General features: G+C 47.9%; 2 protein-coding genes across 5 annotated transcripts; both read left to right on the top strand.

Moving 5' to 3' along the window:
- Positions 1-10,840: 10,840 nt before the first annotated feature.
- Positions 10,841-47,833, top strand: DLGAP3 (DLG associated protein 3). Its single transcript, XM_057745126.1, has 10 exons — positions 10,841-11,947; positions 16,467-16,672; positions 17,013-17,085; positions 28,383-28,596; positions 28,874-29,187; positions 29,553-29,638; positions 44,357-44,841; positions 45,791-45,882; positions 46,119-46,262; positions 46,972-47,833. Exons 1-10 carry the CDS (start codon positions 10,841-10,843, stop codon positions 47,188-47,190), a joined length of 2,940 nt encoding a protein of 979 aa, XP_057601109.1. The 3' UTR covers positions 47,191-47,833.
- Positions 47,834-52,130: 4,297 nt separating this feature from the next.
- Positions 52,131-56,022, top strand: SMIM12 (small integral membrane protein 12). 4 transcript variants are annotated; one of them, XM_057704599.1, is made up of 3 exons: positions 52,147-52,247; positions 54,899-54,993; positions 55,079-56,022. In XM_057704599.1, the coding sequence occupies exon 3, from the start codon at positions 55,084-55,086 to the stop codon at positions 55,360-55,362; it is 279 nt and encodes a 92-aa protein (XP_057560582.1). In that variant the 5' UTR covers positions 52,147-52,247; positions 54,899-54,993; positions 55,079-55,083; the 3' UTR covers positions 55,363-56,022. The 4 variants fall into 4 exon arrangements, with proteins under 4 accessions (XP_057560577.1, XP_057560582.1, XP_057560593.1 ...); XM_057704610.1 differs by lacking the exon at positions 52,147-52,247 and adding an exon at positions 52,262-52,478; XM_057704594.1 differs by lacking the exon at positions 54,899-54,993 and having other exon boundaries at positions 52,131-52,247.
- Positions 56,023-60,948: the final 4,926 nt, after the last annotated feature.

The following is a 60,948-nucleotide window of genomic DNA, read 5'->3' as shown; positions in this document are numbered from 1 at the left end:
AGGGAGTCATTTCCCTCATGCTTTCTCCCATTTCTCTGCCTATTTCTATGCCCCAGGAAAGGGGCAGTACTCCTTGATGGCTCACTTACTGACCTTGAACTTATTGAGCATCTATTATATGCCAGGTGTTGTTTATACAGAGATAGATCAGAGGAATCCTGGTTTTCAAGGAGCTCACAGCCTGCGCACAAATATTTATCCCTTCTTTAGGGTCCCATACTTCAACTGTGTCCTTGGATAGATGGGGAGGGCATTCTTAGGTGAGGTTTCTTGGAAGAGAGGATACCTGAACTGCATCAGAGGCAAAGTTGGGATGACAGGCTTTCCATATGGAAGAATCTCAGAGTCTGTGCTGACTCCTCTCCCCATACTCTCTCCCATTGTGGTTTTGGCTCTTGCTAAGCCCAGAAATCCAGAGAGGAGAGCAGGGGCTAAGACACCCTGGATGCTTGGGGAGGATCAAGCAGAGCTGAGGGGTGGGAGGTGCCACCATGTGGACCTGGTTGTTAGCCAACCAACTAGCCCTCATGAGCAGCTCTGTGCTTGACTCTCCTGTGGGAGAGGCCCAGAGAAGACAAGCCCTGGTGCAGGCAGCCCCTATCCCAGCACACGTAGAGAGCTTACAGGACAGCGTGCTAACCCAGGAGGCAGGCTTCATAGGGGAACCAGACACCTGAACTAGAAGAGTAGGACAGGCCATAGGCCTGGCCTGGCTGAGAAGCTGCTGCCCAATGGACCCTTGCCATGAACTTGGGATCCTATCTGTTGTTTTTCTGATGGTCCCAGCAGCTTCAGGTCTAGCAGCATCCTGGAGGCCAGGGCAGCATCATCCCAGATCTCATCAAACACATACAAATAAAAGAATACGCTAGGGTGCTAAAGTCAGGAGAAACCAACATGTGCAAACATGTTGCCTTGGGCAGATCAATGTATTTACTCATTGCTACAACCTTAGGAGGTAGGTATTGTTAACCCTATTTTACAGATGACAAAATTGAGACTCATGGTCATGCAGGTAGGCTGAGATAAAATGGTTGGAAGCAGATGATTGTCTTTCCAATACCCAGCAAAAGGTCACTGGCCTTTTCCTCCCCTTGGAGGTGGGAGAGAGATCACCAGCCCTGGCTGCGGGGATTGGTGGGGTCTCTAGTTCTCTCAGATGCCATCATCTTTGGCCACTGGGGCTTCTCTGCTGTCTTCGGCACGCTCAAGGGTTGGGAGGTGTTTCTAAGGAACTCAGGCAAACAAATGAGTTTTCAGAGTTTTGGATCGCTGATCCGTACCTGGCTCAGGTATGGATCAGCCTCTGCCCGAGGCTGTCTGAGAAACCCTCTCAAAGGCCCTGCTTCCAGATCGCACGTATTTTAGTGGTTTCTCCCTGGTTGTCAGGAGCTAACCCTCAGCACTGTGCTATTTTACCTGCATTACTTTAATCCTCATGACATCATGGTGATAAAGGAACTAGGCTTGCCCCCATTTGAAGGGTGAGGAAACTGAACTAGAGAGAGATGCAGGGACTTCCTTAATTAAGGTCACATGTCTAGTAACTGGTGGACCTGGGATGTGAACCCAAACGGTGTAACTCAAGGCCCAGAACCCACAGTCTCTCTCGCTAGCCGTTCCTGACCAGGGTCCTGTAGGAGTCTAGTCCTGGGAGTCTGCCTCTCAGCAGTGGGCTGCGATGATGTTGCCAAAGCAGGCTCCTGGAGACCTTCAGGAGGGGGAGCATGGACAGGCAGAACAGCCTGAGGACTTATCAGTTGACAGAAATGGAAGAATGGGCCAAAAGCAGTTGGCTGTGGCTGTAGCTAGGGCATATGAGGGCGGAGGCTGATCAGGCTGGACTGTATATCATAGGGCCTTTGGCAGCTCTGGGAAGCCTGAACTTTGCTTCTGGTGCCTCTTGGCCACATGGCCCCAGCTGGGAGAGGAGCTGGGGTCCAGAGAGTCTGGAGGAAGAGATCTACTCAGGACTGGGAGACTCCCTCCTCACAGTCTCCTCCTTCTGCTCTGCAGTGTGGGAAGGGTACCTTTCCCCGCTCATTCCTCTTTCCCCTCACTGCCTTCCTTGAACTCTGCAAAGGCGCACATCTGGAGAGCCAGTTGTGAGGGGCTGGATAAACATGATGAACATGGCTGGGTTTGGTGGCGGGATTTCTCATACCAAATCCTTTAGGGGCTCTACAGAGCCCTTAGAGGGAAAGGAGTGGAGGCCCTTTCTGTGGGCTGTTGGGCACAGGAGCAGAGTGGAAAGTGAAGACTTTCATTCATGCAATTGATGCTTTTTTGAGCACCTGTTAGTGCTAGGCATTGTTCTAGACACTTAGAATACTGCAGCACATAAGACAAACATAGTCCCTGCCCTCCTGGGGCTTATAGTCTGCTATGGGGAGACATACTGTAAACACGTAATAGATAAAGAAAATAATTTCAAAGAGCAGTCGTGCTCTGAGGGCAATGAAAGCAGATGATGTAGAGCATTCCTGGGGGAAGGAACTCGACTTTAGTTAGAGAGTGGTCAGGGAGGGCCTCTCTGAGCTGAGACCTGAAAGATGAGACAGAGGAAGCCATGGGAATATCTGGGGCAGAGTGTTCCAGCAGAGAGAACATCAAGTACAAAGCCCCCTGAGGTGGGTTGTTCAAAGAGATTATAGGTCATGTGGGTTGCTCACAGGCTGAGCACTGTCCAGTGGGTCAGGAGATGGGTTTAGACTTGGATCTTCCTGTGTCTCAAGTGTTTTGGATCAGTAGGCCCATTTTCTGTAAAATTCCTACCCTAACCCCCCAGGAAGAGTTGATTCAATAAAGTCATAAAGGTGAATGAAAAAGATCCCAAACCTCCCTCCTGTACCTTCTTTCCGCTTTCTGGGGCAGTGAGAGGAAGAGAAGGTTTTTCTCGGGTCCTTAGGGTGGGGGTTGGGCACAAGGCATTCTGAGTCTTCAGTGACGGAGCTGGGTCGCAAAGTTACGAGAGGCCCGGGGGGTGAGGAAACCAGCCCAGCTACAGAGATCCTGCTGCAGGCAGCTGAGCAAAGCCAGTGCTGAAATGGCCAAGGGGGCTCAGACAGCACCAGATGCAGGAGAAGGCAGGGGCCGGAGGAGGAATGCCTATCAGTGGGCATGGAGCGTGGGCTACAGGTCAGAGGCTCTGTGTTAGGGCTCCCCAGTAGCTGGCCTCTTCACAGTGGACAGGCATCCCCCGCCTCTGAGCTGCTGTCAGGATAGGGGGTGGAGGAGGACTGAAAAGGGAAACTGAGGCAGAATCCTAGCCACTGTGGTTAGGTTGACACAGGGAACAAGGGCACACATAGCACCCACAGGCGTGGAGGAGCCCAGGCCTACGGCAGCCAAATGAGTTGCAGGCCTCACTTACTGTAAGTTCTGCTGTGTTGGAACTGGTATGGGGATGACCTCAGAGGTGCCAGTGTGAGAGGACGAGAGAAGGCTGATCCCCAGCAAGAGAGCAACTATACCCCTTTGCTGCCAACTGGACTATCATGTCCAGCTTGTTGGGGAAGGCATGAAGCAGTTAATGTTTGAGTTTTGAAATCTTTATCTTTGCCCAAAGCATCACTTGTGTCAACCTCTGAGACACTGGCCTTTGTTGAAGGCACCTTGACCCTTGGGTGCCCAGGTGTGGACAATCTTGAGTAACAGCTGCTTTTTTTCCAGTAGAATACCTTTGGTCTTATATGATTGTCCCAGAGATCAAGTGACTTGCTCAAGGTCACACTGTAAACCAGTGGAAGAAGTCATACAAAAGAAAGTACAAATACTGATAGCTGCCTTTATTGAGCATTCCCTATGTGCCAGGTACAGTATTATATACTTTACCTGGTTAACCGTCCCATCCTTCACACCTTTCTCAGGGCTCTCATATCATCCCCATCGTGCAGAACAGAAAATAGGCTGAGAGAGGTGAATCAGTGCCCAAGTACACATAGCTAGTAAGTGAATGGAAAGGGATTTGAACCCCAAAAGTCTGACAACAGAGGCTATACCAGTAACTGCTTTGATCCAGGGAGTTTGGGAGTCACCCAGGTCTCAAGAAAGGAAAATCAGCTGGTTTGGCCAGGCAGGGCCCTGGGGGAGAGGAAAAGAAAGCACTGTGACTCCTTCCTCTGCAGCCCTTTTCCTTCCTCCATTTTCCATTCTTTTTCTGGAAGGTAATTGCTTGGGGCAGTGACAACCTCCTGGCGAATTACACAGCTGGTTTCCCAGTGAGATTTGTAACAACAACCCTGCCAGCCTGGCAGCCCCCAGCAAGTTCCGGTTTAAGAAACTAATTGCTGGATTGTGTAGTTGGTGCTAAATTGGGTAATTTCTTGGTGACGGCATGTGTGCCACTTCTTCCAATCCCAGATAGATGTGAGCAGCATCAGAGAATGTGTCACACATGGCACCCTCCTAGCCTCCTTCACTCCCCGCTTCCCAGCCAGTCACAGGCAGTCACAAAAGTGGCTGCTTCCCTGGGCCCAGAGGTTTGCCATCTGGGCAGCTCTCTGTGTCCTGGAATCGTAGATAGATGACTTGGTGCAATAAAATGGGGGAAAGTAACCCCAGCACCCAGAGTTATCAGAGGGTTTCAGGGAGCTTCCTTTATTCTGCGCTTATCTGACCTTGGACTTGGAAGAAATTCAGTACTCACCACACAGAGGAAAAGGCTAAACCACACTTTGGTTACCTCTGGCATGTGTGGTGTGTGTGAGGTTCTTAGTTGTTTGTTTCCTTTTTTCTTTTTTTTTAAAGCAACTTCATTACTGTGTTCCTTCAGAATGGCGTTTAATCAGTTTGGCTTCCCTGAGCAGCAGCACAAGTAGGAGAAAAGCTAAGGCCTTGGAGTGATGCTACACTGGGTTTGACTTCTGGGTTTGCCACCAACTGTATGACCTTGAGACTGTCAGTTAGCCCCTCCAAGTGTCAGTTTCTTCTGTAAATTGGGAGGTGGGGATAATATCTATCCCTCGGCAATGTCGTGGGAATTAAAATGTCATAAGCGAAAGGGCCCTTGTTTTTTATAGGCTCACATTCACTCAGCAAACACCTGCCATCTGCCAAGCATTGTTCTAGGAGTGGGGGGATAAGGCAGTGAATAAAATGGATGAAATTCCTGCACTTACATGGAGCTTACTTTCTAATGGGAGAGACAGTTTCTGAATCACACAAATTGAAAATGGTAGAAGAGCTATAGAGGTACACAGTGCCTTGAGAGCAAGCAGCAGGGAGATCTGACCTAGTCAGGGAGGCCAGAGAAAGCTTCCCCAGAGAAGCGACAACTGGGCTGAGATCTGAAGGGTGTGTAGGAGTTGGCAAGGCAGAGGTGGGTGGGAAAAGCTTTCTGGATGGGGGGAATAAGCCCTGTGATGGGAGGGATCATGGGACTGGCCTGGCTGGAACAGAGGAAGCAAGGGGGAGCGTGTTGTGAGCGGATTTTGGAAGCCCAAGAAGGGCCAGAGCCTGCAGGCCTGGTTGGACTGGTTAAGGCATTTTATCCTAAGAACATCAATAAGCCAGTGAAGAGTGTTAAGCGCAGAAGTGACATGATCAGATTTGTGTTTCCAAATGACCATTTGGATTGGAGCAGGGTAAGAGCGGAAGCAGGGAGGCCATTTAGGAGGCTTTTGCAGATGTCCAGGCAGGAGATGATGTTCTGAGGTAGTTGGATTAGTTAGCAGTGTTTTTTGCTGCAAATATGGAAAATCTGGCCAACAGTGGTTTAAATAAAGAGGAATTTATTCCTTCCTGCATTTAGGCCTGAAGGATGGCAAGTGCTTATGTTGATTCCATGGCTCAATGACTCCAGAGCCAGCATTTCTGTGATTCTCTAGGCCTTTCTCTCATGGTGGCAAGACAGCTGCCCTAGCTCCAGGCATCATGATTGTATCCAAGCTGAAAAGAAAGGGAAGAAGGATGGTACTAGTAAGCCCCACCCCTTTTTCTGTAAAGGCAAAATCTCTCCCAGAAACCCTCATTAGATTTTTATGTGTATATCATTAGCTAAAAGTGAATCATGTGGCTTCTAGGTACAAGGGAGGCTGGGAAAGGTGAAAGGAGGTTGAGAATGTGTTTTGGCTAGTCAGCCGACAATGAATTGGTAGATATGGAAATAAGTGGGCAGATCTATTTTTAGGAAGCAAAAGCCATAGGACTTCGTGATGGATTGGATTATTAGTCCCCTCCTTGCTTGTTTTTCCTTCCTATTGATTATGTTTAATAATGGGGTGGCAGCAGAAGGAACGTGATCACAAGCGTGGTATATAGGAGGAGGTTTATATAATCAAATCTGCATCAATTAAATCTTCTCTTTAGAAAATCCATGACTTGGATATCTTCTTCTCCCAGTAATTTGGATTTGATTGTATTGTTTAATATTTGCACATTGGGGATTTTGGAAATCCAAAATGAAGGCTTCACATGAGGGATTATATTGGGTAATCTTTTAGAGTTTATAGAGTGGTTTCACGTACATTATATCACTTGATACTAAAATCCTTGGAGACAGGTGAGCAGGTATCATTGGGCTTAGAGAGGGTAGGTCACTTGTCCAGTGTCACACACGTTCTGGTCTATGGCTTGTGCTTTTTCCACTAGCAAGTACTACCCTGTAAGGGGATTGGGAGTGGTTTATCTGGAGAGGAGCACATATAGGGGCCCATCTCCTCTGAGACTAGAGCTGAGAGAACATGGATTGATGCTCAAGGGACTGAATTTGATAAGATCTTGAGGAAGGCTCAGTGGCTGGCAGCAGCACCTGTGGGGTGGTGGGGGAAGGGGGGAAACCTGAGAGTGTCCACCATTGGTGTGGATATTCCCAGGCTTGATGTGGCCACAAACAAAGCAAATGGGATGATCTGGGTTTCTGCCGAAGTGGTCTTTTGTGCTGTGACTCTCAGACATGTGTCCTGCCTGGGGCAGGAAGAGGAGGACCATGCCATGGATGAAAGATCAGTCTATCAAAGCTTGTTTCCAAGGTGGGGAGAGGCTTCCAGTTGCTTTTCCAACAACTGCTTGAGAGGCCATTTTGGCCTGAAGTCCCCTCCGTTTCCCTAGAGAGGGGAAAAGGAGAAGAATTGTCATCTAGAGCCAGGCAGCTGATATCTGTGAGGGCACCCCAGTTGCCCTCCAGGCAGGATAACCAACAGCTTCTCCAGCCCAGGCCACAGTGTGGGCGAGGGGCTGGGCATGTCCTACCCTCCCCTCTATGGAAGATCCCCAGGAGACTTCACAGTCTTCCTCATTGTCTCACATCCCTCAGGGTCAGGAAGTTCTTCTTGTTGTCTGACTGTGTCTCTCCCACTACTATAAATCATGCCCACAAAGCTAGCTCGTCTTCCTGACATCCCTGTGTCTAATAATGGCATCATTAGTCTTCCAGTCACGGCTGCTGCAAACTTCAGAGTCGTCTTCCTTTCTGACTCTCTCTCTTTCCCATTTCTTCCCAGTGTTTTCCAAACCCCAAATGTCTGCTGGGACTCTCTCAACCCACTCCTCAGGATTCCTTATTTGCCCACCTCTTCTGCCTTTGTGCCTGCTGTTTCCTCTGCGGGAATTCTCTCTCCCTTTCACATAGGCATCTTGTTATCCATCTCAAACACACTCTCCTCTGGGAAGTCTTCCTCAATTTCCCTCTATTGGATCTTCTCTTGCCCTCCTCTTAACTGGCCTAACATTTTGGTACGTCTTTCCAGCACAGGCATTTATTCATCTACTTAGAGAACATTTATTAATTTCCAGCTCTGGGCAAAGCCCTGAGTTAGGTGCTGGAGATGCAGCGATAAATAGAATTTGGTTCCTATCCTGCAGAAGACCAGATTCTAGTTGGCAAGAAGGAAACTAAAACAGTTTCAGTGCAGTGTGATAGCTGCTTTCATGGGGGGAGTGCAGGGTATTATAAAAACCCAATAGAGAGGCATAACCCAGAATGAGAGTACAGAAAGTCTTCGAGGGAAGGTGAGTTTAATATGAATAAGTGTTGGCCAGGGGAATGGTTGGGGGGGGGGGTGGATGAAAGGAGATTCTAGGAGGATGGAGCAACTTGTGCAAAAATACAGGGACCTAAAATAACCCTGTCATTTGAGAGGTTGTTCCTCTCTTAGACTGTAAGCCGCTCGATGACAGGGACCACACTTAAATCACCTCTATACACATCTCACTCTGAGTCTGGTTATGGTGGCTGCTCAACAAATATTTGTGAAGTGAAATCATATTTGAGGGCAATGAAAAAAAAAAAAAAAATGCAGTGGTTCAGCACCATGGACAGATCACACCGACACCTGCAGTTGGAGGTAGTCCAACCTGTAAGCTTATTTGCATGCATTTGCATAATGAAGCCAACTTCATTTCCCTGGGGGTCCAAAGGCTCTGCATCATGGGGGATCCAATCAGTCCTGGTTTGGGGGGTTGGGCAGGGAAACAGTCAAGGCCAGAGACCAGTCCTCTAAGGGCTCTGGGAGATTCGCTTTCCTCTTTGCTTACAACCCTTTTCTTTTCGGTCAGGAGCCAGTGGTCCTGAGCCTTCTGAAGTTAGGATTCTGCCTGGCGGTGGGGATCCTGACACCAAGGATGGGACACCCCGGATGGTGAGTGGTAGGAGAGTCTGGGAGTTGGGGTTCTCAAATCAGAATAACCTGGGTTTGAATCTTGATTCAAAGTGACTCATCCACTTACTGGCTTTGTGACCTTACCATCTTGAGCTTAGTTTTCTCATGGGTAAATGTGGATAATGCCTACACATAGGATTTCAGTGGGATTAGAAAATATTAAGTATGCACAGTACCTGGTACATAGCAAGTGCTCAGAGATGAGCTGTGAGCAGGATCTGGAAGAAGTCTGGAACATGGTGGCTATGGGGAGGCAGTGGTGGGGAGGAAGGGAGGATGAGCCTTGGAGGTGCTGCTGTCTGGAGTCTTTGAGGCTGTCATCCCCTCATAGTCAGCAGATGGCCCAGGAGCCTGGTCTGGGATGAGGGAGGGCGCCGTCTGCCAGCTCCTCAGTCCCTGTCCCTCCTGCTGGCACCCCCTCCTGCTGTAGCTCCTGTCCTGGCAGCTCTGGAGTCCTGATTGGAGGCAATTCTTGCCGAGAGCTGACCTCTCTGTCCTGTAGCCTTCTCAAGCCCGGGATGGGGGCCAGGGGCACTGGTTCCAACGCTTTCTCTCCATCACCTCCCTGCCCTGCCAGCCCAATGTTCCTGGGAGGAGGAACTCCTGGGTTCTAACCCCAGTTTAGGATTTAGATGCTGCTCAAAAAGCCAGCGTTCCTCTTCTTTATGTTTCTCCTTGTGTCATGACTCCCCACTACTGAAAGGGGGGTGGTGGTAAAAGGCAAAAGGGGAAATTTCATCGGGGAATATTTGGAACCTGGAAGAGGAAGGAGGAGTCATCTCAGGTTATCCCTTCCTATCTCAGTCCTGGGGGGGGCGGGGGGTGGAGGAAGAATGAGCCTTCAGCCAGATGGAAGGAGCTGGGTGTGGAAGGAAGGGGAGGGGTTTTCCTGCAGAATCGTGATGGATATGTAGATTTGGGTCTGGTGTTCTCTTTGGTTATTGCTTCTGGGAGCTGTGACCCAGGGGCCTGGCTCGTCACAGCATTGGAATTGGGTAGGGATGGGACACAGGTGTGGCGCTGGATCAATTTGCCTCATGTCAGCTTGTTAAAAGCTAGTTCACCTAATGGCTAGTATGTTTGACTATTGTTTTTATTTTTGGTTACCTGAGGATTTTAAAAAACCCATTTGGTTGAGGGCATTTCCTCTTGTGAATAAGTATTTATCATATTTGCTTTTTTTAAAAAAATTGGGGTATAGCTGCTTTACAATGTTGTGTTAGTTTCTGCTGCACAACGAAGTAAATTGGCCATATGTAAACATATATACCCTCCCTCTTAGACCTCCCTCTCCCCCTCATCTCACCCATCTAGGTCACCACAGAGCGCCAAGCTGAGCTCCCTGTGCTAAACACCAGATTCCCACTAGCTATCTGTTTTATACATGGTAGAGTATATATGTCAATCCCAATCTCCCAATTCATCCCACCCTCCCTTCCCTCCCACCCCGCGTCCACACGTCCATTCTCTACTTCTGCCTCTCTATTCCTGCCCTGCAAGTAGATTCATCTCTACCATTCTTCTAGATTCCATGTATACGTATACAATATTTGTTTTTCTCTTTCTGACTCCACTCTGTACGACAGACTCTAGGTCCATCCGTGTCTCTGCAAATGACCCAATTTCATTCCTTTTTTATGGCTGAATAATATTCCATTGTATATATGTACCATGTCTTCTTTATCCATTCATCTGTTGATGGACATTTAGGTTGCTTCCATGTCCTGGCTATTGTAAATAGTGCTGCTATGAACATTGGAGTGCATGTGTCTTTTTGAATTGTGGTTTTCTTAGGGTGTATGCCCAGCAGTGGGATTGCTGGGTCATATGGTAATTCTGTTTTTAGTTTTTTTTAAGGAACATCCATACTGTTCTCCATAGTGGCTGTATCAGTTTACATCCTCGCCAACAGTACAAGAGGGTTCCTTTTTCTCCACACTCTCTCCAGCATTTATTGTTTATAGATTTTTTGATGATGGCCATTCGATGGTGATATTATTTTGTGCCGTTATGAGTGTCTTTGTCTAGTATGACAAAGGCTTTAAGCCCATTTGTGGACAGATAGTACAATTAATCACAATAGATTGGTAGGCATTACCTAAAGGGTTATAAGAATACCTGATGAACGATAGTTTCAGGTGAAGTGGCCTGTTGTTCAGTCCTAATCCCATTGCTCCCTATTTTCCCAGGAGGTTCCTGGGGCCTGGCCCCCAACACTATGAAGAGCTCTTGCTGAGGCCATGAGGGGTTATCATGGCGACCGAGGCAGCCATCCCCGCCCAGCCCGCTTTGCCGACCAGCAGCATATGGACGTGGGCCCCGCTGCCAGGGCCCCGTACCTGCTGGGCTCCGGGGAGGCCTTCTCCACCGAGCCCCGCTTCTGTGCCCCAAGAGCTGGCCTGGGACACCTTTCTCCTGAAGGGCCCCTGAGCCTGAGTGAGGGGCCATCAGTAGGCCCCGAGGGAGGGCCAGGAGGGGCCGGGGTTGGGGGGGGTAGCAGCACCTTCCCCAGGATGTACCCTGGCCAGGGCCCTTTCGACACCTGTGAAGACTGTGTGGGCCACCCACAGGGCAAGGGTGCCCCCCGCCTGCCTCCCACACTTCTGGACCAGTTTGAAAAGCAGTTGCCAGTTCAGCAAGATGGCTTCCACACGCTGCCCTACCAGCGAGGCCCAGCAGGGGCTGGGCCTGGGCCAGGGCCAGGGTCTGGCAGTGCCCCGGAGGCCCGCAGCGAGAGCCCCAGCCGCATCCGGCACCTGGTTCACTCTGTGCAGAAGCTGTTTGCCAAGTCCCACTCTCTGGAGGCTCCAGGGAAGCGGGACTATAATGGGCCCAAGGCTGAGGGCAGAGGTGGCTCTGGGGGAGACAGCTACCCTGGCCCGGGCTCCGGAGGCTCCCACACCTCCCACCACCACCATCACCACCACCATCACCACCACCACCAGTCCCGGCACGGCAAGAGGAGCAAGAGCAAGGACCGCAAGGGGGATGGACGGCACCAGGCTAAGGCTGCGGGCTGGTGGAGCTCCGATGACAACTTGGACAGTGACAGTGGCTTCCTGGCCGGTGGGCGGCCCCCTGGGGAGCCTGGTGGTCCCTTCTGCCTGGACGCTCCAGATGGGTCCTACCGGGACTTGAGCTTCAAGGGGCGCTCGGGCGGGCCAGAAGGCCGCTGTCTTGCCTGCACGGGCATGTCCATGTCACTGGATGGACAATCGGTCAAGCGAAGTGCCTGGCATACCATGATGGTCAGCCAGGGCCGGGATGGATACCCAGGGGCTGGGCCAAGCAAGGGGCTCCTGGGTCCGGAGGCCAAGGCCAAAGCCAGGACTTATCACTATCTGCAGGTGAGGCTTTGGTGGGGGTGGGGAACGGTCCTCAGCCCTCGTCAATGTTGTCACCCAGGGGGCTGTGGAGAGGGTTGGATGGGAGCCATCATGGAGGGTCTTGCAGCAGGGAGGCTCTTCCCTACCTCGCTGTATCACCTTGAGTCCCTTTGGGACCTCAGTTTCCCCATCTGTGCGGTGAAGGGGCCCTTCTATTTTGATATTGTACGTCAGTGCCAGGAAGGCTTTTCCTTTACCCGCTGTTTTGGACAAGCTGTGCCGGCCTCTGTCTCGTGAAGCTGGAGGCAGAATGAGGTTGAGGGTAGGCAGTGAACAGGACAGTGCAGTGCTCCCTGCCTGTAGCTTCCCCGAGATGGGAGGTCAGCAGTTGGAAAGCAGTCTTCTTGCCCCCAGGCCTTCTCCAGACCTCTCTTCTGCCCAAATCTGGGTGGTCCAGATATTGTTTGAATGTGAAGGTCAGTTATTTCCAGAATATATCTCTGCTGGTGTTTGTCGTTCTGGGGAACCTGCAGTAGGACACCTGTGAGGCTGTGGAAGAGCTTGGGAGCCTGTCCTGTGGGTTTCCCCAGGCTGGGGTTCACACTGAAGTCTGAGCTCCAGACACAGCGGCAGGCCAGGGCTCCCCAGGAGTGGATGGTGCAGGTGATAACTGGCACCCTGTCTCTGTCTTTTACCACCTCTGTGGTGTCTGCAGGTGAGGCTGAGTCCTAACCTCCTCTTCTTCTTCTCCTCCTCCTTCAATAAATTTGTTTATTTCTTGGCTGATTTGGGTCTTTGTTGCTGCACGCGGGCTTTCTCTAGTTGCAGCAAGTAGGGGCTACTCTTTGTTGCAGTGTGCAGGCTTCTCATTGTTGTGGAGCACAGGCTCTAGGTGTGTGGGCTTCATAGTTGTGGCACATGGGCTCAATAGTTGTGGCTCGCGGGTTCTAGCGTGCAGGCTTAGTGGTTGTGGCACACAGGCTTAGTTGCTCCGCGGCATGTGGGATCTTCCCAGATCAGGGCTCAGACCTGTGTCCCCTGCATTGATAGGCAGGTTCTTAACCACTGCGCCACCAGGGAAGTCTCCCAAACCCCTTCTTCTTATAGAGCCTTCATCCATCTCGCACTGTCTCCATCTTCCTGTTGAGATAGGGTTGGGAGTCTTATTGCCATTAACCTTCCTCTTTGCCTCACGCTCTGCTCCCATATCCCTTGACATGTTTTCTTGAGCCCTCCTATAGTTTTAGGCGGAGAAGTCTAGACAAGTTCTAGAAGTCCAGTAGACTTAGGGTTATCCTCCAAGCCCACATTCCACAGAGTTAATCCGCATCCATTCATTCAGTGAGCATTTCCTGGTTGCTGTGGATACTAAGATGAAGACACAGATGCTGCTTGGAAGGAGCTTGCCGTTTAAAGGTGGGATAGACAAGGCAGCAGGTAGAATACAGTGCGATGAGGCTATGAGAGGAGAGAGGCTTGGGAGCCTTGGGAGCCCAGAGGCAGCACCTCACACACCGGGCTGATGGTGGCCAGTGGTTGCTCAGAACTTCTAGGACGAATGTCACCTGAGCAGAATCTCAGTGGAGAAGTTGAAGTTAGTCGAGTTTGAAAGTTCCAGGATTAAGGGTGTTCCAGGAAGAGACCACAGCATGTTCAGAGGTGTGGAGAGTTGAGCTTGCATGTGTCTTTGGGTGTCACCAGCCTTTATGGTAAGTTGTTCATATGTTAGGGCTCTCCTGGAACTCACAAAAGCTCAAGGGAACAGATAGGGCCACAGTGGAAGCAGGAGCGGGTGGGAGACAGAAGGGGAGGTTGGAGGCTTCTAGGATTCAGGACTTCTGGGTTGGCCCTGGATTGCCCCCTCCCTTAGAGGATGTCCAAGCTGGGGATTGAAGGGTCCAGCAGAAAGGGCTGAGGAGAGAACACCAACCCTTCTTCTCCCATCCCTGGAGCCTTGCCACCACTCTGCTGCTCCCTGCTGCTTCTCCAGGGCTGCCCTGACCTCCCTGGGGGCTTCCTTGTTAACATGCAACTCACAGTGTCCTGCAGAGGAGCCGGCAGCTCCGCAGCGGCGGTGGAGTGGGAGCCCTGCAGCGTGGCAGAGCGTGTCCTGGCTGTCCCGTCGGCCTCCCTCCGCTGCCTGCCGCTCCTCTCTGTAGAGTATGGGGAAGGGGAGTGGTCCACCAGGGCCTGGGATTCCAGTGCAGCTTAGGACTGGAAAGTCTGAGCCAGTCTGGGAGAGGACCACGGGCTGCAGGGACTCTCCAGGCAGCCGGCACTCCCCGGGCACACGAGCTCGGGAAGCTGGCCACTGCAGATCAGGTGTCTTTTTTGGATCCTCAGTCCTTTTGTTGAGACCCTGTTCTCCCACTGGATTCCAGTTCTCCCTCAACCTTCTTCCAGAACCCCTCTTTTCACTCAGAGCCCTTGTTCCTTTATGGAGCCTTGTCTCCTCCCTGTGTTCCCCTCTTCTGATTGAACTCAGCCCCCCACGGAGCCCTGCCCCACCCGCAACCCCCTCAGGCCTCTTTCATGGGCCGCATCCCATCCCTGAGTCCCTGTTCTCACACTGATCTCTGGCCCCTCATCTAGTCTCACCCCAGAGTCTCTGTTCCTCTCCTGAACACCTTGCTCTCCCTGAACCCTGACCCCCATCCCATTTAATCTGTTCTTTTCAACAGGTGTTTTAAATCTTCACTACCTGCCCTAGGCCCCTTCATTACATCTCATTCTTCACAGTGTAGGCCAACCATCACGGGCTCCCTCACCTTCCTGTCAACCCACCTGTAGACCCATCAAGATTCCCAGCCACCCTCATCCCCTTCCTTCTTGGCTCAGAGGAGAAGCCAGGACCACCCATCCCAGGCTGACCCCTCCACAGGGCTTGAGCCCATCTCCCCAGGATCCCCTCCATCCATGAACTGTCCCCCCTTCCTCATCCTGCAAACATGCCCAAATCTCTCTCATCCCAAAAAAAAAGAAAAAAAAATCTTTCCTCAACCCCATACCAGCTCCCATCTCCTTCCTGTCTTCCCTTCATTTCTGAGTTCTTAGAACATAGACTCCACTACTTCACTTCCTTTCACTCTCCCCTTTGCTACAGTTTGACTTCCACACCCCTGTCCTCTGAAATATTCTGGCAGTGGTCACCAATGGCCTCTTGAGAGCTCTTCTCGAAAAGCACCTTTCAATGCTTATAATAAAGATAGTTAGCATTGAGCACTTGCTCTGTGCTGGGCACTCTATATTGGCTAATTTATTGTTTTCACCAACACTATGATAGAGGCATAATTATCATTACCAGTTCACAGACGAGGAAACTGAGGCTTAGAGTTTAGTCAGTTTTGCTCAAGTTTACCCAACTAGCAAGTGATGGGGCCTGAATTTGAACATGGTTCTAACTCCCCAGCCTGGATCACTAACCTCTGCATGCACTGTGGCATTTGACATTATCAACTCCTTCTATTCTGGAAATGTCTCCTGTTTCCATGACATGGCATTCTCCTGACTTCCCTCCCACCCCTCTGCCCACTCCTTCTCAGGTGACTTCATAGGCTCCTCTCCCTTTCTTCGCAGTCCCCTTTTAAATGTCAGTGGATCCCTTCCCACATCTCTTTCTTCTTTCCCCTAGGCTGTTTCATTCACTCCTATGGTTTCAGCTGCCACCCATGACTCCCCCATGTCTGCCTCCAGCCCAGATGTCTCCACTGAACTCCAGAGCCAAACACCCAAACACCTGCTCCACAGTTCTCTGCCAACTCAAGACGCTCAACCCCAAACCTATCACCTTTCCCCCAAACCCATTTCTCTAGGATTCTGTGGCTCAGTGAGCCACAGCACCGTCCCCCAGGTCCTCAGCCAGCAGCCTCCCAGTCATCGTCGACTCCTCCCCGCCCCCTCACCCCCCACGTCTAATCAGGCTCACTGATGCTCCTTAACACCTCTCATTTCCATCTTCTCTTCCCCCTCAGTGTCATTGTCGTAATTTAGGCCTCATCATCTCTTGCCTGGATAACAGCACCAGCCTCTTAATTGGTCTCCCTCTCACCACTTGAGCCCCTGCCCTGCTCCCGGCCCTCCACAATCCATCCTCTGTTTGGACTGTTGAAGTGCTCTTTCTGAAACGCAAATTGGTGTCGCTCCCTCTGTGGCTCTTCACAGAAGGGAGGGGGAAAGTCAGAGGACTGGGGATATAAGCATGTTAAGATGATGAAGGAGAAGGAGGGGTGAAAGGTGACGGAGGTCAGGTGATGCGTTACTGCTGGGGTGAGATTGACATAGGTCACTTTGGCCTCTGAGCGTCAACCTCTTGGCACCTGGCATGTCAGCTCCTAGACTCTCTTAAGTAGCAGAAGGCCCATGGAGGGTGAGAAGGCATCTCCTGTAGGGGAGACCTCATCTGCTCTGCCTCTGCACACTCCTGAGTGTGGCCTGCCTGAGCCAGGGCTGAGCGTCTCCCACGGACAGTGGAGAAAGAGGGTCCTGGCTTCTAGACTTAGTCGGGACTTGTCTGAGAGACAGAGGCCCCTTGTCCCTGCAGGTGCCGCAAGATGACTGGGGGGGCTACCCCACGGGGGGCAAGGATGGGGAGATCCCCTGCCGCAGGATGCGGAGCGGCAGCTACATCAAAGCCATGGGGGACGAGGAGAGCGGGGACTCCGATGGCAGCCCCAAGACGTCTCCCAAAGCTGTCGCCCGGCGCTTCACCACCCGCCGCTCCTCCAGCGTGGACCAGGCCCGGATCAAGTAAGGACAGGGAGAGCTCGGGGCGGGGGGCACTGGGGGGGGGTGGGGCAGGAAGCTGATCCTGGGTGCCAGCAGGAGATGTGCATGGAGTGGGTACCAGTCAGATTCCCTGCTTAAGGTTCAACTGGGCAGTCTCGATCTGCCCCATATAAAGAGGGCGTGCCTGTGATAGCCCTTATCTGAGTGCCTCTTTAGCAGAGTCCCTTTACTCAGGAATCTCCTGGGGACCTCTGGGGGTTTCTGAGGGATAGAACCTGCTCAGGGGCCCCAATGCTCTCATTCCCCTCCGCCACCTCCTAGCAGACCCCTGTTCTGAATCTGTAATTTTGACCTTTCCCAGCTGCTGTGTCCCACCCCGGATCCACCCCCGGAGCTCCATCCCTGGCTATAGCCGATCCCTCACCACTGGACAGGTAAGGAGAGGCCCACCATGAAAGGAAAAGGTGCAAAGGGGGGTTCAGTCCCATGCTCAGACTAGGCTTGCTTTATTTATTTATTTATTTATTTATTTATTTATTTTTACATCTTTATTGGAGTATAATTGCTTTACAATGTTGTGTTGGTTTGTGCTGTACCACAAAGTGAATCAGCTATGTGTATACATATATCCCCATATCCCCTAGCCTAGGCTTTAAAATCAGGAATCTGTCCATGGAGAGAGCACAGGTCTGGTTCTGGGGAGCTAGGAAGCCTACCTTGGGACTCCTGGTGCTGACTCAGACTGAGGTTCTCAGAGAGTCACATCCTTCAGAACCAGCAAGCATCCTCAAAGTGATGAACTTATAAGGGCAACATCAGTTCTCTGAGGCTCCCCAGCCCTGTCCTGGCCCGATTGCTCCCAGCCCACGCCATGTAAAAGGCAAGATTGACTGAACAGACTGGAGATAGAGCTGCAGTCTCAGAGATGATCAGGGCTTGAATTCTTTCTCTTCCACTCCACCCTGTGGACCACTGACAAGGTGCCTGCCTCTCAATGCCTCTGTTTTTCTCATCTTTGAAGTGACAATTGTAGTGATGCTTATCTCATAGGGGTTTTGTGAGTTCAGTGAGAAAATATATGCAAACACAAGATACCTGGCTCCAAACTGGTATTTTCTAAGTGTGAGTTCTATACCTAAGTGTAGACTTTCCCCTGAACTAAAGGAGGCAGTGCAGTTTAGCAATTAAATGCATGGGGTGGGTTTGAATTCCAGCTCGGCTACTTACCAGCTGACTGACCTGGGGCAAGTTACTTGACTTTTTTTGAGCCCCACTCTCCCTATTTAAAAATAGGCATCATAATGTGTTCTTGGCACATAGCCAGCACTCAATAAAGGTTAGCTATTTTTACTGTTTGCTGGGGAAAAAATGCAATGCAAAAAGCAATGCAAAAGACTGTCCAACGTTGGCTCCTGTTGCTTGCTGCTGCAGTCTCTCAGCACTTCTTTGTTACATTTCCTGAATCAGGGAATCTGATTGGCACAGCCATCTTTTCACATAAGACCAGCCTGTGTTGCTAAACCCACTAATTAAAGCTCAGTCCTTGTTTCACTTGACCCATCAGCAACTTCTAACACAGCCGATGACTCTCTCCTTCCTGAAACACTTTTCTCAGTTGGCTTTGAGGACACCACACCTTTCAGGTTCTTCTGGGTTCTCTCTCTGGCTGCCTATTCTCAGTCTGTGTCACTGGTGCCCACAAAATCTTTAGGATCTGAACCCGGGGGAGTTTTCCAGGGCTTAGTTCCTGGACTTCTTCCTACACTCACTCTTCGGGTGAGCTCACCCAGGCTCATGGCTTTGCCTATTATTGAGAGCCTGGTGACTCCCAAATGCATATTGCCAGCCCACATTCCCCCATAAATGCAAGGATATCTAACTGTGCATTGAAATCGCACTTGGATGTTGAGTAAACATCTCAAACTTAAGATGTTCAAAACTAAACTGCTGGTACCCTTTTCTCCCTCACCAAGTTTCCTGCTCCATCCAACGTCTTTTCCATCTCAGATAATGGCAATTTTATCCTCCCAGGAGCTCTGACCTAAAAACCTGAAGTCAGTCTGGACTCCTTTCTCTCTCTCACATCCCACATCCAACCCTTCAGCAAATCCTGTTGGCCCTACCTTCAAAGTATTTCCAGGATCCGATCACTCCTCATCACCTCCACTGCCAGCACTTCAGTCTAAGTCACCATGCTCCTTTGTCTGGACTATTGCCCTTCTTTCTACTTGATCTCCTGCACTTGCCCTTGCTCCACTTCATCCTCTTACAATACAGCCCGAGTTACCATTTAAGGATAAAATTGCATTCACTCAAGAACTTACTCAGAGGAGTAGCCAGGGACTTTGCTATGACTTATAAGGCCCTGCATGATCTGGCCCTTGCTGCTTCTGAGTTCCTGCCTTAATCCTGTTGCCCTCCCTCACCCACTCCAGCCACACTGGTCCCCTTGCTGCTCCTCCAACACCACACATGTACGTCAGCCTGTTTCTTTGCTGCTGCCTCTGCCTGTATCTCTCCTTCCCAGATACTCCCATGGATTGCGCCCTCATTTCTTTCAGGTCTTTTCCCCAAATGTTCTAAATTTTAATTTTAACCCCCTCTGAAAATTTCCTAGTCCCATTCTCTGTTTTTCTTCATCTCTTCTTCCTCCCTCCGCTCCTCCTCTTCCTTCTTCTCCTTTTCATCACTTTACACTATCTAACATCATGTATACTTTACATATTTTTCCTAGAGGGCATGGCTTGTAAGCCCTGCTTTCCAGAAGAGGAAACAGGTTAATGAACTAGAGATGTCACTCTATTATCTATAATGCTTTTTGCCCTTACATCTGTTTTCTTTTTTTTTAAATTTTTATTCATTTATTTATTATTTTTTGGGGGGTACACCAAGTTCAATCATCTGTTTTTATACACATATCCCCGTATTCCCTCCCTCCCTTGACTCCCCCCCCCTCGAGTCCCCCCCACCCTCCCCGTCCCAGTCCTCTAAGGCATCATCCATCCTTGAGTTGAACTCCCTTTGTTATACAACAACTTCCCACTGGCTATCTATTTTACAGTTGGTAATATATATATGTCTGTGACATCTATTTTCTGATAGTATTTTCCTAGAACATCTTTTCGATCTTTTACTTTAAAGCTTTTTGTCTTCTTATGTTTGTCTCTTTATGTTTCTTTTTGTGAATAGTTTATAGCTAAATTCTATTTTATATCCATTCTGACAATTGCTTAAGAGTTTAGTACATTTATATTTATTGTGATTTCTGATGTGTTTGGATCCATTTCTGTCATATTTTTTTGTGCCATCTATTTATCCTGCCTTTTGGGTGATACTTTTCTGCTCCTTTGCTGCCTTCTTTTGGATCAATTGGATTTTCTTCATTTTTCTCTTCACCAAATCCCACACTGATTTGGCAGTTATACATTCTAATTTCATTATTTTTGTGGTTATTCTTTAATTTCATGTGCATATTTGACTTAGCAAAGTCTAAAATTGACAATTACTTCTACCCTTCTCCTGAGCAATGTAAAGGCCTTAGGACACCTTACTTTTGATCACCTCTTCCCTTCTTACATGTACCTGTTGCCGAGTACTTTAGTTCTACCTTTTTTTAAATCTCTCCCATTTAATCTTTATTATTGTTATTAAATTTATACTACTAGTACTCGATGAGATTATATTTTTACCTTTTTTTCTCCACTCACTGTATCTTCTTACATTGGATTCCTTCCTTTTAAAGTACATTCGTTAGTAATTTTTTTCAGTGAATATCTGTTAGTAGAAAATTCTGCCTTTAACCAAAAATGTAATTTACCCTCACTATTTAACATAATTTAGCTTATTATAGAATTCTAGGTCAACATTTATTTTCTCTCAGTGTTTTGAAGATATTCCTCTGTCATCTGTTCTGTTGTTGCTGTTGAGAAGTCTACTATCAATCTAATTGTCTTTTTTGGTTATTTTTCATTTCTCTGATTGCTGTCAAGATCTTGCCTTTGATTTTGGTGTCCTGCAGTTTCACCATGGGTTTGTGTGTGTGTGTGTTCCCTGAATCTGAGGATTCATGTCTTTCATCAAATCTGGAAAATTATCTAGTGGTTACTGTTTGCTGGTACATCTTTTTTCTTCTTTTTACTTTCAGTCTACTTGCTTTTTTACCCAGTCTGACACTCTCTGACTTTTGAATGAGAGTGTTTTGTCTATTCACATTTAATGTGATTATTGATATGGTTGAATTGTCTCATCATTTTTGTTCCTCTGTTCTTCCTTTATGCTTTCTCTTGTATTAAATATTTTTAATATGTACCACATTACACATTTTATATTGTGTACCCTCTTAATTTCTTTTTTGTTAATTCCTTTTACTATATTATTCAAGGTATTAGTGGTTGCACTAAGAATTAGAGCTTGTATTTTAACTTATTAAAATCTAATTAATCCTGGTAAAATGTAGAGGCATTGCTCTAATATATCTCCTTTTCCTCTCCCTTCTTTGTGCTATTATTATTATATATATTACCTATATATATGTTATAAACCTAAAAATTATTATAAACTGATAATAGTAATACAATAATTGCTTTGCACAATTTTATGTCTTTTAAAGAAGTTGAGAGAAAAAATGCAAACAATGTGTTTATAGAGTTATTTATATTTACTCACATATTTACCATTTCTGGTGCTCTTCATTTCCTCCTGTGGATTTGAGTTACCATTGGGTGTCGCCTCCCTTTAACCTGAAGAACTTCCATTAGTATTTCTTGTAAGATATCTCTGCTGGAAATAATTTCTTCAGGCATATTTATTTCAAAATGTCTTTATTTTTACTTCATATTTTTGAGGGATAGTTTTGCTGGATATAGAATTCCTGGTTGACACTTTTATTTTCTTTTAGCACTTTGAGTATAACATTTCACTGCCTTTGGTGTTCATTGTTTCTGATGAAAAGCTGGTTGTTAATCATATTGGTTTTTTTGTATGTGATAAATTGTGTTTCTCCTGTGGTTATTAAGATATTCTCTTTAAAAAAAGATTTTCACTTTTTGTTTCAACATTTTGACTGTAATGTGTTTGCATATGGATCTCTTTGTGTTTAACCTATTTTGGATTCTTCAGGTTTCTTTTACCTGTGGATTAATGTTTTTCAGCAAATTTGGGAAGTTTGGGGCCATTATTTCTTCAAAATTTTTTTGTCCTCTTTCTCTCATTTTCTTCTGGGATTCCTATTACATGCATACTGGTATATGTGGTGTTGCCCCTTAGGTCTCTGAGGCACTGTTCATTTCTATTCAGTCTTTATCCCCATTCACTTCTTTAGATTGGATAATCTATACTGATCTATCTTCAAGTTTATGGATCACTTTTTATGCTGAATCCTTCTAGTGAATTTTTAATTTCACTTATTACAACTTTCAGCTCTAGGTTTTCCATTTGATTCTTTTCTTCTTTTTTAAAAAATTTCTCTTTGTTGTGATTTTCTATTAAGGCTGTCACTATTGTTATACTTTCCATTAACTATTTAAACGTGATTTCCTTTAATTCTTTGAACATTCTTATATTAGCTGCTTTGTAGTCTTTGATAAATTAAACATTTTGTGGACATTCACGTTTTCTTGTTTATTTACATGTGTCATAAATTTTTTAGTAGAATACTGAACATTTTAGATAATATATGGTAGCAACTCTGGATTCTTATTTTACCTCTTGAAGATTGTTATTGCTTTGTTTATTTGTTTGTTAATCCCTGGGCTAAATCTGTGAAATCGATCTACCTTGCCAAATGCAGCCTCTGATATCACCACTAATTTTTTTTTCTTTCTTGTTTTTATTTTAAAGCCTGGTTTCCTAGGGGTTGACCCTGTCTCTGCATAGCTTGTGTCTATCCAGAGACTGATCAGAGGTTGTGCTCAAAAACTTCTTGCCAGTTAGGCTTCCTCTCTCTCCTTTTATGGTTCTATGTGTGCACTGGGGAGTACAAACACTAGGCTGTTTTCAAACCTTTTCTGGCTTTTACTTGTCACCAGGCTCTCTTGCATTTCTTCTGCATGTATGCACAGGCTCCACTGGTGAAGGATATGTGGGTGGGCTCAAGGCCGCTCTGATCTCTGTTGTACATGCACCCAGCCTCTCATTAACCCAGATTATATGAAGAGCTTATCAAACTCTCTATGGCTATCTTACCCCCTGGAACTCCCTGTCAAATCCCTGTCTAGCCTGACAGTCCCATTCCTTGTCCCGAAACAGTGCTGAAACATCAGCCTCGCAATGCTGCTGGTTATTCCTATTCTTGACACTATAATGGACAATGCTCAAAATTAAGTAAGCCCCCTTTGTTAGTTGCAGTGAAGCAGCTGGTTTTCATAGTCTGGCTCACCTTGGTTGAACTATTGCAATAGATAGAGCTGGGAGCTTGGGTAATGGGAGCAGCCCAGGCAAGGACACCACATTCTCATGCTGTTCTTACTCATAGTTCAGTAATTTTCATGAATGTGTTTCTTTGTTGTATACCTTTGATTGATTTTCAGAATGATAAAATGGTTGCTTTTGACAGTTTTGTGCAGCTTTATAGTTGTCTTGGGGGATAGGGTTTGGTATCCTCACTCTGTTGTGTGTGAAGTCAGAAGTTTGGAAAATTTTCAGTGACTATTATTATCCCTTTGAATATTGCCTCTTCTACATTTTATCTAGTCTCCCCTCTAGAACTCTTATTTGTTGTATTTGGGGTCTTTTTATTCTTTCCTTCATGTATCTTAACCTCTCCTTCATATTTTCCATCTCTTTACCTCTCTATGTTGCCTTCTGGATAAGTTCCTCAGATATATTTTCTGGTTCACTATTTTTCTCTTTAATTGTGTTTCATTTACTCCTTAACTGTGTTTTAAATTTCCCCTTAGAAATCTGATTGGGTTCCTTTTCAAATATTTCTATTTTTTTAAAGGTTTTTTTTTTTTTTTTTTTGCCATGCTAAATGGCACATGGGATCTTAGTTCCCTGACCAAGGATTGAACCCATGCCCCCTGCAGTGGAAGCATGGAGTCTTAATCACTGGACCACAAGGGAAATCCCACAAAGCTTTTATTCTATCCTTTTGTTTTTAGTTTTATTTATCTTTTAAGTTTTAGAAGATTTAAACATTGTTTAACAGCTGATCTGTTTTACCTAAGGTAGCACTAGCTGCTGTAACCGATAATTCTCAATGGCTTCACTCAATAAAATTTAGCTCTTGCTTATGTCAGTTTGTATTGGTGATCTATTGCTGCATAATAAAATACCCCAAAACATAGTGTCTTAAAATAAAAAATATTTATTATCTCACAATTTCTATGGGTCAGGAATCTGAGCACAGCTTAGCTGGGTACAACCTGGATCAGATGTCTCACAGGCTTCATTAAGGTGTTGGCCAAGGCTGCAGTCATCTCAAGACTTGACTAGAGGGAGATCCCCTTCCATGCTCACATGGCTGTCAGCAAGCCATGTGGGACTCACCATATGGCTTACAACATAACACAACTTAACAGCATAACAACTTGCTGCCCCCAGAGCAAAGGCTCAGAGAGAGATGTAGTGAGAGAAGATGTCCAAGATGGAAGCACAGTATTTCTGTAATCTAATCTCAGAAGTGACATGCCATTGTAGCTGCCATATTCTCTTCATTAGAAGTGGACCAATAGGTCTAATCTGCTCTCAAGAGGAGGGGACTACAGAAGGGTGTGAATGCCAGGAGGTGAAGATCATCAGGGGCTATGTCAGTGGTTGTCTACTACACAGTCTAATATGAGCTCATCTTCAGTGGAGTTTTATCTGTAAGAATCCTCATCAGGCTGGGTTAGGAGCGGATCCCCCAGAAAATATATTTTTTAAGAAAATATTTTAAAATTGCTTCTGCTAGACTGTTGTTCCATCTGGGACCATTTTATGTTAATTTTTAATCTGAGGGGGTGGTCTGGCCCATGCAGACACAGAATCCTGTGTCTGTGTGAAGACTAGCTTGTGGGTATACATTCTTAGGAGATGTATCTTCTTTCCCCTCTCCCCAGTGCCTAGACTACAGACTAGCCCCCTTGTCATCAGACTGTGCTGATAATTGATTTTTTTTCTAGTTTATCTTTTCATCAAAGTTTTCCCCTTTGCTACTTTTATGCAGGTTCCTGTTTCCAATTCCATGCTTTATGTGGGCCCAGAGCCTTACTTCTGTACCCAAGTGGGTGTTAAAATCTATGCCCTTTGGTTACTGAGACAAGCAACCCCTGCCCCCACCTCCCACCTCCACTGGGCTGTTTGCAGCATGGCTCACACAGTTAATATTCTGATTTTCCAGTCTCCTCTTTGCTTTTGTCCCCTGGGGACTTATCTCACTTTCTTGTGAGCTCAGCTATGCATATAAAACATGTTATATTTCATCCAGTGTTTTAGAATGTTTTTAAATGGGGGGGTTTTCCAGGGTTATCTAAACCAAATGACATATGTAAAGTATACAGGATGTTGCCTAGACCCAGTTGGACCCACCAACTCTAGTATGAACAATTTTCAAGTAGACCCAAGCAAAGTATTTTCTTTTAAATACCCCACATCCTTGGAAATATTTACTGATTTTCTGAGTCTGGTTTGCAGAAAGGCTAAGGTTCTCATTTCCCAAGAGGATTCTTTGACTTTGATTCTTCTGAAAGCGAGAATTGGGGGGAACAGGGTGGAAGGCAGTGTGGGGAAAATAGGAGAAATCACAGCACGATGTTACAATTTCATACTTGTAATACAGCAAAGATCAGCTCAGTTGCAATATTCCTCTGAATCTATAAAAGTCTGCATTTCCCTTGGGTCCTGGTGCCTTGTTGGAACTCCAGAAGCTCCTCTTGGCTAGTAGAGATGAAAGATGTGTGGCCCCAGGGAGTTTCTCACTTTCCTTCCATCTGCCTTGAATAGAATTGGTCATGGGACTAGCATATGGTTGGGATTTCAAGAGCTTGAGGACCCTTGGGAAAGAGGAGCCTTTGAGAGGTATTGTCACTGTGATTTAAGAACCTTTTGCTACTAATAATAGTAGTTAATGTTTATTGGGCATCTGCTATATGCCAGATATTATGCCTAGTGCTTTAGGCATAATATCTGGCATATAGCAGATGCTGGAGAAGGCTGGAAAGACAGGGATAAGCTACAGAGTGAGATTCCTTCCATCCTTGGTGTCCAGACTTGAGACTGAAATGCTCTGTGCTAGGCTTAGATCTACTTTCTTGTGCTTCAGAGGGACCCTCTGGGCTGGATTGGTTCTAGTTGGGGAGTATCTTGAGCCTGGCCTAGAAATAGCTGGAGTTAGATCACCTCTTGATCTTCAGGAAATATCCTGGCACCACTGGTGCTTGGTGCCCCAGAGGTCAAGAGATAGGAAACCGAGAGGTAGACTCACAAGAGTCATGAAAGCCACAGGTGTCGCAGGAGTGTGGCTTGTGCCGGACAAACGTGGGAGAACTTCACTTCTACAGGATCTTGGATTGATGTGTCCATGGCCTGTGATTTCTGTACACCTATAATGAAGTTCCTTTAGAAAAAGTTGCAGACAGTCTTTCTTTTAAATTACTGGACCCATGTTGGAATCACTGAATCTGAATCTCCAGCAAATTTGGCTCTGACCTTCAAAGCAGCCAAAGTGAAGAGAGGCTTATAGTTAGCGAACCCTGGCCTGAGTTAATGTAGGTTTAACAAGCTTTCCAGGAGAGACTTCCTAGGTGGCGCAGTGGTTGAGAATCTGCCTGCCAATGCAGGGGACACGGGTTCGGGCCCTGCTCTGGGAAGATCCCACATGCTGTGGAGCAACTAAGCCGTGCACCACAACTATTGAGCTTGCGCTCTAGAGCCCGTGAGCCACAACTATTGAGCCCGTGTGCCACAACTACTGAAGCCCACGCACCTGAAGCCAGTGCTCCGCAACAAGAGAAACCACTACAATGAGGAGCCCATGCACCACAACGAAGAGTAGCACCTACTCGCAGCAGCTAGAAAAAGCCCGTCAACGAAGACCCAACGCAGCCAATAAGTAAATTTCTTAAAAAAGAAAAAACAAACACAAAAACCCCCCCAAGCTTTCCAGGAGATTCTGATGCTCAATCAGCCTGGCAGGAGAGCCAGGAATCCAGGCACTTTGGCTTTCTCACTTACATGCTCAGCATCTTTGGATAATTCATCTGCCCTCTCTGAGCCTTAGTTTGCCCATCTGCAGAAGAGGATGGAAATTCCTACTCAATTTGAGGTAGACCTAGTGATATAATGTCATATACACTTTGGAGGCCGAGTTGGAAACATTGAGCTGCATTTTACACGTGGATCAAGTCACTGCTTTCTCTGTTGACTGTACATAAATATGATGCCATGAATCTTTCCTGGAAGATGTCACAGGATGCAGCCATTGGATACTTGCTGTCACATTCACCATGTGGATGTGACTGAGGACCTTGTCCAGACTTCATTCAGTGGCCTCTACATGATCACCTATGGGGGAATTTCTCTGGACTCTATGACAAGAATAGTGTGATTGTCATGAGTGGTGGCCTGGGTTTTCCAGGTGGGCCCAGAGACCATCCCATGGCACTGATTGAGGGCCTACCTGCACCAAGTGCCTCCCATGTTTTTCTTTGGGTCCCCTAAATAGCCATATGAAGATGGTACCATTATCATTCCCATTTGACAGGTGATTAAACTGAGGCCCCAAAACTTTAAATAATGTTCCCAGGCTACACTGCTAGCAAGTAGCAGAGCCAGCACTTGAGTCCAGCTGGGTCTCACAACATAGCCTGTGCAGGCAACCTATGAGCTATACTCCTTGAGGCTTTGGCTGTTCTGAAGCTCAGGGTCAAATGTGCGACCATCCTGTGCTCTCGGTGTTGAGCTTACCACTGAACCACCTTCTCCTCTACCTTTATATTTTCTTTGTGCCAGTTTTCTCATATAAAGCAAATGAAGATACAGCCTCTGGTATATTTAGTCTTAGCGCAGTGTTATGAACAAAATTTTTGTTTTGCTTTTTCTTAGTTGCTTAAATTTTTTTTAGCACCATGGATTCTGCATCACAAAATATCAAAACCAAAACCAAGAACCTCAATCAGCAAAGGCTGAACTTTCCTCAGAGAATGAGGGCAGGGAAGGAACCGGCAGAACCCTAGTTAGTGCGCAGAAGGTGGAGGAGGGCTTGGACCACTTGAAGGTTGATCATTTTTGCTCTAGCATGTACTCATTAATTTCCTTCCTGCCACATGATTTTATCTCTATAGGTTGCTTTCCATCATTTTTGTAATGCCATAGGTCATAAATAATAAAATAAAAGTTGTCCTTCCCTGCAGTACCCCATCCCCGTACTTGGCAGGAGGGTGGCTGTCAGCTCTCTGGTCCTCTCCCCCAGCCAGGGGCTGGGGTGGGACCAGGTGGAGAGGAAGATGGGGTGGTCTGGAGGCACCAGACCTAGACATCTGGGAGAGGCATAGGTGGGGTAGAGGGAGGAGGATTTAGAGGAAAGATTATACCCCAAGGCTGGTCCCAAAGCAGGTCTAGGGAGCAGCACAGGGCAGAGGTGCCTCCATCTTTCTTTGCAGGGGGTGAGGGTTTCTTTGAGTCCAAATGCATAAGAGTCACACAGAGACACAATCCCTGCAGAACTAGGTATATTCCCAAGGCAAAGTGCCTCAGAGATGCCCCCAATCCATCTCAGCACCACGGTAACTGTCCTTTTGGCCCCTGCACCCAGCTCAGCGAGGAGCTGAACCAGCAGCTGGAGGCCGTGTGCGGGTCCGTGTTTGGGGAGCTGGAGTCCCAGGCCGTAGACGCCCTGGACCTGCCCGGCTGTTTCCGCATGCGGAGCCACAGCTACCTCCGGGCCATCCAGGCCGGCTGCTCTCAAGACGACGACTGCCTGCCCCTCCTTGCTGCCCCTGCCTCTGTCTCAGGGAGGCCCGGCTCCTGTGAGTACGCCCTTTCTGCCCCAGGCCTGGCCCTAGGCTGGAGAGCGATCTGGGTTCCGGTTCTGGCCCTGGTCACAGCGGTGCTGTGTGACCTTGGGCAGATCGCTTGCCCAAGGGGGTGATGGGGAAAAAGATCTGTGGCTCTCTGCACTGCAGCACGTGGAGTACGCATGGCTGCTGGGTCCTGTGGTATCGCGTGGGTGTGGGGGTGCTCGGCCACAGACACCTGCCGGCATGCATTTTTCACCCTATGTGTGTCTACGTTCCCTGGCCACAGCCTTCAACTTCAGAAAGGCCCCGCCCCCCATCCCGCCGGGAAGCCAGGCCCCGCCCCGCATCTCCATCACCGCCCAGAGCAGCACCGACTCCGCCCATGAGAGTTTCACCGCGGCAGAGGGCCCCGCCCGGCGCTGCAGCTCCGCCGACGGGCTGGACGGCCCGGCCATGGGCGCGCGCACCCTGGAGTTGGCGCCGGTGCCACCCCGGGCCAGCCCCAAGCCCCCCACACTCATCATCAAGACCATTCCAGGCAGGGAGGAGCTGCGGAGCCTGGCGCGGCAGCGGAAGTGGCGACCGTCCATCGGGGTGCAGGTATGTAAGGAGGAGGCGCTGAAGAAAGGTCAGGCCCTGGCCGGTTGAAGATGGGTTGAGGGGATGAGTGAGGCCTTCTGGATACATAGACCTTTTCCTCACTTGCTCTTAACGCTGGTCATCGACGGGGCTGCTCCGAAGAGCCCCAGCCCACATCCTTGTCCCTCATCCTGGCACCATCACCCATGGAGAGCAATACCCAAAGGTTGTCACCTTGATGCATCTAACCTCCTGGGTCTCCCGTCCTGTTCAGGCATATTGTCTTTGCTGGCTGGGGGCTCAAGGCATCACTTGCCCTTCTCCCTGGGAAGGGCTTGCGTCCCTTGGTCTAGCCCTAGCCACTGACTCCCCAACCCTGTCACCAGGTGGAGACCATCTCAGACTCGGACACAGAGAACAGGAGTCGAAGAGAGTTCCACTCCATCGGTGTACAGGTGGAAGAAGACAAGAGGTGGGTCCGTGTGGGGATGTCTCAGGCTTTGTTGGGGGTGGAGTGGAGACGAGGAGAGAGGGGTGCATAAGGACCTCACTGGCCCCGTCTCTCTGCACACCCTCTCTTCCTGGTCCTGAGAACAAGCCCTTTTATTGGGAAGGAGTCAGAGCAGCCACAGAGGCTCTCCACAGAGATGTCACCAGGGCAGTCATCAGATCTAAAGTGAGTTCTCCTTGTACCTGTAACTGTCCCAGGTGCTGTGAGGTGGACAGGAGAATACAGTGGTCCCGAGAAGGGGGTAGTAGGGAGAAGTAGCAGGTAGGTGCAAAGCAGGCCTCCAGCAATTGTCCTTTATAGGGGATAACAGGATTTTTCCAATCCCTCATTACTTCCTGTGGTGTACAAGTATGTGAGCTCAAAGAGAAACAAATAAACATGAAGATTGCCTCTCAGGGGCCCCTGGCAGATATAATACTCCTCCTTGCTCGGCTCGCACAAGCATTTAACCAGTCGGGGGTACCTATTATATGCCTGAATCTGTGGTGTACCAGAGAAATCAACAGCCACTATTCTGGCATTAGGTGGCCTCAGAAACATTGTTTCCTTAATTTCAAACTGAAAAATTAGCATGGAGAGCTCTGGAGGGAATACTGGGAGGAATCCCTCTGTTGCTGGCTTCCTGTGGGAAGATGCTTTCTCTAATGACCACGTGGCAGTGCCATAGTGGCCCCTCTGCCCTTTGGGCTGCAGTGCTCCCAGGCCAGTGGCCCTACATGTGGTATCTGGGAACCTTCCTGGGACTGACTGTAGGAGTTTCATGGTAACCTATGTTGCCCAGGCCATACCCCCTAAAGGAATAAAACTAGAGTGCCAGTAGCAGTCGTTCACAGCTCTGTTCCCGGTTGCCATTGTTGGGCTTTTAGACCTTCCTTAAATTCCCCCAATTATTTCTGGGAACCCCTGGGACCATATTGTGTGTGTGTGTGTGTGCACGCTTGATCAACATTTCTTGGGGTTCCTGTGGGGATTCATCATTTTTCTCTGCTCTCACACGAACTCCCTGCTGCTCCACATGCTCCTGAAGCTGTAAATGCCTCCATCAAGGATGGCAAAAAGGCGCCCTTGTTGCCCCCATTATTCCTGAAAGCTAACATCCTCTAAATTCTTAATATTCTGCAAAGATCACAGAAAAGTAGTACTTTATGGCAAAGCCAGTTCTGCAAGTCCATGACTTGAGTTCTTGAAAGGTGGGATAGGAGTCATGGCTGGGTGCAGCTCTGTGTTCAGAACCCTGCCCCCAACTCTAATGCTGCCCCATGGACCGTAAACCAAGTCCATAGGCCCGCATTTGCTCCCTCATGAGGCTTCTTGGTCCCTTGTCCAGATAAACTCCTGGGGGTCCCCCCATTCCTCCCAACAAGCCTGAATGCTGGGAAGAGTACAGCAGGCATTCTACTGAGGCTCAGTCTCTGTCAGTAAACTCTGTCACTCATTTGTGGATTGATTCATTCAGAAAATACTTATTAAGCATCTGCTATATGACAGCTCCTGTTAAATGCTCAGGGAAATGTGGAAGACGTGACTCTTACCTTCATAGAAGTTATGGCCTAGAAAGGAATCAAGGCAATGAATAAACAATCCATGAGTAAAAATATGATTACACACTATGATATAATAGGTAATGGAATATTATTACATATTATAGTGGCAGTATGAAAGAAAAAAGCAGGAGCTAAAAGAGAAGGGACTTTATTTAGGTTAAGCAGGTGACTTTTAAGCTGAGACTTGAGGATTGACTAGGAACACTTGGGTGATGGTCGGGGGAGGAAGCATTCCAGGAAGAGGGAATAGCGTATGTGAAGGCACTGGGGCAGGAAAGAGTGACACACATCAGGAACTGAAGGAAGATTCATGTGGCTGGTGTGGAACAGGACGGGGCAGTGGTGAGGGAGTGGACTGGAGAATAGGTGGGGGCCAGGTCACGTAGAGCATGGGCATGGTAGAGAACTGGAATCTAATTCTAACTAATGAGTAGCCATTAAAAGGTTAAGGAAGGAGTGTGCTATGATCTAATTTATGTTTACAAAAGATCACTAGCTGTTGAGTGTGGGATGAATTTGAAGAAAGTAATGGTGGGTATGGGGAGGCTAGGAAGCAGGATTTTTTCATGATCCAGAAGAAAGGCATCATGGAGATTGGGGATCTTTTTTTTCCTGTTATATTTATACTTGGGGACTACCAGTGTATGGGAACACTATTAAGTTGTATATGTTGATTTTGTATTCAGCCTTGCTGCTCTCTCTTATTAGGACTCAAAGTTTGTCTGAAAATCTATATAGTCAGTTATATTTTCTGCAAACAAGGATATTTCTTTTAAATCTGTATTTTTAAAATTTCTTTTTCTTGTAATAGTGCATTGAAGAAGACTTATAGTTCACTGTTGAGTGTAGCACTCTTGTGTCATTCCTGACAATAGTGAATATCTTCTAAGTCCTTCTTAAAAGTATGATGATGTTTGTGACAGATTTTGATAGATACTATTTATCAGGTTAAGAAAATTCCCTTCTATTCCTAGTAGGCTAAGAGTTTTTATTTTTATTTTTTGATAAAAAATGAGAGTGGAATTTTATTGAGCACTTGTCCAGAATCTACTGAGATGATCAGAGATTTACTCCTTTCACCTTAATGTGGTGAATTGTATTAATAGGCTTTCCATGTTGACCCATTCTTTTATTCCTGGGATAAACCTCACTTGACCCTATTATCAGTTTGGATTAAGTTCGGCTGTAACAGTGCCTCAATAGTGTCTTCAATATATTTCTCTCTCACTAAAAAAGAAAAAAAAAGAAAAAGGCTGGATGTAGAAGTTCAGTGTCAGGACCCCAGGCTCCTCTTATCTTGCTGATCTTCCACCCTTTGTATATTACCTCATATCCAAGGAGCTGAGCTCAAGCCCCAGCCATCCTGTCTGCATTCTGAGTAGTACCAAGGAGGGAGAGAAGAGGAGGATGCAGTCCTTTCTTTTAAAAAGACTTCCTGTGGGAATTCCCTGGCAGACCAGAGGTTAAGACTAGGTGCTTTCACCACCATGGCCCTGGTTCCATCCCTAGTCAGAGAACTAAGATCCCACAGGGCAAAGAGAAAAGACTCCCTGAAAGTTACGCACAACACTTTCCCACATCACATTGGCTAAAATTTCATCCTATGGTGGCATCTAGCTGCAAGGGAGGCTGTGGAATAGTCTCAATGGGAAGCAATGTGCAATGACTGGAGATGAAAATCAGGATTCTTACTGCTAAGAGAAGAATGGGTATATGGAACTCTTAACAGTTTTTGTCACAGTCTTGATGTATTATTTTCATGTATGTTGCTGGATTTTTGAATAGCTATTACTTTAAGATTGTTATATTTATGTTCCTAAGTAATATTGGCCTACAATTTTGTTTTTATTGTTATTATTCAGTTCAGGCATCTAAGTTATGCTAGACTCCTAAAATGAGTTCGGTAGCATTCTCTGTGTTTCTCTTCTTTGAAACAATTTGTGTAAAGTAGGAATTATCTATTCCTTAAAGGTTTGGTAAAGGTTGCCTATAAAACTATGTGGGCCTGATGCCTTTTTGGGATAGGAGAAGCTTTTTGAACTACAGCTTCAGTTTCTTTAGTGGTTATTGATTTATTCTGGTTTTATTTTTCTCCTTGAGTCAATTTTGATGGTTTATATTTTCCTAAAAAATGGACCATTTAACAAAAATTAAGAGTTTTCAGAATTTTTGGTACAAATATTCTTTCTCATAGTATTATAATTTTATAAAATTTTAATCATATTTGTATGTTATGCCCCCCTTTTTATTCATAATACCACATGTTTATACCCTACCTCTCTGTCTTGGTTCATTTTGCCTAAGGTTTGTATATTTTATCATTTTAATTTATTTTTAAAATTGTATTTTATTAGTCTTAAAAAAACTAGCTTTTAGTTTGGGTGAGCATCTCTATTGTTTCTCTTTTATCTTTAATATTTCCTTTCTTCTACTACTTTTGTGTTATTATTTCCTTGCTTCTACCATGTTTGTTTCCCTTCAGCCTCTTAAACACTATTTCTTATTTTCTAGTGTGTTTTTAAGGTTATAAATTCCCTTCTAACGACACTGCTGTATCTGCATCTTTTAAGTTTTGGGATGCAGTTTTTTCATCATTTAGTTCTAAATAGTTTGTAACTTTCATCATAACTTCCCTTTTAATTTGTAAATTATTTAAATTTATTTATTTATTTATTTATTTTTGGCTGCATTGGGTCTTTGTTGCTGTGTGCAGGCTTTCTGTAGTTGTGGTGAGTGGGAGCTACTTTTCGTTGCAGTGCGCAGGCTTCTCAATGCTGTGGCTTCTCTTGTGGAGCACAGGCTCTATGTGCGTGGGCTTCAGTAGTTGTGGCACATAGGCTCAATAGTTGTGACTCACAGGCTCTAGAGCACAGGCTCTGTAGTTGTGGTGCATAGGCGTAGTTACTCCACGGCATGTGGGATCCTCCCAGACCAGGAATCAAACCCATGTTCCCTGTATTGGCAGGTGGACTCTCAACCACTGCGCCACCAGGGAAGCCCTAAATTATAAATTATTTAGAAAAATTTTTTTTTTTTTAGTTTCCAAATATATTTTTTTGTGTGAGGTGTTCCTTTTCACTCTTGATTTCTAGATGGCTACACACGTGGTCATAGAATGCATTCTATAAGATATTTATTCCTTAGAATTTGTCAAGGCTTCCTCCATCATATATACTTATAGCATATATATGGTCAGACTTACAAATTACCTTTTTCAAATGTTTATCTTTGACTTTTTTTGGATTTTGATCTAACAGTTGTGAGTGAGGTGTTTTAAAAATGTCTCACCATGATTGTGAATGTGTCATTTTCCCTGGGAATTTTATTAACTTTATCTTTAATTTGAGGAAATGCTATTTAGTATTCAGGCTTATGATTGTTGTGTTTGCTTGGTGGGTTGGCCCTTTTATCATTAAATAGGATGCTTTTCATCCTTACTATTGGTTTTTCCTTTAAGTTAATTTTGCCTGATTTTATTGCTATGTTTGCTTTCTTTTGTTTAATTTTCCATTATACCTTTTTCCATCCTTTGTCTTTCAGCCTTCCATAACCTTATGTTTTAGATATGTTGCTTGTAAGCAGTATGGAGCTAGAGTTTAGTAGACCTGTTTAATTCATTTATGTATTTTTTGATTACTGATTTATTTGGCCTTATTTCTGTCATCTCTTTAAAAATTTTCTATTGGACATGTTTTTTCTTTGCTTTCCTCCTCCCCTACTTTTTTGCCATCTGTTGAACCGATCGAGGTGACTTTCTCTTGTTCCCTCCATCCCTCTGCAGGTTTGGCAGTTTACATTTTGGTAGTGATTTCCCTAAAATTTTAAACTAATATACTTACTTTCATATTTCTCTAATGAAGTCTAAAATTAGTATTTCTATGCTGAAATAGGCACAAAACAAGAACCTTGGAACACTTTAATTTCCTTCTTAACTCTCTCCTCCCATTTTCCATGTTATATTTATCTAGTATTTTGGTTATACCTCTTTAAAAAACTCTGCCAAATCAATTGATGTTATATCTTTTATGGTTTAATAGTTTGGATTTACAAACACGTTTTAACAATTTATGTGTTCACTATTGCCTGTTACTGCCCACTGCTTCCTCCTGGGTTCAATTTCCTTTATGCTCAAGTATTGCCTGAGCTTGGGACCAGTTTTAGAGTTAATGTCTCAGCTTGAGGTTTCTGTATTTCACTGGTACTACTCATTCAAACCCCACACCCACACACAGAGCAGCCTTAATATTCTGATTTCTCAACATCCTACTTCCAGGCCACATATCTGAATCACGATGTGAGTTTTCTAGTCTACGTTTGTAAATGAAACAGCCTTTTTTTGGCTGCTGGCTTTATGCATAGGGTCTCCTTCCAGATCCCCAGGATGCACAGGCTTGAGGGTCTCTCCTTTTATCCTCCCTGGGCATTACCATCTAGCCCCTGGCATATGTCTGGCCCATATTCCTGTGGCTCACTTGGCTTAGGTTCCCTTTCACCACTCAGATTTTGAATTTCCTTTTTGTTTGAAGATGTCTTTTTCCAATTTTCAAGCTTGGCATTGTAGAAAAACCACCTTTGGGGCTTTATTTGATCCAGCATTTCTATATGTATGGGGGTGGGGTGGGTGGGAACTTCCCAAGTTAGTTCAGTCCACTGCATGGACCAGTCGTCTGGACTAGGCTATTAGCAGCAGTTACAGAGAGAAGTGGACCGATTTTGGAAGCATCTGGAGTGAAGTCAAAGAAGGGTGGGGACAGGTGGAGAATGATGTCTTCCTTGCTCTCGTGTAGGTGCTTGGGGAGGTTTGAAGGGGTGGGCTGGTGAGGGGAGATGGTGTTGGATAAACGTCTAAAGAAACTGAATTGCTTGGGACAGGTGATCACACTGGGAATCCAGAGGGGGTGACAGGTGGGGAGAGAAGAAATCTGGCGCATCTTTCTGGCCAGGCTCCCTTGCTTGTCTGCTGAAGGCATCCTTAGTTATGCACCTGCACTGTCCTTTCTGTCCCTTATGTCCCTGGCACTTTAAGTCTGACTTACCACACACCATGCCCCAACTGGTACATAAAAGTGAGCCATGAATACCAGCAGCCTTTCTAGGCACACATCCAGACCTCGCCCCTGACCCGCTGCCACCCCATTTTCTTGGACTCTTTTGTCCTTGCTTCTGTCTCACTGGTCCCGTATTTCTCTCTCCCTCTCTTGCTCTCGCTCTCTCTCCTTTGGTTTAAAAAATTGCTGGGGAGGAAAAGTTTCTCCTCTTCTGCCTTTTGGTTGTTCCCTGCTAACCTGTCGGGTGAGGAGTGCAGATTTATAGCCCTTTATACCTGGGAGTTGTCTGTGGGTCCTTTCTCTTGTTCATCATCTGTGGTGATCTGGCTTAGAAATAGACAAGGGTTGGGGTTGGTGCCCCTTCAGTTCTATCTCCACTGCCCTCCCACCTAAGATTCATATGTCCACAGACATTTATTATAACCCTGTTATTTGTCAAGTACTGTGCTGGGCACCAAGGATACAAAGGTGAGCTGAGCCAGACACAACCCCTGCCCTGTGATGCTTGCTGCCACAGTAATCTAAGAACCTCATAAGTGATGTAGAAGTACAGTTGAGCAGAAGCCAGAAAGGAGAGGTATGTACACTATGAGAGTGTGTAACAGGGAGCTTTGACCCAGTCAGAGGGGTCAGGCATGGATTCCCTGAGAAGGTGACATTTGAGTGGAGATCTGAAGGATGAACGCAAATTAACAAGGTGAAAGTGGGAGCTGAGTGTTCCAGGCAGAAGGACCAGCAGGTGCTAAGACCCTGTGGTGGGAGGGAGCATAATTAAGAAACAGTTATCAGTTCCGTCTCAGGACATCCTATAGCACCTGTCTTCCCAGACCCAGCACACTCTGGGCCATGATAAAGGAATGCATCAAATTCTAATATCGTTGCTGTACATTAGAAGTCTGTTCCTAGGGCCTTTGGAGAACATCAAAACCACGTGATTTTTGGCTCTCTCTCATCATGGGATCCCCTTGTAGCTTCCACTTCTAGATCCCTGCCACTAAGATCTTATCTTAAATACCAGATTTAGCAAAAACAAAATAAAGTAAAAAAACCATACTACCTGATTAAATTTGATTATCAGATAAGCAATGGATTATTTTTAGTATAAGTATCTCCCAAATAGTACTTGAGACATATTTAATGTAAAAAATTACCTGTTATTTATTTGAAATTAAAATTTAACTGGGAGTCTTGTATTTTATCTGCCAACCCTACTTAGATCCCCTTGTGCCCAGCCAGGGCTATCTGGAGAGCTCTGTGTAGGAAGTTTACCCCTTTTTTAGCTTCATGGTCATTTCTGGCTTTGGAACTTTGGGAAGGGAATGTACAGAAAGAACAGGAAGCTTCCATCCTCATGAAGTTATATTCCAAGAGCAGTCCTGCAAAAGCAGTGAATTGCTGACTGACCACAAGCCTGGGGTGTGGACACTGCCTCCATTCCTCAGCATCAGCTCCAGGATGGTCACGATTCTTCTTCAGTCTCCCACCCTAGCCCCAGCTCAGCATCATTGTCACAGCCCCCGGCCTGGGGTGATGGACTTGGGGGTCCCTGATTGATTATATGTTTAAGCTCTTAGATGCTTTCTCAGAGAGGGAGTTGAGAAATTGTGGAAACAATGGCTGAGCCTTGCTGAAGTGTCCATGCCCATCCCCCCTCCCACCTCTGCCAGCCTCTGCCAGATACTCCTGGCAAAACCTCTTGACAACTCCTGGATGCTGAGCATTCCTTGGACAATGTGTCTCTTGGAATAAGCCAGTTTCTTCCCAGAGCCTTCTGTGTTATCCCTTAGAGCATCACAGTAGAAACATCTGCCAGAAGTAACCATGATAACAACTTCCAGAATCACCGGAATGTGAGCATTTTCACCCTAAAGGACTTGAGAGGAGGAGGCTTCCTCAATCTTGTTAAAATGCTTGAGGAGAAAATACTGTGAAAGGCATTGTTATGAACTAGTGATGATTCATAACTGAAGCCAGTTTATATCCTGTGTTTGCAGTTATTGGTGAAGACCGCAGCAAATACTGCCAAATCCAAATATAAATAGGGACATAAGCCCTGGACTTCACTACCCTGAAAATGGATCTGTTAGAGTTAGGATTAGGTTTGCCTGTGAGTTACAGAAACCCCTCAAATGACAGTGACTCAAATATGATAGACATTTATTTCTCTCTTGCTTAGAAGTCCAGAGAATCAGTTGAGGGCTGGTAGGTGCTCCACAGTGTTAGGACCCAGGTGCCTCCTATCTTATTGGTCCTCCATCCTCAGCATTTGGCTTCCATCTCATGTTCCAAAATGGCTGCTTGAGGTCCAGCCATCACGTCTGCATTCTAGTCAGCAGAGAAGAGAAAGGAACAAAGAAGGGCAACCCCTCTCCTTTTGAGGACATTTTCTGAAAGTTGCACATACTACTTCTGCTTATATCCTATGAGTAGAACTTAGCCACATGGCTACACCTGGCTGCAAAGGGGATTGCTAAAAGAATCTTTATTTGAAGTGGCCATGTGTCTAGCTTAAAATTATGGGATTCTATTACTAAGGAAAAAGGAGAATGGATGTTGGGGGATAATTTGTATTCTCTGCCATCCTTCCTTCCAACCAACCAACCACTCAACCAGTGTTTATTTGAGGAACTACCCGATTTAGTAAGGGAGACAGATATGTAAATACGTAACTGCAACACAATGTGACATGGAGTATAAAAGAGGTTTTATTCGGAGAGCTATGGGAGAACAGATGGAAATAATCAACAGCAATCGTAACAATCAATAACTACAATGGTCTGGCTAGGTTCTCAGAGCTGCACTCCCATTATTTTATTTGTCCACCACCCTTTCTTTTCAGTGCGAGCTACAAGCCTTCCTGCCTCACCATATAATAGCTAACATTTGCAATGGGCAGGCCAGGTGCTGTTCTAAGTTTTTTAGATGTATTATAACAATCCTATGAGTAGGTGCTATTATCATTCTCATTTATAGATGAGGAAACTGAGGCATGAGCCGTAGAGCTGGATTTTGGACCCAGGCAGTCTGGCTCTACAGCATACATGCTTAACCACTCTGCTAGCCTGCCTCCCCTAAAGCTGTTCATTCTCGTTCCCTCCTCCAGCTTCCTCACCCCCAAATCTCCAGCAGACAACCTCCCTGCTTTCTTCATGGTAACTACTGAGGTCATCGGGTGGGACCTCTCTCCACTTCTGGACCAACCTCCAACTTGCATTTCTGCCCTTGCCTCCTCCAGCAGTCCTGCCTCAGGGGTTGAGGCACCTGTCTTTGTGGTTAAGGCTGCTCCTCTCCCTCAGTTCTAGGGAGGCAGTGGAGAGCAATGGTTTAAGAGCTGGCCTCTGCAGACAGATTGCACTAAATTGATGTGTCTGGTCATAGGAAGTCACTTAGCTTCTCTAAGCTTTAGTTTTCTCACCTGTAAGTAAGGGTGATACTAATGTGAGGATTGAGCATATTGATTCCTGTAAAGTGCTTGAGCACATACTAACTGTTCAGAGGATGTTAGTTATTATTTATTCCCCTCCTAGCTGGTCCTTGGATTACTGCCTCTCTCTTCTCTAGCTTACTTGACTTCTCTTTACAGGTTGTATTAGTTACCGATTGCTGCTGTAATAATAAATAGCCACAAATTTAGTGGCATCCAATAATCCATGTTTATTATCTTATATTTCTAGAAGTTAGAAATCTGAACTGGGTTTCACTGGGCTAAAATCAAGGTGTTGGCAAGACCGATCCCTTCTGGCGTCTCTGGAAAGCGTCTATTTTATCACCTTTTCCAGTTTATGGAGGCTGTCCGCATTCCTTGGCTTGTAGCCCATTTCTATCTTCAAAGCCAGCAGTGGAGGGCGGGTCAAGTCCTCATAGGGCATCGCTCCAACCTTGATCCCGTCCTGCCATCTCCTTATCTGATTCTGACTTTCCTGTCTCCTTCTTTCACTTATAAGGACGCTTTTGATTAAAATGGACACAAGAGACTTCCCTGGCAGTCCAGTGGTTAAGACTTAACCCTCCAATGCAGGGGGTGTGGGTTTGATCCCTGGTCGGGAAGCTAAGATCCCAGCGTGCCTGGAGGCCAAAAAACCAAAACATAAAACAGAAGCAATATTGTAACAAATTCAAGAAAAACCTTAAAAATGGTCCACATCAAAAAAAAAATCTTAAAAAAAAAATAGGAACTTCCTTGGTGGTCCAGTGGCTAAGATTCTGAGCTCCCAATACAGGGGGCCCGGGTTTGATCCCTGGTCAGGGAACTAGATCCCACATGTATGCCACAACTAAGAATTCACATGCCACAACCAAGGAGCTGGTGAGCTGCAACTAAGGAGCCCTCGAGCCACAACCAAGGAGCCTGCCTGCCGCAACTATGACCTGGCACAACCAAATAAATAAATAATTAAAAAATAAAATAAAATAAAAAAATAAAATGCAAGATCTCGTCCCAAGAGCCTTGATATAATCATCTCTGCAAAGGCCTTTTTGCTGTGGACAGTAACATATTCATAGGTTCTGGGAATTAGGACATGGACTTTTTTGGGTGGCCATTATTGTGCCTACGCCTTGGGGATATGGCATGTGAGAATCGTCCTAAACAAACTGTCCCTCCTTTTTCTCCCCGCCCCCAGCTTTACTGAGATATAATTGGCAAATAACCAGATTATCCCTTCCTTAAAGGTACACTGTCTTCTTTCTTCCTCCCTTCTCAGCCAAGCTCTTTGGAAGAGTTGTCTTGCCTGGTTTTCTCCACCTCCTGACAGCACCCTGCCATCTGTGTTGGCCCCCATACTCCACCAAACTGACCCTTGCCTTGATCGCCAGCGGCTTCCATATTGCCAAGTCAGTGGACACCTTTCATTGTCAATTGGCTGCACTTTCCAGTTGGCTGCTCATTCCTTCTTGAGACCCTTTTTTGGGGGCTCCCCGCTTTTGTGGTCCCCTATCTGCCTTTAGGTGACTTTCTCTTGATTTTCCTCCTCTTCCTCTCTGACTTAGACACACCTGGGGCTACCCTGTCTCCACTGGGCCCTGAAATGTCTGTGTTCCCCAGGGCTTTGCACCTTTGTTCCATTGCTCTTTTCTTGGGTGAGCTTGCCCCGCACTGCTGGTTTTAAATGCCACTTGCACAAGGATGACCGATTCCTGTTTGTGCTGTGCAGATCTCTGGCTCCTGGCTGGAAGTGTTGGTGAAGATTGTGTTTCCAGTAATCCTATAAGCTCCTCAATTTCTTTGCTCTTCCTTCAAGTAGACACAGTGCGAGAGCTCCTTGAGGCACTAACTCAAGAACCATGAAGCCTGGGGCACTCATGCTTCTGTTTCAGACTGTGTGGCCTGTTTCCATCAAGACACAGTGTGATCTCCTCAGGACCCCTCAGAGGACAGTGAAAGGCCTATATAGACCCAATGATGCCAAAGGACAGATCCATGTTTCATGGGGGTAACGTGAAAGCAAATAGGGAAGGCAGATCTTGACTAATGTATATTTTGGGCCATGCCCCACCTTTACCTGTGTGGTTTGCAATTGTGGGAGTGCCGAGGGAGCCAGAGACAAACTGGAGCTCAAAACACAAAAATATTCAAAGGGAGTCAAAGTGCATCCTAGCAGTTCAGCTAGACACACAAAACTCTCACCAGACACAGAACAGTGTAACCAAACAGGAGGACTACCTCCAAATGCAAGAAGGCAGCTGAGGGAGGAATGCTACTGAGGATGGTCTTGGGGGCAGTCAGGAGGCTCACAGAGGAAGAGGGGACTTGAGCAGGGAACCAACAGGGAGCGAGGAGGAGGAAGGCCATTGCAGGCAGGGGAATAGCATGTGCAGAGGCTAAAGTCAGGGCCATGATAATCTACCTGGGGAACAAGGAGGGTGCAGGGGAGATGAGGTCAGAGAGGACTGCATCCAGAGTAAATGCTAGCACAGGAAGCCTGGGCTTTTATCTGGTTGGTAATGGGGAGCGATGGATGGGTTTTTAGTAGGGGAATGGGTGGGGCAGAGGTCAGCTTTAGAAAGACTCCTCTAGTCCTGGGTGGATTGGTGAGGGAATGTTGGGTCCCAGATCTTAAACTATGCATAGGTATAGTTGTATAAGGTATAATTTTATTTTATTTAAAAATTATTTTATTATTATTTTTGTTGAAGTATAATTGACCTACAACACTATGTAGTGCCAAGTGTAGGAATTCAGTATTTCTTTATATTATGCAGTGATCACCACGGTAAGTCTGGTTACCATCTGTCACCATGTAAAGTTACTACAATATTATTGACTATATTACTCACTATTATTGACAGAATTACTCATACATTTCATCCCTGTGACATGTATTTTGTAGCTGGAAGTTTGTCCTTCTTAATCTCCCTTACCTTTTCACTCATCCCCCCCACCTGCAAGGCATAATTTTAGAGAGTGGAGGTACCTTGGCAATGGTACTGGTCCATTCCTATCAGTTTATATCGTATATGTGTGTGTGTTCATATATAATACATATTCATATATATCATATAATGTATTTTATATACACACGTCATGTATATGCACTAGATGGCCCAGGTGGAGGGTGAGTGACCTCCCAAAGGCACATAGCAACGAGGTCAGCATTAGAACTCAGGGCTGCCTCCTAGTCCAGTGCTCTCTGTGCTATACTGAGTGGAGGCAGCAGTGCCTGAAAGGAGGCTGATCCAGAAGTCAAGGTGAGAGTGATGTGCGTCCTGACCAGGGCAGGACAGGGTAGGCGCCGAGGTGAAGACCATGTGGGAGGCAATGCGGATATGCTCTTGCTTTCTCTCGCTCTGGGTGGGGGTTGGGACATAGGGCTGGTTGGAGATTGCACATGAGTACATCTCTCTTTCCTGGGTCCTGCAGCATCCTTCTGGGCCTGGTTTCTATGGCAACAGGCTCCCAGCAGGCAGCCTGCCAGCTGGAGGGAAGCAGGCAGGCAAGGCAGGCAGGGAGAGAAGGCCTGGGCAGCAAGAGGAAGGCTGAAGTTGTGGGGGTTGGGGGAGTCTCCTGGGAAGCTGGAGGAGCCCCTAAACCTGGCCCCCCAAATCCCTCTCTCTTCTGACCTGAGGGTGGAGGTAGCTTAGGACACATCGGCTTTTCTTTCATGGTCCTTGAATTTCCAGACCTCAAACTTCTGTTCACCTCTCCCTGCCACCCCCTACATATCCTGACTCTCACTTCTTTAAGTATTGTCTGACTCCAAACTTATGCCCCTCGGGGAGCGCTTACTTCTTCATAGAAAAGAGCCCCCACTCGCCTGAACTCAGTGGGGGGTGGGGAGAAGAAGGTCAGTTGACTTTCTGTTTTGCATAAGATTTGCATATTATTAACTCAAAGACAAGAAATTTCCAGGCCCTGTGTCATTCCTGCCAACAACTTAATTCAGCTCTGTGGCACTGGCTGACTGTGTCTGGCCAGGCTCTGTGCTGAGCCACGGGGTCCCTAGAGGAGAAGTCCTCCCAGCTGCAGCCCGCCCCCTCTCTCCCAGCTGCTCTGAGGTAGTTCTTCCTGATGTTCTAGCAGCTGGTGTGGTGGGAAGTTCCTGGGCTGTGGAGTGTGGCAGCCCTGGGTCCAGACCTTGGCTCTGCTGTTTTGGAGTTGGGTGATCATGGACCTCTCTGGGCCGTATTTTATGCATCTCTCCATAGGACTGAGGACACACCCATGCAGCTGATATAAACTAGCAAAGACACATTGTTCAAATGCTGAAATACTTCTGTGTTCATTGGTAAAGAGCCACCACCCTGGACCCTCTCCGGGCCCCTTTGGTCCACCCCACAATCCAGCTTCTGCAGGGTGATGCCCTAGCACTTTGGCTGTGTCTGTCTGATTGGTGTACGCCAGCATCTCTTCTGCCCACGGAGTGCAGGTGGTTAAATATTTTGAATATCACTCCTGTCCAGAACCAGTGCAACAGGTAGGTATATTAGGTACCCACCATGGCAAGGGCTGATACATTTAAAGGTCCTGAATTAATGTCCATCGCTTTGCAGGTTTCCTTTCTCATTCCTTTTCCTTTTGGCCTGGGGTGTGTGTGAGGGCTGGGATGAGACTGGGCAGGGGCAGAGATGACCAGCACCTCTCTCACCAGGCGGGCGAGGTTCAAGCGCTCCAACAGTGTGACAGCCGGTGTGCAGGCCGACCTGGAGCTGGAGGGCCTGGCCGGCCTGGCCACCGTGGCCACAGAAGACAAGGCCCTGCAGTTTGGACGCTCCTTCCAGAGGCACGCCTCTGAGCCCCAGCCCGGGCCCCGGGCCCCCACCTACTCAGTCTTCCGCACGGTCCACACGCAGGGCCAGTGGGCCTACCGCGAGGGCTACCCACTGCCGTATGAGCCGCCGGCCGCCGATGGGTCGCCCGGCCCCGCCCCTGCCCCTACCCCCGGCCCCGGGTCCGGGCGCCGTGACTCCTGGATGGAGCGCGGCTCACGTAGCCTCCCCGACTCGGGCCGCACGTCCCCCTGCCCACGGGATGGCGAGTGGTTCATCAAGATGCTGAGGGCGGAGGTGGAGAAGCTGGAGCATTGGTGCCAGCAGATGGAGCGCGAGGCGGAGGATTATGAGCTGCCCGAGGAGAGTGAGTGCGGGGACTCTGCGCGGAGGCGAGAGGCCTTCGGCTGGGCGGGACTGTGCTTTTCTCACGGTTTGGTTGTGCGGCCCCAGACCTTGGTGGCTCCCGTTGGCAGCAGGGCATGCTGGGAGCTCTTGGAAGGAAGCAGGGAGCAGCTTCAGAGGCCGGCGCTAGGGCTGGGAACGTGACCGGGTGAAAGGCTGGGCCTTCTAGGAGATGGCAGCCAGCCCAAGTCCATGGGGATGGAGATGGGGATGGGGATGGGGATAGGGATGGGGGCGGGGGGGGGGGGACCCTCTTCCCATCTGGGCTGGTGTGGGAATCCAGGTCTGATCCAGGTATGAGACCAGGACCTAAGACAGAGGGAGAGGCAGTGCACAGTGTCAGCTCAGGTCTGAGGTCTAGGAGCAGGAGATTCAGCCAGGAAGACATGGGCCCTGCCTGAGGGAGGACATGGCCCTTCCCTGCAAGTCCAGTCTGAGAGGAGACACAGTCTTACCGCAGAATCTCCAAGTTGATGGGATAGCGACTAGAAGTCAAGTCACGCACGTGACATTGGTTGGTAATTCTCGGTGAGCCAAGGCACATGCTGACGAGTGACAGAGTTCTGCCAATGAGCGGGCACTGAGCTAGTGCCTGGCTAAGGCTATGGCTAGACTGGCGCTGGTTTCCACCTGTTCTCTGACATGGGAGGCAAGAGAACAAGGGAGGATAAGCCCTCCCGTGTCCATATGGAAGAGGAAACATCAGTGTCTGGGGAGACAGTCTTCTTGGTGAAGTGGGGTAGGAGGTGCTTGTTAGGACCTTGAGGATGGGATGGGGAAGGGCCTGGAGGAGACAAGATGGATAGACCGTGCCAGATAACAGAGGGGTCAGAGTCATTCAGGGCAGACTTCCTGGAGGCTGGGGAAGGAGAGGTGTCATTCCTCCCCCTGCATCTCCTTTTGCTCTCCAGTCCTGGAGAAAATCCGCAGTGCCGTGGGCAGCACACAACTTCTCCTGTCCCAGAAGGTTCAGCAGTTCTTCCGGCTGTGTCAGCAAAGCATGGTGAGTGCCCGTGGGTATAGAGCCTACCAGGTGTGTGTACCTGGTAGGGGATTGGAGTGTATGTATGCCTGGAAGTGAGACCAGGTGTGTGTGACCATGAGGAAGAGGCCTGGGCTCTTTCTTGTTCTCCCAGGTTGAGCTTCCTGACAATGAGGGTAGGCGGCGCTTTCCCTGGTCCTAGCCAGGGCTCAGACTCGGCTGACTGGTTGCCTCCCCTCTGTCTCCCTCCACTGCAGGACCCCACTGCGTTCCCCGTGCCCACCTTTCAGGACCTGGCGGGTTTCTGGGACCTCCTGCAGCTCTCTATCGAGGATGTGACCCTCAAGTTCCTGGAGCTACAGCAGCTCAAGGCCAACAGCTGGAAACTCCTGGAGCCTAAGGTGGGGGGAGGTCCCTTTAAGCCAAGAGTCCAGACTCTGGAAAATGCCCTTCCCCAGAGGGGTGCGTGGGGGGAGGAAGGCAGAAGAGACCCTGGACAGCAAAGGTAGTCCTGGACAGGTGATGGTGACCCTCTTCTACCATGCCCTTGGTCATTGCCCTCTGCTTGGTCCCACTGCTCATCACTGCCTGAGCTTCAAGAATCCTTTGGTGGCTGCAGCCACGTCCCACCAGCTTTCGTTTGAGGCAGCCAAACTAGAGCTTCCAGTAGGGCAGACTGCCCTCAGCTTGGACCTAGGCACAGAGGGGACCTTCAGGGTCCCCTTAGCCCTCACCTCACTAGACCTTGTAGGTGATGGGTCCCAGCAGCCCGGAATGTGAACCCCCATTGCCTTGCCTGAGTCGTGGGAACTGCACTCCTCTGGACCTGGAGGGAAAGCATCCCTTCCGCGGGAGGGAGCGAACACTCTGATGCGAGTTGTGGAAAACGGCTCCGCCAGGGGGCGCTCGAGTCCATCCCTTTGAAAAATGTGGGTTTGACCTTGGCAGAGCGGGCACCCCTGGGGGCTTCGGGGGCCGGCACGCGCTCTCAGGAGCAGCTCTCACGGGTCAGAGCAGCGCGCTGTTAATCCCTCCGGGTCGCGGGGGCGCGAGTGGGGAAGCGGGGTGGGGCCCCGCCCCCAAGCTAAGCGCCGCCCCCTCTGCCCGCAGGAGGAGAAGAAGGTCCCTCCGCCGATACCAAAGAAGCCCTCGCGGGGCCGGGGCGTGCCGGTGAAGGAGCGCTCCCTGGACTCGGTGGACCGGCAGCGGCAGGAAGCGCGCAAGCGGCTCCTGGCGGCCAAGCGCGCCGCCTCTTTCCGCCACAGCTCGGCCACCGAGAGCGCCGACAGCATCGAGATCTACATCCCCGAGGCCCAGACCAGGCTGTGACCGGCCCGGCCCGCCCAGCCCGGGCCCAGGCCCGCGGTTTTCTACCCGTACTGTACACCCAGCGTCGAGGTCACTGTGAACGCGGGCCGCCCCGTGCGCCCGCCCCGCCGGCACCGCACGCCCCGGCCCCTCCTGCCCGTCACGCTCTCGTGGGTTTTTTACCTTCCTGACCCCACGCGAAGGCGCCCGGGCTGGGCTGGGGGCCGTGCCTCTCCGCCCTGCGTCCCCACCGGGATCCCCCACCTTCCAGGTCCGACGCTTCGTCCCCACCTCCTCCCCACGGGCACCATCTCTGCCATTACTTCCCCCCACGGGCCAGGCCGGGCCGGGTCCCCCATCTGGGCTCTGCGTACCCCCCACCCCGCGGGGCTGGGCTTCGTGGGGAATCAAGCTTCGTGGCTTTTTATGAAGAATCCCGAACCCCGCCTAGGAGCCCGCCCCCACCTCCCAGGGGCTCTTCCCTCAGCCCTCAGCCCACCGGGCCCAGGGACCGTAGTGGCTGGACCAACCCAGGACCAGGGCGCCTGGGCCTCTCCCCTTCCCAGCTGCTGGGGAGGGGAGATGGGGGCTTCCCTTCACCACACCTGTGGCTGTTCCCACATCCCCTTGAGTATCCCAGGAAAAATAAAACGGCAGAACTGCACTCGAGCCAGCTGCTCTCTCCAGAAGAAGCCACCTCTGCCCGAGCGTGGGGGACAGGGGGTGGAGGGAGGAGAGGCCAGAGTCCATGCTCTCGGTTTGGGGAGAGCGGGGTTGTCTGGGCCAGCTGGGGGACAGGGAATTCGGCCCCCTGGTGGCCACAGAAGGACTTGAGCCCTCCTGGAGGGGCCCGGGTGGGGTGAAGAGGCCCGTCTTCCAATTCCTCCTAGTTCACTCCGGTTCCCTTTCTGCCTTCCAGTTCCCCAGGGTTCCTCCAGAGATGGAAGCCCAGAGCCCTATTCCTGGCACACAGTGTGTGCTCCCTTAACAGGGAGGGCTGCTATTCTTCGATATGGACATTGGTTTGCTTTTCCCTAAGGGGCCACTGTTCTCTCTGCTCCAGAAAACTGTTCAGTTCTGTGTTCACGTTTTCTGATGCCTCCTGTGCATGGGCACATTGATGGGGAACAAAAGAGAGAACAGAACTTTCCTGGGAAGCTAAGTGGCATCCCAAACCTAGTAGTGGTGGCTAATACTTATTGGATGCTTGCTGTGGGTCAGGCAAGATGTGAGTGCTTAACATGAATGTACCTCATCCTTACGACAGATGAGAAGGCTGAAGCTCAGGAGAGGTCAAGTGCCCTGGCCAAAGTCATAGGCAGGCCTAAGAGTGGTGGACTCAAGTCTGTCTAATGTAAATCCTGAGCTTAGCTCTATAGTGTTTTGAGCTCAGAAAGAGTTGGATGGCAGCTCCTACCCACAAAGCCCTCTTTCCAGTCCTTGGGTTGATGTGTCACCCTGAGGCAGGAGGAAAAACCTTCCAAAGGGGTTGGCTGCTCTTCTGGGCCACACTGGACTAGCCAGTTCTTCTCATGCATTTATTCAGCAAATATTTATCAAGGACCACTGTTGGCCCTGTCCAGCACCTGGAAGATAGCCCTGAAGAAGTTAGTTTCTACTGTTATGGTGCTAACAGCCATATGGGAAAAACAAAGTAAGTAAGCAGTTACATTATAAGGATGAGTGCTGGAAAGATGACTAGGTGTTAGCCACTGAAGGAGGGCTGAGAAGAATGTTCAAGATCAGAGAACAGCTGTGCAGAGGCCTGGAGGAGAGAGAGGCATTGGGAGTGTAGAGGCCTGATCATGCTGGGCTTTGGGGTCAATTTGAGGAAAGTGGGCCTGGGTCCTGAGGGCCATGGGGAGCCATGGAAGGGTTTTGAACGGGAGAGTGGCATGAACAGATATTTACAGGCTGGTTTAGAAGACCACATGAAAAGCAAGAGGTCATCATACCCACACACACTCATGTGAGAGCACTGGGAGGTGAAGAGGCTCCCATGTGATCTGAATTCCCAAGAGTGAATCAGCTTGGAGATGATCCCAAGCAGATTCCTGGGCCCTGTGCAAGACTTACTGAATAGAGTCTTTGCCTTTGGATGAGTTTTTAACAAATGAGGTGATTCTAAAGGCAGCCAGGTTTGGGAGCACTGAAATTGGATGACTCTCCCAAAGTTTCAGCTAGAAATGCTCATATGTCTTTTTCCCCCAGACTTGCCAAGTGAGGCATGGGCTGAGTGACTTCATCATCCTGAGTTTCACTTTTCTCACCTCGAAAATGGGGACCTGGGTGATGTTTGAACTAGATGACACTCAGAACAATCCTATGAAGCAGGTATTGCTATCAGCTCCATTTTGCAGATGAGAAAACTGAGGCTTGAAGAAGTTCAACAACTCACCCCAAACCATGAAGCCAGGAAATGGCTGAGGCTAAGTTTAACCCTCTATATTATACAGCTTTTTATGGGTCTCTGTGTTTTCCCAGAAACTGGGCCAGGCTTGCCAGGACCATGAGGTATATGGGAGTGGACACAGCAGGAGAGGTAGCATCTAAGACTGTGTGGGCATCCTGCTGAAGATGTGATGTCTGAAACCTCCCCATGTGGGGCTGATGTAGGGGGGGTGGGGTGAGTCTCCTTAGGGTGTTGTGGCCCAGGTAGTTGTGCTGGGCTCCATGGACGTGTGGAAGATTAGATCCAGTCCCTGTGCCTGAGTTGCTCCCATCTGGCCATGGTGAGGCACATAAACACAAGGTTATGGTACAAAGGGAGACCTGCTCTCCCAGAGGGGCTGAAGAGACCAGAGGAGGGAGCCTCTAGCAGCTGGCGAGTCTGAGAAAGCTTTCTGAGAGGAGCCTTTTGAACTGGGTCTTGCAGGATGAATTAGAGTTGTGCAGGCAGGGATGAGAAGGGAAGACATTCATCTCAGGCAAAGGGATCAGCTTAGGCAAAGGCATGGAAGGGTATGTATGTGTGTGTGGGGGGATGATGGAAAGAGCAGAGCCTGGAGAGAGGTGATAGGTTAGGACCAGTAGAGGGGAAATAAAGATGTGGCTGGAAGAGACCCATGGATTTAAGCTGGAGAATTCATGGTTTTATTTAAGCGTTTGAAACACTCTTTGGCCAACAGAATAGAAATGGACTGGAGGAGGCAATGGAAGGCAGGGAGACCACTGAAGGAGTTGCCAAGGTGGTCCAGGTTATGAGATGATGAATTTGAGAGATATTCAGGAGGCATAGGTACTAGAAACTGGATCTGGGGATTATTACAAAGATGAAGAGACCTTGAAGATGTCACTTCGGTTTTTGCTTAGTAAGTAATGCCATAAATGGACATAGGACATTATGGCATTACTTACTAAGAAGTATTTTCTCCGCCTATAGACGGAGGAGTAAATTTGAGGAATACTAAAAATACTGGTGACCTGTTACCAAGCACTTAGGAGGAGCCATGTACTGTAAATGCTAAGCATTTTATACACATTAGGTGATTTAGTACAGAACAACCCAAGGGGGATGGGTACTATTTTTGTCTTTTTTTAAAACGAATGTGAACAGCTTTTCTGAGATTAGCAGGCAGCCGGGCCAAGATTTGAACCCACAACTCTCTGATTCCTAAGTCTGTGCTCTGGAGCCCCACTCAGTGCTGCCTGACAGAGCTGCTAGCCAGCACTTGAGCCTTGGCTCAAGGGCAGTTTCCTTCCCTGACTCTTCCTGGGGCTCCTTCTCTGTGCTACTGGTACACACCCCTGTCGTCACATTTCCCACACTCTCTTGAATTTTGTAGACCCTTCTGCTTCCCCATCAGTCAGACAACAACATGGGCAAAACATGGTCCCAGTCATTTTTGTGTCCCCAATGCCTAGCATTGCGTCCCCAATGTTAATTGGCTGACTGATGCTAGTTATTCTAGGCAATTCTGTTCCCTTTTCTCTAAATATTCAATTTGTGAACATGTTCTGCTAATAATGGTTTCCTACACATTTCTTTTTCTGTTCCTTTTTCTCCACCTGCATTGCCAGAGCTTAGCATTGAGATCTTTGAGATAAAAGAGGAAGGGTATCTAACCTGATAATACAATCTAGGAGACTTCCTACCAAGGTATCCCTTGAGCTTGAAAAACAAGCCAGAGCTACTTTGGTAAAGAAAGATGGGAAGGGAGCTATAGGTAGACGAAAGAGCATGTATAAAGGCACAGAGGTGTGAAACAGTTTGGTCTGCATGGGGGTGTAGGTGGGGTTTAGTATGTTACTAAAGGTGAATGAGTATGCCTGGCTGAGACTAGGGGAATTGAGAGTGGAAAGGCAGGGCTAGGTGGGGGTGTTAATGGAGCTTAAGCTTTGGTGGTTTTTTTCCATGCGTTATAAAATAGACATCTGTAGAGGATGCAGTGGGGTTACAGAGGAGAGGGTGAATCCTTGTACCCGAGGGGTCAAGTAAGACTTAGTTTTACTATATTTCAATTATTTGTATAATAACAATAGTACCATTTATTTCCCTGCTTGTTATGTGCCAGCACAGCACTTGGCATACATTATCTCGTCAACTCTCACAACATCCTGTGAAATAGGTGTTATTACCTGTATGCATAAGAGGGAAAGGAGACTAGACAGATTAACAGTCTTCCCAAGGTCACACGGCTAGAAAGCCAGCCCAGATCGGAAGCGTTCTTAAGAGTTCTAGATTATACTCTTCTGAGACCTTCTTAAGGTCAAGGATCATGTCTTTTATTTTTCTGTGCCCAGACCAAGGTCTTAGAAGACGCCTAATAAACAGTTGAATACGTGAATGCATGACCTTCCACTTTCTCCAAGCGAAAGCCTGTGGTGACGTCACTGGGAAACCTCCTGTTCGGGAGGGGGCGCTGTACTGGTCTCAGCGCAGCGAGGCTAGTTGCGGACGCCTAGCTTCCCCAGGCCTTTGGCTGGGAGCGCAGCCAATCCCTGCGCTCCGAGAGAGCCGGCGCCGGTGGGCGGGGTCCCGGGCCAGGCCCCGCGGGCCGCTGGGAGTGGCGGCGAAGGTTCTCCCGGAGCGCGGCGGAGGGAGGGGACCTGACGGAGGAGTGCGAACTGCGGTGCAGGTGAGCACGCGTCCCGGCAGGCAGAACCTCTCCATGAGCGGCTGCCGGGCCACCCGTAGCTATGGCGACGGCTCGTGGCCTTGACCTCTGAGTTAGGGGAGGGGTGATGGTGAGCGTCCGCAGTGGCCCTGGCCAGGCCTGACGGCTCCCTTTCTTCGCCCGGCTCGGCGTGGGAGTCTGAGCACCCTGCGGACACTCTGTGGCCGGGGCTTCTCGGCCTCAGGCACGTGGGTGAGGACGGACCAGACGAGGCTGTGAACTTGGTGGGACAGGAGCAGGGGACGGGGAACCGAGAGGAGGGAGAAGGGCAGACCCTTGGACCCTGACCTCCTTGCTTTCTCATCCCTGGACCCGGCTCGAGTGCCGGTCAAAATTAGTTCTCCCACGCGGTCAGGTCTCCCCTGCCAGTGTTAGCAGTACTCGAATCTTGGACTGCGCCTTCGCACCTCGTTGGGCCTCCGGGGCCCCCGGGCACAAGGGCAGGTTTCCCGGCAACCCTTTTGACCTTTACCGGACGCTCAGGCTCCCTCCGTGCGGGGCTGGAAATACGCGTTACAGTATTTGCGGGACACTTTTGCCTCTTTCGCTTTGACGCCCTGGGGATGACTTGTTAGAGTATCTAGCTTCTTGTAATTAGCAAAGGCACCTGCCGTGTTCTTGCTCCCTTTTGAGGGCGGGTGGTTGGACGACTGCTATGGTTTTACACAAGTGAGTTGCTTGAGTTGCCATTCATTCAACAGACTTTTTGAGCACTGGGAGGGCGGGGTGGGAGGGGCGGGGGACGGATGGGGCACAGTGGGGATGCACAGACATGGGCCTTGCCCTCTTGGAGTGTAGTGTTTTGAGAAGTGCAGACAGATGGGGTAGGCCAGCCCAATGGGTGACACAGAGAAAGTGGTTGTAAATGTTGAATAAATGAATGGATTAAGTTATTTGGAAATGGTTATAATGTGAACTCGGCCACACAGGGAGACCTTGGGTTGCATGTGAGAGATAATATTAATTGTGGACTCATGCTTTACATATTTTAAGACAAAGGAAATCTGAGAGGAGAGTTGCTGTTTAGGGAAAGTGTTTACTTATAGAGAACTTGCTTACAAGGTAGGAAAGGAAATGAAGAAGTATTAGGTTTGAGATTCTTCAAGGGTCCTTCTTTTAACACCTCCTAAATCTTACAATGTCACAAATCTCTGAGTGTAATTTTAGAGTTTGCAAAAAGGGAAGCTCTTCTAGGTAGTGAAATGCCAAGTTGATAGGAAAAAATTGCAGGAAGCTCTCCTCAAGTCCAGGATTTGGACAGAAACCATACACCTATTTGTAGTGTATTCTTTCCAGTAGAAGGAGCATAGGTGTTGAAGTTGGAGAGGCCCGGGTTCAAGTCAGTGGCTCTGTCACTTCTGGTGATCTTGAGCAAGTTAAGATTATGTCCCTGAGCTTTTGTGGCCTTCAACAAAAATCTGGGCTAATAATTCCTACCTCATAGAGGTGTTGTGAAGATCAAATGATGACTAGTGTGTGAATTGTCCAGCATAGTGCCTGGTGCACAGGGACTCAGCAGTCTTGGAGCTGTTTCAGTTTTTTTCCCTGGTGATGGTCTGTTATAGTCTTGGGTACACAAAATGCTGGGGTTCTTCCCAAGAGAACTGGAACCAAAGAGAGAGGGTGAGAGTCATCTTATCTTTGGTGAGGTTCAGACCAGGGATAGCCAAGTTGGAGAAATACCTGCAGTGACACAAAAGGTGGAGGCTTTTGGCATATTACTTAACCCTCTGGTAATGCCATCTACATCTCAGAGTAGATATGTGGATTAAAGGAGATAGTGTATATAAAGTGCCTAGCCAAGTTCTGTTATGTAGTAAGTGCTTAATAAATGGAGCTATCACTTTTATGATAATTGTGCATAGTCTGATAATTGTTAATAATGATAATCATTTGAGGCTAGGTGGCCATTAGAGTGACCCAATTTGTGTGTTTTTACATTACTTTGGTGTTGCCTTCATTTCTGGAAGTCCTGGGGTCGTTTGACTTCTTTGTTTTTCTGCCATGGCTTGTATGGTAGTTTTTTTAACATAGAGTTTTCAAGTACTAGTGTGGCCAGAGTATGTATAATATTTTTAGGAGCTTATTATGCAAATATGAGGATATGGCTTTGGTTGAAGAGAATGTATTTTGAAAGGGGTTTGGCAAGCAGATTTGTAAAGTAGAGGTTTGTCTTGTTAGAAAAGTCAAGTTCAGAATAGGAAAAAAACATTATCTGTTTATCTAAAATCCAGAATGGTTGGGTAATGGTTTGGGGTTTTGGCTGCCTAAATATGCTCCTTATTCTTTATGTGAGGCAAAGGAACTATTTCTCATTATCCTGGAGCCAGGAGACTCACAGTGGGATTGTGCATGGTGGGGCAAGGGTGACTGGCTCTGCCGATGGAGAAATTGTGTAGAGCAGAGAAAGGCTCTTACACACTCTTGAAATGTTGGCAAACTGCAGGGAGGGCCTGCGGTCAATAACTGGCGTGAAGCTTTATTAGGTAAGGCTCAGAGGTCCTTGTGGGGAACACTGCCACATGTGGTTGCATAATTGTCAAAGGGTGTAGTATGAAAAAGAGAGAATTTCCCCCGCTTTCCTAACAATTGAATCTTCTGAAATTTCCTAGATTGTTTTAGGGACCCATCTGTTGCATAAAGCAAGGTGCCATCTTGCATTACTCTGTATGGGGTGGATGCTCAGCAAATTGTGCCAGGCTGCCTGGTAAGCGGAGAGCCCTGGTGGGTTGTCCGTGTTTGGTGGGAATGGGTGGTGCTTCTCCCTAATGTGGCCTTGTGCTCTTCTGCAGATGTCATGTGGCCTGTGCTTTGGACCATGGTGCGTACCTATGCCCCTTATGTCACCTTTCCCGTGGCCTTTGTGGTCGGGGCTGTGGGCTACCACCTGGAATGGTTCATCAGGGGGAAGGATCCCCAGCCTGTGGAGGAGGAGAAGAGCATCTCGGAGCGCCGGGAGGACCGCAAGCTGGATGAGCTGCTAGGCAAGGACCACACCCAGGTGGTGAGCCTTAAGGACAAGCTGGAATTTGCCCCTAAAGCTGTCCTGAACAGAAATCGCCCGGAGAAGAATTAATGGAGGACACAGGGCCCTATGGGTCCTTCTGTGGGCCGTGTCTGGTCCTGCCACCATGTCGACCCAGCCTCAGAACCCATATCTGATTTGCTTTATTGCTTCTTCTGGCCCCTCCCACCCCACACAGCCACACACTGCTGCTCTGCTATGGCCAGGCAGACACACTAATAGCTGAGGGGCCAGAGAAGAGGAAGGCCCATGAGGGTTCTGGCCTGAAGGCTGCATCTGCTGGGTGGTGGCCACAACTGCTCAGGCTTTTGTGCTGCTGGGTGCACCACTGGGAGGAGAGTGATGAAATGAACATTGGCTGTCAGTCCCTGTGGGGAGGCAGTTTGGCTTCAGGTGGGAGTGGCTGGGATTGGCATGATGCCTTTGGGAGGGATACCTACATGCCTAGTTCCAGTTTGCACTGGGAAGAGTTCAAAAATCTACCTGGCTCCCTTCACTAGCTTGCCCTGTCCTTTGTGCTCATTCTCCCTGAAATCGTGTCCTATCAGCTCAGGAAGGGGATTCTCCTGGGAAGGAACGCAGTTTTCTGTTCTTGGGAGCCCAGGCTGTTCACCTTGGGGCAGGTGAATTTGCTTGAAAACAGTCACCATCTTTCACCCCCCCCCATCACTGTATAGCGCAAAACTTGATTAAAGTGGCGTCTGAGAACCATTTTGATCTAATCCTATCTTCCAGGTGGTGTTGGGGTCTCCTTAGGAGTTATGCAAAGCAGGCATCTCTGGGTAGGATAACACTGACCTTTAACTGAGGACTTCGGGGCCCTGAAAGCTTTGTTTTACTAGTGTGATTGCATTGGATCTTGGAGCCAGTGAGTCCTGGAGCAGGTTTCCAAGGGTCTTTTTATCATGATAACAAGAGGCTTATAGACTTTCAAAGTCTAAATGAGAGTAGACCAGGGAACTTAACAGTTGCTATCAAATTTTCCAACTTCATACACACACGCACACATACTTTTCCCTATAAAAGTATATGTACATTAAATTTGGTAGGGGTTTAAAAAGGGTTACCCACACTCCGAGGGCTCTAGTACAGGTAAAAAGTTAACATTTTGGTATCTTTCACCAATTCTTGGCCTATTTTTTTTAGATACTTATCATTACTGTACATTTAATTTTATATTCTTTTTTTACGTGGTGTTTCATTTCATAATCACTTTCCCATCTTATCACATAGTCTTCCTAATCCTAATTGTTTTCAATAGCTGTATAATTAATTGCCCATCAAGTGGGAATATAGCATAGTTTTGTTTTCAGAAGTTGCCCTATTGCTGGACGTTTGGGTTGTTTCTGGCTGTTCACTAGGAGAAATCCTGCAAAGAGCATCTTATATAGGGATTTTCCTGCATTTTGGACTAAATGGTAGGAAGAGTAAATGGCATTTTGGATGAAAGGGGACAAACGGTTTTAAGGGTCTCAATGCGTAGTACTAAATGTCTTTCCTGAAGGGCAGTAGGAGTGTGTATTAAATGCTACTACTAAAGATGTCGGTAAGGTTGGAAGGGGTGAGAGCAGACCTGTTGCCTCATAAAGTCGACTGACCTTTAATCTGAGTGAGCAAAGGCGAGTAATGAGCATTTTGGTGAAAAATGAACTGCCTTAAAAGGGGAGGGCGTTTTCCCTGCCTTCCACCTCAGGATCTGAGGCCCGATGGTGTTAACAGGTGGATGCAGATAGAATTCCTGAACAGGTAGATGCTGGCTGTGGAGTGGAGAGGCGGGGGTGGGGGGAGGTGGTGGTGGTGTGTGGTTGCCTGCATGTGGAGGGTGGTAGCCAGAGAAGGAGGGGGCACGTCGAGTCGGTGGTTTCCCCTCAGTCGCCGAGGCCTGGTGGGAATGTTGAGATGAGCTGCTGTTGCTTCTCAGGGAATGAATCTGCTGGGGAGTGTGGGGAAGTAGGGTCTGCTGCTGAAGTAAGGATGAGGTTTCTGGTTCCTAAAGGATGTGCTAATAATCTCAGCTTGGTTATAGGCTCAGGCTGACGCAGGCCTAATTGGCAGACCAGTGCTGCTCCCCTGTGGCAGTCATGAGTACAACCAAGCCTGGAATCCCTTCACTGGGCTAAACCGCTGAGTAGAAAACGCTCATGCCTACAGGGGTCAGTCAGGTGGCTTAAATGAGCAGCAGGGCCAGGCGCTGGAAAGCACAGGCCTGCCTAAAGGGGGCAGTGGCTGTGCAGCTTCTTCCAATTTGTGCTGCTTGCCCAGAGATATCAGATTTTCCTTTTTCTTCTCTCTAGAAGATGCTAGAAATTCAGATTTTTGTGGATTTGGTTTTTTTTTGGTATGGAAACTTCTGATTTTTAAATGTTGACAATTTATTTTTAAAAAGATTCTAAGCATGCTAACATACCCTTAGGGTTAAGTTGGCCAATTTGCCACCTGTCAGGCTGCCCCTTGCCTTCTAATGAAATCTGAGAGAGATGCTTTGTTTTTAAGCAATCTAACAACTGTGGCAAATATTAGATCCCAGGATTGGTTTCCCTCGAAACACTTTTGGACATCCTGCACATATGTAGTTCCATATCAGCCTAAGACAGACATTAGAGGACAGAAAACCTAAAAAATGACACCAAAAAAGTTTTCCCACAGACTAGGACATTTTTGGATTTTCAGATATTTTAGAATAACCCTGCCACCTCCCAGTGCCTGGCAGAGGAAGCCCTATCTTTGGAAATCCAAATTGCTCCCTTTTTCCAGTCTCGCTTTGTGCCCCTTTGAAATAATTTTCTTTCCTAGGGCTTGCCCTCACTGAGTTTCTGCCTCCAGCAAGTGTATTAATATTCTCAGCTGGCTCTGTCTTTCCTTCAGGCTGGCTGAGCACACCGCTGCTGTGGGGCTGTGAGATAGTGCGTGCTCTCTTGCCTCTGCTCAGGTGACATTCGGCAGCAGGGTTTCTGTGGATGTGGCAAAGGTGGGCCAGGCTTGCTGGGACCAACCAGAGCATGGACTGGTTTTCTTCTGCACTTGCTGATTCACCTTGGAGGTGCGTGACCTTTTTTAGGGTTGGCCCAGCAGTTATGATGCACTGAAGGACGTTAGTAAGTAGACGTGCTGGGGGCTTGGTCCACCCCCTCCCCCGGTCTCTTCCCGCCTGGTGATAGTGGTGAGCAGTGTTATCCCGTCTGAGCACACTCTGCCCTCAGCAGCCCCGTGTCTGGTGCTTTTCCCCTCCCTCGAGCCTTTCCTGTGCCTGTTGCTGTGTGAGCACGAGTCGGCTGGGCAGCTGCCAGGACAAGCCTGCCAGGGGGCCCTTTGACTCCTGTCAGCTCTCCAGGGCTCTGGACTGGGGAGGCTGGCGGCTGAGTGAAGCACCATGGGATTAGCCTCCCCAGCGTCCCTTGGGAGCCAGGCACGGAAAACGAAAAGGCTTGCTCGTGCCTTGCCTCACTTTTCCTTTTCTGCTCTGGTGTGGGTCTCAAGGCACTTGTAGGGTGGTGAGCCAGGGCGGTGTGGTACAGTGAAAATAAAGTGCATTTTAGAGTCTGACAGGCTTATGAATCCTGCCTCAACCACTAGCTGAATGACTAGCCTTTCTGAGCCTCAGTTATCAGTTATCCTCACCTGTAAAACAGGGATAAGAATACCTATTTTTGCTGGGTTGTTGCAAAGCTAAGGTAACGTATGTTAAGTTCTTAGCAGAGTCCATGGCAACAAGTAGGTGCTCAGTAAATGTTGGCTGCTTTAGTTTTATTGCAGGAAAAACAGTTCCATGTATCCTTGCGATCCTGGTGAGCTCGGGATCCGGAAGAGAGCAGCCTTGGCTGGGAGAGTGATCACAGGGACCCACCCTCACAGGCCTGGTGGTTGAGGGCTTTTTAGGAGTATTTTACAGAAGGACTGCCTTGTCCAAGAACCAGGCTGGCCAGGGGAATGCAGGCTTCAACCTGTGTAGCTAAGTAGTAGTTGCATTGGTGCTGTTTCAAGGTCAGAGATGAGAAGTGGGGAGCAAGGTGTGGGGGAGCACCCGAGAGTGTCACGCATGAGGATGGGTGGAGGAGAGAGCCTTGAACTTGGAGGCAAGAGAACGGGGTGGCCTGGGACATGCCCCTTTACCTCTCCTAGACTTGGAAGAATGGGAGTACTGATGTCCTCCTGCTGTAGTGTAAAAAGAGTGAGAAGCCAGCTTAGAGCTTCAAAAACATGGAAGTACTTTTCTATTCTGGTAAAATCTCCCTTTTATCAAACCAGGGTGGTAGCCAGTCTGAATAATGGAATAGACATAAATGCTCCTTTATTTTTCTGAACAGTCTCTCAAAAGTACTTGCTAAGTATTTAGAAATATTTGGGGAATCAGCTTTAAGAATAAAGAGGAGTAATTATTATTAGTGTGTATCATTTTGCATCCTGTTCCAGTGGTGCCTTGATGTACTTAAAAACAATTTATTCTTTTTGAATTAAATTTGTTAACATTAGTTATCTATTTATCAGATCCCTTTTACATAATGCAGAGATAAACCTTGGCTTTGTTTTTGTTTAAAAATTCCAAACAGGTCCTCCAAATATTTTTGAGAGTTTTAAACGTCTTTACTGGTGTCCCAGAAAGGGTAGTTCTTTCTAGAAGAGTCCAAAGTCCTTTGTGCCCTTACACCCCTCTCCACTGCCCCTGTTCCTTCACTTCCAACCCCAGTTCCACTGTCCATTTCTGTTTGCTTCCGGGCCTGAGCTGCTCAGTGCAGCTAGAGAATTTTGTATAACCGTGTGGCCTGACACCCTGCATGTATGGATTCAGATGCAACCTTCAAGGTGATTTTTCTTTCTTTCTTTCTTTTTTTTTTTCAAACCAAGCTCCTCAAGCCGTCAGCCTCATGCCTGCACTCCTCTTAGCCCTTGCTGCTTTCTCTCCGCCTCCACCACTACAGTGGTGAAGCCAGTTTGGCTAAAAGCTTTTGTGATTGCAAGTGTGGTTTCCATTCCCAGTCGCACTGATGCTTTGCAATGTCCGGCACGCTTCATGGAGTTCTGTCTTGACGTCACCACCATCTCCGTTTTCTTTTCCAGCTGTCTCCTCTGCCACTGCCTCCTGTTCTCCTTACTGTGAGATCCTTCCAGTTTCATCCTTGGCTTTTTTTCTTGCTGTACAGTTTTAGCCTCACCTGTGGCTTCAACCACCTGCTGATCTACCTTGATGACTCCCAGATAACTCATTTGTGAATTTCCCCCCAAGCTCCAGATCATTCCCCGAAACAGCTCACTATACATCTCTTGTCTAGATTTGTATGATGGTTAATGGTGTTGACCTGGATTTGAAGGTTAACTCTGTAACCTAGTCGTGTGACCAGAAAAGTCACTTAACTTTTCTAAGCATCATCTGTGCAGTGGGGATGATTCTTATGAATACTGAGAGTGTTTGTAAAACACCCTGCCTGGTGTTTGGCATAGACTCTATCTCCTCCCTCCTGTTCAACTTGGTTCTGACACCCCCCCGCCAGCCTGTGGTGACCCACTTCTTTACCTGGAATTCATCCTCTGTTCTCCATCTCACTTCCCTGCCCCTCATCATCTTTTGCCAGAACTTTTGGTCTCTTCCTGAAAGTTCTTCCCATTTCTGCCAGCATTTTCTCTCTAAAACGTATCTTTGAC

The sequence above is a fragment of the Hippopotamus amphibius genome, chromosome 1 (assembly GCF_030028045.1).
Source record: "Hippopotamus amphibius kiboko isolate mHipAmp2 chromosome 1, mHipAmp2.hap2, whole genome shotgun sequence".
Lineage (NCBI taxonomy): Eukaryota > Metazoa > Chordata > Mammalia > Artiodactyla > Hippopotamidae > Hippopotamus > Hippopotamus amphibius.
The sequence above is the reverse complement of the archived record's forward strand: the minus strand, read 5'-3'. Positions and strand labels throughout refer to the sequence as shown.

Coding starts and splice junctions, on each gene's coding strand:
- SMIM12 (XM_057704594.1), top strand. CDS start 55,084: ATGTGGCCTGTGCTTTGGACCATGGTGCGTACCTATGCCCCTTATGTC.
- DLGAP3 (XM_057745126.1), top strand. CDS start 10,841: ATGAGGGGTTATCATGGCGACCGAGGCAGCCATCCCCGCCCAGCCCGC. Junction 11,948..16,466: donor GGACTTATCACTATCTGCAG/GTGAGGCTTTGG, acceptor TTGTCCCTGCAG/GTGCCGCAAGATGACTGGGG. Junction 44,842..45,790: donor TTATGAGCTGCCCGAGGAGA/GTGAGTGCGGGG, acceptor TTTGCTCTCCAG/TCCTGGAGAAAATCCGCAGT.